This window comes from Mustela putorius, unplaced genomic scaffold (assembly GCF_011764305.1).
Source record: "Mustela putorius furo isolate JIRA1106 unplaced genomic scaffold, ASM1176430v1.1 tig00537284_pilon_pilon_pilon, whole genome shotgun sequence".
Classification (NCBI taxonomy): domain Eukaryota; kingdom Metazoa; phylum Chordata; class Mammalia; order Carnivora; family Mustelidae; genus Mustela; species Mustela putorius.
In genome coordinates, this window is record NW_025422422.1 from 4,037,970 (window position 1) to 4,110,058 (window position 72,089).

A 72,089-nucleotide genomic window follows, 5' to 3' on the forward strand; every position below is an offset into this window, starting at 1 on the left:
TGGATGCCTAATGCCCAATTCCAAGTTTGCAAAGGCATTTTTTCCAGGTGTTGGAATGTTTGGGTGTATATTTCAGGCGTTGTGGCACAAGGTCTACAAGGTCTATTTTCTTTTTACCTGGACCATGTGACCAGGGTAAGGGGATACCCCATGAAACACCTTCCACTAAAAGCCGTCCACTCCTTACAGAAGCTGCACCTCCTTCTAAACTCCCCATGTGTCCCCAAGCAGGGTCAGGACTGCACAGAGACCCATGAATGACCAGAGGACAGAGTCTGAAGTGGGGGTCGGGGGAAATAGCCTAGCAATTGTGTATAGTCAGGGTCAGCTGTGCAGGTTAGGAAGAGTTGTGGGATCAAGGCCAGGAGACCCAAGTCAATACCTAACCCAGTACACTGTCTCTGGAAAGCCATTTAAACTCACTAAGCCTCAGTTTTTCTTACCCATAGAATGGACACCCCCCTCCAACCAAAGTCAGTTTCCAGGATCCAGGGAAGTGATGGATATGCACACACTTAGCAAATTACAGAGCATGGTTGTGAACTCCAGGACAACTGCCCAGCACAGAGCCTGATACTTCTGAGACGGAAAGCTCTATGAAGGCAAGAGCTTTCTCATTCAGCCAGGAGCCCCCGGACTCACCAAGGGCAGTAACCAGCATATGGAAGGCAATAGATGAACCCTTGGTGAATAAAGGTATGAAGGAATTCTTGAACATAACGGATCATTAATATTCGTTTCCTCCTTTGTCTCCACAAGGCTAAAATTGGTGCCTTATATTGAATTCTTTTAAAAGTTCTGCTGTGTGGTTAACAGAAGTTAGGACATTATGTCTTTTTTCCTCCAGGGCTTTCCAATTTCCCCAGTGAATAGTTCTATGAAACCCCAAGTGCCCGTTCTGAGATCAGAGTTTAAGTTTCAGAGAAAACACTGGGGGAAGGCTTTGGTTGGACCTGGCGAGGCACAAACCCCGTCTTCAACAACCAGCCTTCCGGGGAGAACAGAACAGGAGGAGAACAATGAAAGAAAAGGGCCAGTTGTGGAGCAGAGTTCCTGCACCTGCAGTTTACTGGGGAGCTCAGGCCGGTAGGACGGCAAGAGTCAGAAAAGGCACCGGGCCACGAAGGAAGGGGAGCAAACGCAAAAGCTGCGTTACGAAGCAGGTCACAGCCCCCTCGAGCCGATCGCTCAACTTCCAGAAACTACTACAGCCCTGACTACTGTCTCCAGGAGGAAGAAGTGAGACAACTGAATTCCTGACTCCGCGGAAGTTCACCCACGGAATTCTGACTTTTCCATCCTCAGGGGCATTCAAGTTTGGGTGTCAGGGGGGCTCTTGCAGCGTCTCGTGCAGCAGGGATGCCTCGGCGGGAGGCCCACCGTGCAGGAGACCAGCTGTGCCCGCAAAAGCCCGCAGGGGCTGGGAGAGGCTTCCTCAGTGAGTGCTTCCATCCGCAGAATCCGCAGAGAAGGCAGGACCCGCCGCCGGACTGTGGGAGCAGCACTGCCCAAGCCAGGCCCGCTCTGGCCGGAAAGCCACCAGCATACATGAGAGCTAGTGTGGAAGTGTCCTGGGCGTTTTACTCTTGGGATAATTTTATGAATCAAAACGTCTAAAATTCCATTATCTAATGGGTGTGATAATGTAGCAGAGGGGAAAGAGTAGAGAACTTTGATCCCGTCCTGGTTCAATCTCCAGCTCTAAACTGTACTGTACAACCCTGTGACTTGGCATGAGTCACAGTGTGGGTCCCAGCTTCTCCATTTCAAAATGAGAGCAATGATCTGTACCTCCAGGAGTGGGTTAGAGCCTAGAGATTAGAGAGGTAATTACACACACACACACACGTACACATATATACATACATAGATTTCATATATACAAACATACAGAGATAGAAATTGCATACATGTATGTATGTATATGCATACAGATGCGTTTGTATGGCTAGTATGTGACTGGCACACCATGCCTGTTCAGTAAGTGACACTGAAATCAGAATCAGATGGGAATTGACATTTAGCTGGCAAGAGTGATCTTTTTTTTAAATTTTTTTATTTAAATAGAATTTAGTGTATTAGTAGTTTGAGGGGTAGAATTTCGTGATTCCTCAGTTACATAGAACACCCAGTGCTCATTCATCAAGCTCCCTCCCTCATGCCCGTCACCCAGGGGTCGCATCCCCCTGCCCACCGCCCCTCTAGCAGCCCTCTGTTTCCTAGAGTTAAAAGCATAGGGGAAGGGAAGAAAGAATAAAATGAGATAAAAACAGAAAGGGAGGCAAATCATATTGGAGGGGGAGACAAACCAAGAGACACTGTGGACTCTGAGAAACAAACTGAGGGTTTGGGAGGGCAGGGGGATGCGGGTTTGGGTGAGCCTGGTGGTGGGTATTATGGAGGGCACGTATTGCATGGAGCCCTGGGTGTGGTGCATAAACAATGAATTCTGGACACCGAAAAGAAATAAAATGAAATGAAATGAAAAAAAAAAGTAATAATAATAATAATAATGTCATTCCTCTGCTCAGACCTCTAGTGGTTTCCCACTGCATTCAGAATTATGCAATCCATTGGGTACCTGGGTGGCTCTGTCAGTTAGGTGTCTGCCTTCAGCTCAGGTCATGATCCCAGGGCCTGAGACCATGGTGCTCCGGGCTCCACTGGGCATCTGCTTCTCATTTTCTCTACCCTTCCCCCTCCCCAATTTGTGTGGGTGCTCTCTATGTCTCTCTGACAAATAAGTAAATAGAATCTTAAAAATTAAAAAAAATAAAAATAAAAAGAATAACACACAGACCCTCCTTCCCCTATCTGGCAAGGTTCAACTGGATCTAGCCCCTGACTACTTCTTAGATCTATGCGGCGGCTTTTCACTTTCTCCAAACCACCAGCTCTTTTCTACCCCAGAGCCTTTGCACTTAACCATGCTTTCTACCAGGACTTCACTGCCCCCTTTGATTTCTTTCTGTGTCTTCTTATTGTACAGATAGATGTCAGCTCCCTAAAGAGGCCTTCATCGATGTTCAATTTAAATTATTCTCTGACATTGCCTCATATTTCGACTATTTTGACTGTTTTCACGGTGCTCACCTTTATTTTAAATCAACAAGCATATTCATATGGCTCTGTGTTTATTACCCAGCTCAGCCCATTGGAACAGGAGCTCCCTCAGAGCCTTCATTGTTCCTTGATCTACAGAGCTTAGAACAGGGCCAAGAACCAAGTAGGGACTCCTTATCCATCTGTTCAATGAATCAACCAGTGAACTTCATAGTCAACCACATTGTCTCCAACTCTGGGGATATGCAGGCTGCCCAGGATCTCAGGAATGAAGCAAAATGCAGGACTGATTGCAGTCAGAAGGAACTTCTCACTTCCAGAGACCACAAGCTGGGCTGTGACCAAACAGGAACAGTGTAACTGGAAAACCTGATCACCATGAGCAAGATCTTGAGTGATTTGAATTTAAAAGCTTTACAAATGTTTAAAACCCACGCCAACAGCAAGTTCAACCCATAGACATAATAATGTAGGTGGTCTAGATGTCTCATCTGCTTTTGATCTACTTCTCTGTCCTTCCATCTAGTGACAGTAACTGAGACCAAACAAAGTGTTAATTCTGTGTTTGTTTCAGTCTCTAAGTTCTTCCAAAAGAGCTCTTCGTGTATTATTTCAAGTGACTTCTGAACACAGTTTCCTGACATTCATCATTGGAAGGATAAATCTAAAGATAAACTGAACTATAAATATATACATGTATATATTCAGAAGAAAAATCCCTTGTATACAGCCAACCGTTCCTCAAAGACCACTTGGGCCAACCCTACTCTGTAGCAAGATCTTTTCCTCCAAATCCCTTAAACACATGTGCACAGTATCTGTCTCTCCACATCTTAGCCTTGGCCTGCTTCATGCAGAATCATGTTGTCATAGAAAGAATACCAGCTTCATCAAATAAAATCTCAGCTCCATCATTTACTATCTGTGTGTCTTTGAACAAGATATTGAAATTCTCAGAGTTTCATTTCCTTCTGTTGTGAAATGGACACCATAATAATCTCACAGCATTGGAAGAAATAAATGTGAAAAGTATGTCAAATTCCTGGCACATGGTAGCTGTTCAAAACATGGAAGTCACTCTGACCACGACTACTGTTACCATACCATTGTTACTATCACTATTATTACTATTACTGTTATGCCATTACTGCTTCCTCTCTGTCTGTCTTGACTTGTCAGCTGGTCTTGCTGGCAGGCCACAGAGCATGCTTTCCTATGGCTTCTTTGTACTTAATAATATTACAGTAACAGTCAATGCTTCATAGAGGCTTACTGATCAGGTTAATTTTCACACAACTACAAAGTCAAGTTCAACTAACATTTAACTGAAGGTTCCCAATGTGGTGCAAACTGAGATACACACCTGCATGCATGGGGATAAAAGAAGAGGACATTCCCAGGTGTGATTTCAAGGACACCAGAGAAGCCAGGCTGCCCTGTCCTTGTTTTCCCTTTTCTGATGGCTAATGCCTAGAATTCAACCATCTACATGCTATCTGTGTAGCTTAAGACTTCAGTCAGAATGCAAACACCTATGGGAGGGCTGTTTTGTTTAATCCCTGTTTGTTTGTTTGTTTGTTTTTAAGATTTTATTTATTTGAGAGAGAGAGCATGCACATAGAGTAGTAAGGGCAAGGTAATTCTAACCATAACCTAACTGTAATCTGACTCTAACCCAGGACCCTGGGACCATGACCCAAGCCGAAGGCAGACGCTTAATTGACTGAGCCACTCTGGTGCCCCATTTAATCCCTGTTTGTAATGAAGAGGCCTGAGAGCATTTGCCTGGAATCGAGGGAGAATGAGGACCCCTGAGCTCTGAAGGGAGGAAGGATGGCCCAGAGCAGGAAACCTCAAGGGCAGGAGGCCGTCAGAATCAGTCCTTGTCCGGTCTTTTTGAATGGAAAAATCTCCAAAGTTAAAATGATCACCGAAATGAAGGGGGAGTGTGTGGCCCACCTGGTACCTGCCTGAGCAGGCAGAATCCCTTATCCCTGTCACAGGAATCCTACTCAACCTGCAGCATTTCTCCATCCCAGGAGGTAGGAGGATATATGATTCCTTCCCCGTTTTGTCCTGCATCGGGGATCACATTCTGAATTTATGGGCTTCCCAGTATCATCTCTGCTCAGGCATTCTCCTGGGAACAAAGCCAGACAGAGACATTGGCAAGATCTGATGAGACCTCCTCCCCACCTTTGCTGGGTTTTGGTCACCTGCCAGTTTAATTGCCAGAGCACTTCTCCAGCATCCACCAGCCTTGGGGTTCATTTCCAAAGAGCAACGTGAAAATGACTGCCTCAGTGTCTCCTGGCAACAGTGAGCTTGTAAAGCAGGCAGTCGATCTCACCACTCTTCGGGGGAAGTACTACGTGGAGATGGTTTAGAAATTCAGTTGAGGGCGCCTGGGTGGCTCAGTGGGTTAAGCCGCTGCCTTCGGCTCAGGTCATGATCTCAGGGTCCTGGGATCGAGTCCCGCATCGGGCTCTCTGCTCAGCAGGGAGCCTGCCTCCTCCCCTCTCTCTCTGCCTGCCTCTCTGCCTACTTGTGATCTCTCTGTGTCAAATAAATAAATAAATAAAAATCTTAAAAAAAAAAAAAACCTGCATTTACTCTGCTTGGGACCTCTCAGCATCACCGGCAACAAGTGCGCGGAGGTCCGGGTTCGAACTCGTAATAAATGACCCTTGCTGTTTGGCTTTGACTTGCATCTCTGGTGGTCTTTTAAGGTGAGCGTACAACGCACTTGGCATTACAACGTAATAGAAGTAATCGAAGTTGACTGTCTGGAATACACAGCAGAATGAAATATTTAAGGAGTTGTTTTCTAAACTGGAGTGAAATCTGCATAAAAAGGTGCTGACCAAACCAACTACAAGTGGAAGGGCCATTGTAGGAGCAGAGAAGAGGCAGAGAAGCCTGGGCCACCTGTGTACGGAGCAGACAGTGGGAGCAGCGGGGAGGTGGGCAGGCTGAGAGTCACCCCAGTCTGGAGCTACCAGGATCTGTGGGACAGTGGGGAGGGGCCAGATTATGGGTGAGGCCAGATTACAAAGGACTGAGAGGTTCCAGGCCTGTTAAGAAATTTGCATTCCCCACCCCACCCCTAAGTAATTAACATCACCAAAGGTCAGAGAGGAGGCTTGCTCTCAGTGGAGTTCAAGGGCAGACACTCTAGTGGTTGGAGGGGTGGTGGGAAGGGGAAATGGTGCTGCAGGCCACATACCAGAAAAAGATGACAGACAGTTCCAACTGCCAAGACCCTGGTGGATCCCACTCCCAGGCAAACTGCATGGGAAGGGAGGATCATTTAAAGCTGTGGGTACTGAGAATAGCTTCCGTGCACATTGACAGCCCTTCCTTTGGAAAATGGCTAACTGGTAGATTGTTTGAGTCTCAGTTGATGTCCCAGTGAGTCCTGGCAAAAAGGGACTGAGCCTGGGGCCACAGCCAGCTGCATGCACTGTGGTTACCATCTGTGGATGCATTCATTTCCCTGGAGCCTGACTTAGCCCTTGTGCTGGGATCACTGAGCACTTTGGGGCATTCCTCTCAACAGACAGATTCACCCAAGTCGCAGCGGGCCTGCCCCCTAGAGATCCTGTAGGAAGCTCCAAGGAGCTTTGGCACAAGGAAGCACCACATTCGCTGACTCACTCCCTCATCCACTGCACAAATATTTGTGGAGTTCACTCTAATGATTAAATCCTTTCAACGAAGGGAAGGGACTTCACCGTGCTCTTTATTAGTTATTGGATTTTCCATTTCTTGGTGTGGGGGTGGAGAAGATGCAATAAAGGCAAACAGTTTGAAATTGATCCTTTGCTTCTCTCCTGGGTAATTTCCTGGCAACTGACAAAATTTGCAGCCTATGAGAAGCTGTCACAGACTTGTTGGGAAACCTCTCCCTCTGTAGTTTAGACTTTAAAAAATAATCTCTCTAAGCCCCCAATTTCCTTATTTGTAAAAGGAGAATAGTATCACTGACCTTACAGGGCTGCTGCAAACAGGTTCGCCACCACGACAAAGTGGAAAGCAGGGCAGAGCCGAGCTCTAGGGGGCGCCATTCACATAGACTAGGATGTGAACAAGGCCCAAGGGAGTAGCACGATATGCAACTTCTACAACCCTACATGGCAGCCCTGGTGCTGACAGAGGATCAAGGGAAAAAAGCTATGAAAGCACTTTACAAATTGTAAATGGCTGTTATCATCATCATAGCTATTGCCCAGGACATCCAAGGAAATACACAAATCCCAACAATGAGGCCAGGGGCACGACTGAGCCATGAGCAGCCTGAATTGGTGTTAAGGGTATACAGAAGAGCAACAAAGAACTTGACCCCAGCAGATGGGCAACCTTACAAGCCATGACCTGCTGAGGGCAGTGGATTAGGAATCACAGAAAAAGGGAGCAGAGAATCAGAGTACAGATGTATGTTGAGTGTTTACTTTATTCCAGACACTCTTCCAACATGTTACATGTGTTGTCCAATTTAATCCCACGACCACCCTGTAAGGTGAGTACTGCCTTCCAGTTTAGAGGTGAGAAAATGCTACAGAGTGTTAGCAGATGCTCGACCAGGGGACCATGGGCTAGAAGCACTGGAGCAAAGAGTGGCAAGCAGGCAGACTCCTGCTGAAACCAGAGTGTGGTTTCAATCACCACCTCCTGCCCCAACAGAAGATGAACCACACTGTGCATGAGGCTCTCGGTGCAGAATCTGGGCATCAGCCAGCCAGTGGGGGAAAGAGATGAGGCCAACGAATCATGTGCTGATGGTATACTGGGTGGTTCTAGATGGTGATCCCTGGCCTCCGGGAGCTTGCCATGTGTCTGCGGCCATCAAAAATCCAGGAGACAATCAGTAAATCAGTCATGTGGTACCATACAACTGCATGCTGAACAAAAGAAAACAAATTCCTGAAAGGCTTTCTAAGGGACCTGGAGCCTGATTAGGGTCTTGGAAGAAAGAATCTGGAAGGGGGTGGAAGAGAAAGGTGCTGTCTCTAAATTTCCCTTGTGTGGGGTGTGATTAGGTTGTGGGTGGGGAGATGACACAGAAGTGGCCTGGTTCTTCTGATGGAGATACTACTTCTAGGCACCTGCACTCACCCCATATACTCTGCCTCCTCTCCAACCACTACAAAGACATGGTAGTGCTGCTGCTTCAGACACAGTTTAAAATGAACGCCAAATTATGCCACTTGTCTACTCAGATTTCTTTTTTTTTCTTTTTTTTCCTGCTCAAAATTTTTTTGCAAGTTTACATCTCACTCAAAATCGGGGCGGGGGGGGAGCTTTTAATCATCATCTTCACATCACCATCCTTCACATATTCACTATTTCTCTAGACTCATTTTCCCCTTGTTCCTTCTGTCTGAAGGCCCTATTAGCCTCCTGCTAGCCCTTGAGTTCTACACACACATACCTACCTCTGGACCTTTGCACTTGCTTCCTTACTTGAAACACTCTTCCCCCTGAGATCCCAAAGTCTCCCTCCCTCACAAGCTCCAGATTTCTTCAATGCTGATTTATCAAAGAGGTCTTCCCTGACGACTCTACATATGGCATCAAACTTGGCACTCCCTAACTCTATTTCCCAAATGATGTCCTCCATGACACATACCTTCTGTTGCTATCATTGTTTCCTGCTCCTCACATTTGGATGTAAACCCTTTGAAAAGCAGAACTATGTGTATTTTGTCCACTACTCTTGGGAATAAAAAAGTGCATAGTACAGTGTCTGGCATCCGGTAGGGCTCAAGCAATATCTTTTGAATGAATAAAGTAATCTGATTTAACACTTTAGCTTCTCCTTTTTTTTTTTTTACCCCCTTTAAGATTTTTATCCAATAAAGTGTTCTGCTCCTTAAGAAAAAGTGAAGCTGAAAACCACTGCTCTAAATTACAGAAGCTATTGCTTGGACAAATTTAGGCCATCATTTTGAAACATTGTGAAGTAAGAGCCCCATTCTAGGCATCTCGGACTCTAAACTTGGCAGAGACAAGATTGAATCCAAAAGAGAGACGCTGGTTTTCAGAAAGAAGCAATTGTTACCATCCCTTCCCGCATCTTGGTTTCTAAATGATCTTCTTCTGCAGCACAATCTCTAAGTTCCCACGGCAGGGCTGAGACAAATGATGAGGCCCTCTCCAAGCAGCATGTCAACATGACAAGACTACTGGGCAGGATTTCTGACGTCATGCCTGGGCCCACAAGACAAAGTGAATGGTGCTGTGGCTGGTTGCCTATTCCAGAAGCACTTTCTGTGCGGTCTTTTCTATCTGATGCTTTTGAAGCCACACTGACTGTTCTTGGATGACTTATCTTGCCAAGCCAAGGAGAAGCTGTCTCGAGATGATAAAGGTGGAGAGGTACCTTAGCAACTCATGGAGTCTTGTGTTTCTTCATATACAGACTTTATAATTCATTCCCTCCTATCTCTGAGAGTATAATCTTCATGAAGACAGAAACATAATGGGGTTTGGTCACTCACTCCCCCGATCCTACCGCAGTCCTGACACAGAGTCAGTCCCCAAAATGGATTGTGGGATGAGCGAATGCATAGAGAGAACCTGCACATTTATAATGGAAAGATGTTCTCAGAGCCTTCTATGTGTTGTGCACAGAGAGATACAAAAGAGACAGAATCGTGGTGTTCCAGCAGGCGGGGGTAGGGGGGTTGGGGTGGGGGCAGTTATGCTGGCTCTTTGACAGGCAAAAACAACACATGAGCATCACCCTTGGGGGCTCTCAGTCTAATGTGGAGTGAAGACAGACATGCAGACAACCATCTATAAAACAAAGCAGAATGAAATAATAGCAAATACCATTATGAGGCATAGAAGAGCATAAGGAAAGGAACAGTTGAATCTGACCTGAAAGGGATAGGGCAGAGAACATGTCTGAACATGCTGTTGCTGCTGAGCTTTCAAGTCCAAGAGGAAATTCTTCAGTCAGTGCCGCAGTCAGAAAGAATAGTAAAAAAGTGCGGGAGCGATCCTTCCTCCTCGCATCTTCCTCCAGAACAGTGGGATGAACATCAGGGACACTCTTCAATAAATGACTACTTTAAAAAAATGTCTGCTCCATTATGGAATGATTTTTTTGGTAAATAAAGTAAAAATGCCGAAACAATGAGAACTTACTATAACTGACTTAGGAGTTAAGTTGATGGCATCCCAGGCCAAGTTGAGCAGCACTGCTGTGTGATTCAGGAACAAGCAAACAATAGTCAGATGGCAGAGGCCTCATGGGGATGGGCCAGGCCTCACCACAGGAGGGCCCAACGTGTCGAGCTGTGAGGAGCAACCCTGCGCCCATCCTTCTTTAGTGTTCGCCTCTAGTACCTGTGAGTTCTATGGAGAACATAGCGTGGCCAGAAAATTATTTCTAGGTTAGATCAGGCACCTCCGCATCTCACAAGTGGGGTTTTTACTCTCTGAATGTATATGGTAGAATGACTAATTTCTATATTTTTATAGTGTTTAAAGAAAATCATTCTCCATCGGGGCCAGGGCGGCTGAGTCAGTGAAGTGTCTGAGTCCTGGTTTCAGCTCAGGTCGTGATCTCAGTCATGAGATCAAGCCCTGCATTGGCTCCATGCTCAGCACGGAGTCGGCTTGAGAGTCTCTCTCCCTCCCACCGCCCCTCCCCCGCTTTTGTGTACACATGCTTACATTCTCTCTAAAATAAATAAATAAAATATTTTTTTAAAAAGTCATTTTCCAAATCTTCAACTTAAATCTATATTTCAGTTTGACGAAATAGATCTACAGTGGCTCCAGAAGCAATAGCATACACTGTCTGGTGTGATCTGCTGGTTACCTCAAAAACCCACTGTTAGCACATTTCCTGAGATGGTAAGAGGGAGTCATTTTATCATCAAGAGTTTCAAGGGAAAGAACTCTTTCCCCTCAGACCTCTGATAAAAGTAAAACTCTCTGGAGGTAAAAACAGTAAGATGAGGAAAAAAACTCTGTGAGCCCTTCTATTCAACATAGAGGTCCTAATTGGTACTCTAAAAACAGATAAGAAACAAAGATAAAGAGGTATAAAAACTGGGCAGAAAAAAGATAAAATATATTATTTGTAGGTAACATGATTCTTTATGTTGAAAACGCACAGTGATCCACAGATTTATTATTAGAATTATTTGGAGATGCAGGAGCACCTGGGTGGCTCATTTGGTTGAATGATCGGCTCTTGATTTCAGCTCAGGTCATGATCTCCACACTGGGTATGGAACCTGCTTAAGATTCTCTCTCTCCTTCTGCCCCTCCCCCACCTTCTCTTCCTCTCTTAAAAAAAAAAAAAGAATAATTTGGAGCTGTTAGCAAATTTGCTAGATACAAAATTCATATTAAAAATTAATTCTCTATCTATATACCAAAAATAAAAATTGGAAAATGTTAATTTTTAAGAAGCATATCTTATTTTTTTAAGATTTTATTTATTTATTTGACAGAGAGCACAAGCAGGGGGAGAGGCAGGCAGAGGGAGAGGGAGAAGCAGACTCTGCACTGAGCAGAGAGCCTAAGGTGAGGCTTGATCCCAGGGCCCTGAGATCATGACCTGAGACAAAAGCAGTCATTTTAACTGACTGAGTCACCCAAGGGCTCCAAGAAGCATATCTTTATAATAGCAACAATAACAATGAAAACCCTGAGAATATTTAGAAATAAATCTCACAAAGATATGCGGTATCCTTATGTATAACATAAAATTTTATTGAAAGACTGTTGAAGAACAATAAAGAAAATTAAGAGATACACAATGGTCCTTGGGCGAAAAAAAAAAAAAAAAAACCTCAATATTGTAAACTCAACAATTCTCTCCATGTATCTGCAAAGATTCAATGCAATTGCAATTAAAAGTCATGTGTAGTTGTGTGTGAGAAGTGAAAAAGTGATTCTATGATGAATATGGAAGAACAAAGGACAATATTCAGACAGTCCTTAAAAGGGGTCAAGTGAATTCTTTGCCCTACCAGATATCAAGATTTGGTAAGGAGAAGAAAGGAGGTGAAAAAAGGGGAGGAGGAAGAGGTAGAGAAGAAAAAGGCTGTAGAAATCATGGGAAAACTGGTACTGGCACAGACATAGGGAAAAATGGTCGCAAATTTATGACAAAGTTAAAACTGCAGATGAGTGGACAAATGTCATCGTTCCTTAGCGGATCCTGGAGTATTTAGTTATCCATATGGGACAATAATTGAAGCTGGACCCCTACCTCACACTATACCCAGAATCTATTCCAAGTTAACTAAACACTTAGTTGTAAAGATAAAGCCATAAAAGATTCAGAAGACAATGTCTGAGAATCCTATTATGATCTTGTGGTAGGAAAGGATTTTTAAAACAAGAATGCACAAAATACAAAGAAAAAGACTGATTAATTTTAAGCTTAAAAATATGAATGTTATTCAGAAAAAGAGTCTATAAAAAGAGTGAAAACATAAGACTCAAATATAAGATATAACTTGCAAAGGTTAATATCCAAGTTATAGAACTCCCACAAATTAATTTTTAAAATGAAAAAAAAGTTGAACAAAGGATATAGTAAGAATTTCATGATAGAAGAAACACACACACAAAACCCATAAAATTATGAAAAGATCCTCAAGCTCTTAATTAATCATGTAAAAGTCAATTAATACTACAATGAGACACTGTTCCAAACCCACCAGACTGACAAAATTGAAAAGCTGGTCCAAAAGTTGGAACAATTTGGACAAAAAAATAAATTACATGGCATTGGATTCTAATCCTGAGTATAAAGTAAATACCCATAAGTCCATAGTGATATAAATAAATGAATAAATGAATTCATAAATAGGAAAAAGAGACAAACCTCCTACATAGAAGAATAAAAAACCATCATATAGATACTCAACTCAAGAGATTTTTCATAACTCCCCATTTTTTATGTGTGGGATGCACATAATGACTTCCTCCAAAGTGTATGGTATGAAAAAGGAAACAAAAAGAGTAAGTTTTTAGGAAAAAAACCTGGCAATGGTACTTCAGTGAGGTGGTCAAGGTTAGCAAGTCATGTTGGCCCAATGTATGTACCCTGGATATGAACGGAGGTAAGTGGCACTTGACCTCTGTGATCTTTTTCCCACCAAACCCATAACTTCCATATGGTTGTGGGAAGAACATCAGACAAATTCCAATCCAGGAGTATCCTACAAATTCCCTGACCAGCATTGTTGGCAAGGACCAAGCGCAGCAAATGGTAGCCTGTGGCCGAATCTGGCCTACCATCTGCTTTTATAAATCAAGTGTTATTGGAACACAGACACACCCATTCTTTGCATATTGTCCACTTCTACTTTCCTCTACAACGGCAAAGCAGTCGTGACAGATACTCTGTGTCCTGCAAAGCCAAAAATAATTGCTTTCTGGCTCTTACAGAAAAATGTTGCTGGCACCTTCCATCTTCAAAGCCAGCAAGGGCAAGTCAGATCCCTCCTTTGCTTCTAATTTCTCCAACTCCTCCTTATGCCACATCTCTCTGACTCCAGCCAGAGAAAACTATCTGCTTTTAAGAGCTCATGCGGTTAGATCAGGCCTATCTGGGGAATCCAGAATAATCTCCCTGTTTTAAGGCTTGGAAACCTTAATTTTATCTGTAAAATCCCTTTTGCTATGTAAGATAACAGTGATTTGACTCTGAAGGTCTTTAGAGAGTTGTTCTGCCAACCCCCAAAATTACTGGGAAAGTATTCATCCAGGAGCAACGTGACAAATGCACTGTCCAAGGGTCACCACCCCCTTTAGCAGGCCCCTGACACACATGGCTAAGCCATCCTGATTCTTTCTTCAAATCTAAAGTAGCCTTCCTTCACTTTAGGCAAAAGGACCAACAAATTGGCTTTGGCCTATGAAGTGAAACCCATTTTATTATCCTGGCATAAGGCCCACCACAGAGCTAGAATTTGAGAAATATCATCTTTTAGCTATGGGACTTTATGCAAATCATTAACATTTCTAGGCCTTCACTTCTTTCTCTCAAAAATGGAGATAATGTCATTTGCCTTACCCTTCTTCACAGAGCTGTGTGAGAATCATGTGAAGGGGGAGCCAAAAAGACCGTTGATGGAGGCCTACCATATGCCAGGGATTGTACCAGATTCTTGGCACATACAACTTCATTTTGTCCTTACACCAACCTCCTGGTGTGGATTCCACTCTACCTATGTAACCAACAAAGAGGATGAAGCTCAAAGAGGCTAAGTGACTCATTCAAAGTACACAGCTAGTAAATGACAGAGCAGGGATTGAACCTCTTATCTGTCCCAAAGCATGACCCATCCCCTGGACCAATCGATTCCCCATGATACATTACACATGCAAGAGATTGAAAAAATGAAAAACCTAGAGCTGCACCCGCTTGCCCATTGGCAAGTGGGGAGCAGAGCTCCTGTATTTAACCCCTACCCCTGCTATGTTCTGAAGTATTTCCACAGTGGGTTCTTCAAAGCCAGTAGTAGCATTTCCCTCTGTTCTTTTACCCTCTAAGGACAACAGAAGCTTAATTCAGCAACAAATGTTCTGGCCTCAGTTTACAATCCATGTCCAAATGTCTAGTTTCCAACATCAAACTCCTCTCAGTTCAGACACAGCATTTAGCTAGATTTTTGGTGGCCCCACCTTCCCTATACCAGTCACTCAGGCCACTTGTCTCCCTCTAGCAATTCTTAGTCATCCCTTCTCCCCAATGAGGTGAGTCTGGGTTCAGCCAGCTCTCCAAATCAACCCTACAGACTGTTTCCTCACAGGGAATTGGGCTGACCCATGACGGTGACCGTGGCCATAATCATGGTGTGATTTATTATGTGCTGACTTTTTCTCTTTATGTCTTTAGTCTCATTTAATCCCCATAACAACCTATGGCACAGGTGCTCATGTTAAGGATGGAACAACTGAAGAACAATGCAGCTGGGTAACTTGTCCTGGGTCACACAGGTCATAAATGGCTGGGCAAGAATTTAAATCATTACCCAAGGTCAGGAGTTCTCAGTTCAGGGCACTAGAAAATTTATTTTTGGAGCAATGCTTATCCTGCAAACCCTAATGTCTTTTCTTTGTTGGAAAGACTCAAATGAAGCCAAGGGCTTCGTGATGATCATGGGGTATGGGGGAATGAATCCTGGAAGATTAGGGATTTGGTAGAATCCAGCAAAATTATGAAAGGTCAAGATTTGTTTCATCTCGTGGCCCTACTTTTCTTTTTCAGTCCCCTCTTTGGTGAACATGGAGTTCTCTGGTCAAGTTCACTGGGGTCCTGCCAAACCTGGCTGCAAATCTCTGTCTGCCACTTGGGAACTTCCAACAAAGCTCTTAATTCTTCTCTGTTCTAGTGACCTAGTCTGCAAGATGGAGATAATAGCATACAAATTTCACAGCAATGGTTCTCAAAGTGTGGTCCTCAACGACACCATCAGCATCATCTGGGACCTTGTTCTAAATGCAAATTCTTAAGTCCCACTCCACACCTACTGAATCAGAACCTTTGGAGGTGGAGCCCAACTCTCTGTATTTACAAGTTCTCCAGATGATTCTGATGCATATAAAGACTGATAACCACTGCTTTAGGGGTTATTCTGAGTCTTCAATAAGATTAAATCTATAAAGAGCTAAGCCTGGCTGGCACACAATTCCAGAAACTGAAAGATCAGGATACTTCAGATTCCTTTAAAAACAGGAAGAACTATGCATTGATGAGTCATCAACACTTTAGTGTGAACTAGTTTAAAATATTTTGTAGGAAGTATTTGTACAAAGCAGTGAGATTTAGTAGACTTTTTTTTTTCTATCATTAAAGACAAAAACAGATGGCAGAACTGGGGCTCAAAGAGGTGAATATTTTTCCCAAGGTTACCTGGAGAGAAATCCAGAAATAAAATCCAGACTGACTCTGCACTTGGTTCATTTTCCAGCCCCCACTCTTCTGTTCAGCATTAACTACAAGCACCCTCATGGGAAGGGAATTCATCAAGATCAAGGCCTCCGCACTGGCTCAGGTCAGGCACAGGGACCAACTGAGAACTGGCTATGTGTTGAAAATCTGATTCTCAGATGCCGAAAGTCTCCTGCCTGAGGAACCGACTAATTGTTCTTGCATCTGCCCTACTTGCTGATTAAGGCAAGAAAGTGTGACCTTCATCTGCAAGGAGGCATTCCTCTCTCATTCCTGCTAAAAATAAAAGAATCATTGTAACCAAAATTCATGCAAGGGCCAATTTAAACAGATCTAAATAGGTCACACACTAGAATTCTTTTACCACGTTAGCCACCTAGTGTTCTCGAGGTGACAAAGCATACGTGCAGGTAAAGGAAGCCCAATCCGTTTTTAGTCTGAGCTGACAAAATTGTGCTGGTGTGGTGTCACTTGTGGCCACAATTCCCGGGGCAGTGATGCTAGAAGTTGAGAGTCTGTGCTCATTACAGGGTTGAGATGTTTTTCCTCCGTATCAGCGACCAGGCAACAAGCTAGATGGATGGGTTTGGGGTCTCACATGAAAGGAGGAGTTGCTCACTAAGACAGTTGCAATGTCTGACAAGAGTTGAGGGAAAGTCCAGAAATACTAGAACATTCTCTCGGCCCTAATGGTGAAGACACCTAGATATCAGAGACGTCTGTGTCTCCTGGTTTCTTGGAGTCTACGATTAAAGCCAACTTCTGATCAAGAGCTGGAAACTGGCCTAAGCGGTTGGGGAGAGGAGAGAGGATAAGCAAGTGCAGGGGGCTTCAACAGTCAGCCAGTTACAGTCAGGTTAAAAATCCCATATTATGGGATTCCTATTGTTTTTTGTACCTTGCCATTTGTGTGGGTCTCCCTAAGGACTCTCACCGGGTTCAGTGCAGTCTTCTGAGAGTTCTGGCTTACCTCAGATAAGCTGGCAGGAGCCAGGAGGAACTGTCATGTCTACATAGGTATCTTAGTCTTCTAGAAACCACCTGAAAGGGTCACATGAGTCAGAGCAACCTGTAGGGGAAGCGAAGCCTCAGGAAGAAAGGTCCTCAACTTTAGAGCTCTGAGTGGTATTTGATTTACGGCAGTGAGCTTCTACAACAACTAAATCTCTAAATCTGGTGAATAGGCTGAATCCTGGCATAGTCTTCATTTTTTAAAAGCATCATTTAATTTCTTTTTTTTTAAATTTCTTTTTTTTCAGTGCTCCAAAATTCATTGTTTATGCATAACACCCAGTGCTCCATGCAATATGTGCTCTCCGTAATACCCACCACCAGGCTCACCCAACCCCTCAACCCCTCCCCTCCAAAAACCTCAGTTTGTTTCTCAGAGTCCACAGTCTCTCATGGTTTGTCTCCCCCTCCAATTTTCCCCAACTCCCTCCTCCTCTCCATCTCCCAATGTCCTCTGTGTTATTCCCTATGCTCCACAAGTAAGTGAAACCATATGATAATTTACTCTCTCTGCTTGACTTATTTCACTCAGCATAATCTCCTTCAGTCTGATCCATGTTGATGCAAGAGCTGGGTATTCATTCTTTCTGACTGAGGTGTAATATTCCATTGTATATACAGACCATATCTTCTTTATCCATTTGTCTGTTGAAGTGCATCTCGGCTCTTCCCACAATTTGGCTACTATGGCCATTGCTGCTATGAACATTGGCATACATATGGCTCTTCTTTTTATTACATCTTTGGGGTAAATACCAAGCAGTGCAATTGCAGGGTCATAGGGAAGCTCTATTTTTAATTTCTTAAGGAATCTCCACACTGTTTTCCAAAGTGGCTGCACCAACTTGCATTGCCACCGACAGTGTGAGAGGGTTCCCCTTTCTCCACATCCTAACACATGTTGTTTACTGTCTTGTTAATTTCGGCCATTCTAACTGGTGTAATGTGGTATCTCAATGTGGTTTTGACTTGAATCTCCCTGAGGGCTAATAATGATGAACAATTTTTCATGTTCCTATTAGCCATTTGTATGTCTTCTTTGGAGAAGTGTCTGTTCATGTCTTCTGCCCATTTTTTGACGTGATTATCTGTTTTGTGCATGTTGAGTTTGAGGAGTTCTTTACAGATCTTGAATATCAGCCCTTTTTCTGTAGTGTCATTTGTGAGTATGTTCTCCCATTCCATGTGTTGCCTCTTTGTTTTGTTGACTGTTTCCTTTGCTGTGCAGCCAGCATTGCCTTGATCCCCAGGCAAAGACCCCACAAACAAGGAAAATTTCAGACCAATATTCCTGATGAATATGGATGCCAAGATTCTCAACAAGACCCTAACAAATATGGTTCCAATACATTAAAATGTTCCAGTACATTAAAAAGATTTTCCACCATGACCAGGTGGGATTTTTCCCTGGGATGCAAGGGTGGTTCAACATTCACAAATCAATCAATATGATAGAACAAATCAATAAGAGAAGAGAGAAGAACCCCTTGACCCTCTCTATTGATGCAGAAAAAGCATTTGACAAGATGCCACATCTGTTCCTGATTAAAACTATTCAAGATATAGGGACAGAAGGAACATTCCTCATCTTCATAAAATATTTCTATGGAAAAACCCACAACAAATATCATCCTCAATGGGGAAAGCTGACAGCCTTCCCTTTGAGATCAGGAACATGACAAGGATACCCACTCTTGCCACTCTTGTTCAACATAGTACTAGAAGTCCTAGCAACAGCAATCAGACAATAAAAAGAAGTAAAATGTATTCAAATTGGCAATGAAGAAGTTAAACTCTCTCTCTTTGCAGATGACACGATACTTTATATGGGAAACCCAAAAGACTCCACCCCCAAACTAGTAGAACTCATACAGCAATTCAGTAATGTGGCAGGATACAAAATCAACATGCAGAAATCAGTTGCTATCTTATACACTTACAATGAAAATATAGAAAGGAAAATTAGAAAAATGATTCCATTCGCTATAGCACCGAGAGCCATAAGATACCTGGGACTAAACCTAACCGAAGAGTTAAAGATCTGAACTCGAGGAACTACAGAATGCTCAGGAAAGAAATTGAAGACAAAAAGAGATGGGAGAGCATTCCTTGCTCATGGATCAGAAGAATAAACATTGTTAAAATGTCTGTACTGCCTAGAGCAATCTATACTTTCAATGCCATTCCAATCAAAATTCCACCGGCATTTTGCAAAGAGCTGGAACAAACAATTCTAAAATTTGTATGGAACCTGAAGAGACCCTGGATTGCTAAGGAAATGTTGAAAAAGAAAAATAAAACTGGGGACATCACGTTGCCTGATTTCAAGCTTTACTACAAAGCTGTGATCACCAAGACAGCATGGTACTGGTGCAAAAACAGACACATAGACCAGTGGAAGAGTAGAGAGCCCAGATATGGACCCTCAACACTATGGTCAAATAATCTTCAACAAAGCAGGAAAAAATATCCAGTGGTAAAAAGACAGTCTCTTCAATAAATCATGCTGGGAAAATTAAACAGCTGCATGTAGAAGAATGAAACTCGACCATGCTCTTACACCATACACAGAGATAAACTCAAAATGAATGAAAGACCTCGATATGGGGCAGGAACCTATCAAAATCCTAGTCACGGACATTATACCAGTAATACACATTCTCTAAGCTTCAACTTCCCCACTGGAAAATGGGAGAATTAATAATAAATGTCCTACCTACAGAGTTATGGTGAGGATGAATAAAAGACATACATGACATTGCCTACCTATGTCTGGCACAGGCTAAGAGTGTCTTTGGTGGGTGAAAGAATAGATTTTCCCTTGTCTAGTGGGGGAGATAACCCTGATTCTGTGAACAACGTACTTTTTACAACTCTGATAAATATTACCTTCAAGAGCTTAGCCTCTAGATTATAATTTAGGTTCTGGCATTTTCACTTTGAGACATAACATTAAATGTCCTAACTCCAAGAGGACCTTTTAAGGAATACCTGGATAGGTCACTGCTGGGGGACACACAGCTATAGGTGTGTGGGCCAGAATCTGCATCCACAGCTTTCTCGTGCTTTCCACCACATCTATATTCTCAAAGTGTGGGCAGAGGACCATCTGTACCAGAAGCACCTGGGAAGCTGGTAAACAATGCAGATTCCAAAAATAATAGAAAGCAGAGTCTCAAACAGATTTATACCCCCATGTTCATAGCAGCGTTGTTCACAATAACCAAAAAAGCAGAAGTAACCCAAGAACCCATCATCAGGCGAATGGATAAGCAAATTGCAGTATAGACATGCAATGGAATATTATTCAGCATTAAAAGGGAGGAAAATGCTGACACATGGTATAACACGGACGAGGCTTTGGGACTCTGTGGAGTGAAATAAGCCAATCACAAAGAACAAATACTTAAGATCCACTTATGTGAGGTACCTAGAGTAGCCAGCTACCTAGAGTAGCCAAATACCTAGAGACAGAAAGTAAGATGGTGGCCACCAGAGTCCGGGGGAGGGGAGAAGAGGGAGTTAGTGTGTAATGGGCACTAATTTTCAGTTATTCAAGGTGACAAGAGTTCTGGAGTTGGATGGTAGTGGTGTTTGCACAATGGTGTGAGTATGCTTAATGCCACTGAACTGCACACTTAAAAATAGTTAAGTTGGAAAATTTTAAGTTATGTGTATTTTACAATATAAAATAACAATAATTTTTTTTTTAAAAATCAGATACTTCAACCCACTCTGGATTCTCAAAATGAGAGCTTCTGGTGGTAGACTCGGGACCTGTCTTAGAAAGTTGTGTAGGTGAGTCGAATGCACACCTAGACATGAAGGCTTCCACTCTGCCATTTGGTTCAGGCACGGCTTCTGAAAACCAGGACACATACACCCACGTACAGGCAGAGCCACACATAAGAAACTTACCAAAATGAATAGATGAAACCATGGTTTTGTGCTAACCAGAATCATGTGATCCACTTTTCCTTTGTTTGAACCAGGCAAGCTGCTGGATGCCTTTCAGCCCCAACACTCAACAGTTCCCCAGTACCTCTAGCATTTTCTGGGTATGTATGTTGGCTCACCTCTCATTCTGGAACAGGATCACTGCCTGGGTTTACTGAGATCCTACCTTCCCCTCTACACTAATTAAAACCCCTTTTGCCAAACAGGCACCAAGAGAGAGAAACATGTGACTTCTGCGAAGGGGGTACCGGCAGTATTTGCCTCAAAGGCCCCACCCACTCAGTGTGTCTCTGCTTCTTTTCACCAATCCAGCCACTCAAGCTGCCCAGCTCACTTTCTCTGATACCCTGGAACTATGGCTACAGGATGGAGAGCAGATTGGGTCTGGGGGGAGGGGGTCATGAGGAGGGTGGCATAGGGAAGGTTAGATGTGAGGTGACTTAGAAAGACACTGTCCCAGGTGAGACTGTGGTGTCTTAGAGTGTGACTGGGAAAAAGAAAGAAAAGTGGAGCTGAGATGTATTTAGAAGATAAAACCATCAGAGTTCTGTCTAGGTTGGGTGTTGGATCCAGGACAGCACAACTGTGTTGGGAATGGTCTGCTTTTTGAGGGGATATAAATGTGTTCCGTGGACTAAATATGGGCCACATGGGAAAGAAAGGGCTGGGGAGGAGCCATCTTCACTGAAGAGGTGAAGGGACTCCAGCAGCAAGAAGCCAGAGGTGAACAGTGACATTCTTAGAGGACAGGAAGTCACATATGACTTCCCTCCTTTGCTCCACTGGAAACTGGCCTCCATCCTTAGGCGTGGTCCAAAAATCACCTCATTAACATGAAAAAGACACCCTTATAGCTCTCATCACTTAGAAAAATCCAAGGGTTTGAGGAGCTCTGTGCCAGGAACTGGGTCCAAGACCAATACTTATTTCTTCTTATAAATCACAGTATCACAACTAGGAAGGAAAATACGGAAAGAGGGAGCATATAGAAATCTTTAGAGCAGTAAGGCTGGTGAACACAGTTAAAGAGGCTAAAGTTTTGAAGGTTAAAGAGGGCTCATTTTTAATGCTTGACGGTATGGAATGAGAATAATCCAAGAGAGTGGAGAATCATTGAAAGAAGTCCCCAAGGAGGTGACAGAACCTAGAGCTTTGGGAGCAAGGCGTGAAGTAGGAATAGGACCACCTGCTAGACAGGAAAGTAGAGATACCTACCTAAGAATCCCAGTCAGTGTGTGGATTTAGTGCAAGTCACTGCCCACGGCAGCTGTCTTCTTAATGACATACTTGTCTGTAGTCATTTAGTAAAAGAAGGTTTGGGTTAATGGCAGCAGTGGAAGGAGACTGGCGTAGGATGAGGGTTACAGGAGAAGTGAGGGAGAACATGGCAGGGGCAGGCAGAGCAATGAGGAGAGGTAATTCTTTAGAGAAGGTGTCTGTGGATAGAAAGGGATTGTGTGATAATGGGCTGGCAAAGTGAGCTCATAGATATGGTTGGTTGTTTTGTTTCTTTTTTTAAAGATTTTATTTATTTGAGAGAGAGAGGAAAAAAAACTCAAAGCGGGAAGAGAGGCATTGGGAGAAGGAGAAGCAGACTTCTTGATGAGCAGGGAGCCCAACGTCGGGCTCCATCTCGGGACCCTGGGATCATGGCCTGAGCCAAAGGCAGATGCTTAACCAACTGAGCCAACCAGGTGCCCCTGGTTGGTTGTTTTTAAGGACTATTGTTTTGTGTTAAGATGGGAAAAGCTTGAGCGCATTGAAATTTTGATGGGAAGGTCAATTCAAAAAGGAAAGGCCCAAAATATACCTGAGAGAAAAGAGAATGATGTAAGGGCACATTGCCAGCAAGGGCTGTAGAACAGCGGAGGAGGAAGAGGGACACTTCTATGACAACAGGGACGCCGGAGGAAGGATGGGACAAACGCAGATGTGTTTTCAGATTGGAGGAAAGAAGTTGTAGGATTTCCCTCTACAGCTGCTCCAATTTCCCTTTTGAAATAAAAGGAAACATGTTGAGAGTGAGAAGAAAGAAAAATAGGGTTTGAGAAAGCTACACTTTATAGTTCATATTAGCTAACAGAGCATCAAAGTGTTTTCTATAAAACAAAGAAGAAAGGGGGGAGGGAGCTCAGGAGGGAGGGAGAGGGATGGAAACCTTGTGGATTTTCTATGATGTATTTTACGTCCAGATGGACCATGAGTGGCATTCACTATGGGGGACTCAACTGAAGAACGGTTCACACCTTCACAAAAGAGCATTTTGTCAGACTATCATATTTTAGTGACAGAAAGGGCCTTGGGGATTTCCTAGTCCAACATCCCAGAAAATTCATGTTGGGATCGGAGAAGTCTCACAGACCCAAGTCTGGGTCATGGTTGAACCAGAATTAATAATACCACATTGCCCACACCCAGACTGCACTGGATGCCCACCCCATGGCCAGACCCTAATAGGCAGGAACTTGTCTACAGCGCATGAGCCGCTGACTGAGGAGAGGTGTTGGCAGGAGGGTGGGCTGGCCTTCTCCCACCCAGACTCTGCCACCAGCCCTTGCAGAATTGCTTCCCCTGGGTTCAGGCAGGAGTCCATTAAGCCAATTCTGCTTCTCTCTGCCTCACTGCTGGGTTCAAGAGGTTCCCAGAGTGGTTAGCCAAACTAGGAAACCCATGGGACTGGGATTCTGGAGCAGCTTCATTTAATGGGTTCAACTCCATGGTGAAGAAGAAATAGTTGCTAACTGGCCTGGACAATGAGGTTGTGTTCTTTGTATCTCTGCTGTCTTGATAGACATGTCAACCCAGCCTAACTTCTCCACTATGTTGATGTATTGTCCTCTCCAGGTGCTGTGTGTGCTTCCAGCATGTCTCAGAGGAAGGCTTTCAAAGTTAGACTTGCTGGTATTTGGAATTTGGAGAGAATGGTCCTCAAGTCACAGTGTTTTGACACTTTAACAGGCGAGAAGGGATACCTGCTTCTTAGTATGACACTTTAATTCACTTTTATATCACATCTTGTATTCCTGGATCCTAAAGGCTCCGGTCTCATTTTGCAGATGGAAGAATTACACCAGGTGACACAAGGAACACCAAAACAATTCCATCATTCCCCCGAGGATGTTTATAATCAAGAGGTCTTTCAAATTAAGGCACACAATAGCTTTTATTGTTTTGCACCATGATATGAAGGAACTTTGGCACAAAATAACATTGTGTTCACGAGCTTTTCGGGATTTGTCATTTCTTTTTCATTTTGCCTACTTGCAGTAACTGAGGTTCCCATCGATCACTGTGGAAGGTAATGTCTCAACAGTCATAATTCTGACTTTGAATTCAGCGTGTTCAGAAACCAAAGTCCTGCCATTGTCTCAGAGATGCTGTCAGACAAAGGGAAAAGCCCGTATCATTGTCACCAGAGCCTAATGGGGATTCCATCTCTCTGGGAGGTTGGAACATTTTGTTTCCTTCTATGTGATGATAATAACAGCCACGATTATTGTTCTTGGAAATGGAAGGCCTGGGATATGGAACCAAAAAAAAAAAAAAATGACAATGAAAAACCAATATATCATTAACATGCCTTTGGGGAAGCTCCTTTGGCAACTACAAATGCATTATCCAGGACCAGCTTGAAGATAAGAATCAATTTAATTAATTTTAAATGGCTTTGTGCATTGAAAAAGCCAAGGACTAAAGAAAATGGGAAGCTGGTTCAGATGTTTTCTGGAGAGAAGATAGAGCTCAACCGTGTACCCCTGTCAGTAAGCTTAGGGCTGGTTTCAATTCCACAGCCCTTCAAGAATGAAGTGTAAGTGTCACAAGTGTGAAGAGCAGAGTTGGTATTAAAAAATCTGAGTTCAGGGGCACCTGGGTGGCTCAGTGGGTTAAAGCCTCTGCCTCCGGCTCAGGTCATGGTCCCAGGGTCCTGGGATAGAGCCTGGCATCGGGCTCTCTGCTCAGCGGGGAGACTGCTTCCCTCCCTCTCTCTCTGCCTGCCTCTCTGCCTTCTTGTGATCTCTGTCAAATAAATAAATAAAAATTTAAAAAAAAAAATCTGAGTTCAAACCTTGATTCTGCAATTCATTCATTGGGCAACATAAGCAGGTGTATTAACATTTCTACAGGATCACTGTATAACTGATGCCAGAATCCTTAATTTAATCTTTTTAAATTAAAAATCTTAAAGGATATTTGATTATAAATATCCTTTAAGGTAGGATATCAGACTCTCCAAAAATTTCCTTGCAATTCTCTTCATGTATCATAGCTATGCTTGTGGTACACCTGGCTTATTTCATGATCTATTCAATCATCTGATCCCATGGTACCTGTCTGATCTGCACAATGCCCACAAGCATGTGGTGGTCGATTGGTGGGTCTATCACAAAGTTACCTTTGTGTCCAAGCTCTATACCTAACCATGGGACTCAAAGGAAGTATAAGCTCCACCTCTGGTCTCTAGGAGTTTTCCATCATATCCAAGAGAAGAAATGTGCAAATCCACAGAAAGTGAAATGTCACACAGGGCTATCTGTGCTTCATGCCCTGTGAATGGCATACTTATGGGCCATGGAAGAGAGCAGAGCAAGAGCCAAAAGAAGAAGCTTCCTAGAGAGGAGGGCTAGACCTGTTAAAGGATAGAGCTCTGGTTATTCCCTGCTGACTTAGATGGAAGGACAAAATAAAGTAATAGATAGATGTATTTAACACCTCTAGCCCAGAGCCCAGCAGATGGGAAGAGCCCAGTCTTCCCAAATGGGTTCAATCTCTACTGCATTCCTGAAACTATCCAAAATGTCCTCCATCACCAAAGAGGGACAATGACATCTGAGCAGCTGTTTGTGTCTGTTCTTCAGAAAGGGCCCTGGTGCTGGGCCAAGGCATACACCACACCCCTAAACGATAGCCAAAGAACTTGGCTATGAAATTGGCTATGGAATTAGATTGGAGCCCCACCTGTGCATCAAGGTCTGGGTCCTGTGGGCACACTGAACAGCAAACTGAGGGCTTCCAGGTCCCCACAGTCAATCCAAACCAATTCCAGAATCAATTCTTAAACACTTGTGTCTAGCAAGAAGTATTATGATGAATAAATGGATTATTAAGAGATAGTATATGTTTTTAAGTGGTTCATAAGCCAGCATGAATCAGAAAAGTATACATAGCATTACCCTACAGGAACAAATAAGCTAGCAACAAAGAAATGTGTGCTTCTGAAGTTCAGTGAAGAAGCATTTAGAGCATATAGGCAAGATCAGGAGAGATCTCTTGCAGAAGTGGAAATGAGATCTCTGTTTCTATTCCCTCATCCATAATCTGTAGATAATATATGTACCTGTATCATAACATCATTGTAAGAATCAAATAGGTTTCCAATGTAAAAAACTAAGGCACATACTATTGATATTAAATATTAATATTAAAAACCTGGCACATGCTGACTACTCATTTACTTATTAATGGAGGATGACCTTGAAGGATGGGTAGCATCTTATAGATAAAAATGAGGGATGGGAGAGTTCAGTCTATCATGAAACCAAAGGTAATATTTGTTCTTACTCAACTGCCTATCTCATAACCAGGGAGAAAGGAACCAGAGATGAAAAGGCATCTGCCAGAGATGGGAATGTCAAAGGCCTACCCAGGAAGCTGTAAACATTCTATTGGGAGTAGAACAGAGCTTCACATTGAACAACGAGAGATGAGGCATAGAATCAATTTGGGGAAGGCTTTGAATGCTGGTTTGGAGACTTTGCACAAATTCTTGGCCCCCGCCCATGCTTCCATTACAGAAAATAACCCAGTCATCCATATCTTCTTAATCTGGCAAGCCGTGTAGATGGACCCAATTCTGAGTGTAGCATCACCACTTAGCCATTAGAATGAACACAGTCTTTAGAGCATCAAAATTGAAAGTTTGCAGCAGAGCGAGTCAAAGTTATTGATTATCGCTTTCTTTTGTGCCGAGTGTCTGATGGGCTGGACAAGCATTAGCTGCATTTGTCCGAGAAACCTCGTCTCAGTCTCTCTCAGCAGGATAAGGAATGGGCAGACTGTGCAATCCAAGTGCCAGGAGAATGGCTGGAGATATACACTTTAGCCGTAAGTATAGAGACACATAGCACTTAAAACCAAGTGCAAAACTCCTTTCCAGGCAAATCTACCTTTGCTGGAGGAAAAGAGTAAACACAAGACCCAGCAGCATCACCCAATAGGCAATGAGCCATCAGGTAACAGAAGGATGGGTCCAACATCAACATTCTCAGTGGAAGACCAGGGACAGGAGGTGTCCAGAAAATCAGGAAGTTCTCTAGGAGTCAAGGAAGACATCACAGAGATGGAATAGAGATAGGCAGCAAAAGACCAGGGGTTAAGAAATCTTAGCAACCCATCCCACCCATTTATTTATTAATAACTATTTATTGAGTATCTGTTCTGGGCCAGGCACTGTCCTGGGCAATGAGTATGCTAAAGTCTCTGCCTTTGTGAAGTTTACATTGAAGTCAGGGGACAGAACAAAAATAAAAAGGAACATAAGTATGTGCTCCAATGTCACAAAAGGAGGACTATGAAAGAAACTAAATTTAGGTCAAGGCTCTTATTGACTGAATGGCCAGGGTGGATATATTAGTCTGCTCAGGCTGGGTAACAAATCAACACACACTGAGAGGCTTGAACAAAAGAAATTTGTTTCTCACAGTTCTGGAGACTGGAAGCCCAAGGTCAAGGGGCTGCAGAGATTATTTCTTCCCTGATGTCTTTCCTTGGCTTGTAGATGGCTACTTTCTCACTGTGTCCTCCCATGGTCTTTTCTCTGTGTGTGCACATCCCTGGTGTCTCTTCATCCACAATTTCCTCTTTTTATAAGGGAATTGTTCCAGTCAAATGAAGACCCAGTCTAACAGCCTCATTTTAACTTAATCACCTCTTGAAAGACTCCTTCTCAAGTATAGTCACATTCAGAGGTCCTGGGTTAGGACTTCAACACATGAATTTGTGGCAGGGAAACAATGCATCCAATAAGAGTGGGTCTTTTTGATGAAGGGACTGAGGTGCCATGATGAATTGAGCTCTGGGACAAGAGAGAACAGCCAATACAAAGAAAGTTCATCATGCTCTAGAAACAGTCAATGAGGTGGGCGTGGCTGGATAAAGTAAGTAAAGAGAAGAGTAGGTGATGACAGTGGCGAGCTGCCCAGTAACCAGATCACATTGGGTTTATGAAGTGAATTGAATAAGGATTTTGAAATCTGGGGAAAGATTTGGAGGGATTTGGGAGGTAAGTGACATATTCCAACTTATATTCTAAAATAATTATTCTGGGTTCTGAGTGGGAAATTGACTATAAGAAACTTGAGTGGGAAAAGGGAGATGTACCAGGAGGCTATTGTCTGGGGAAAAGAGGCTGGTGACTTGGACCAGAGATTACAGGGAGATAGTGCTATTCTTATCCTATCCTTTCTCCAGCCCCTTGTTAGGGGTACAGTCAGGTGTGTGACAAGATAGAGTTGGAGGACAGCTTCCCGTCTTTCCCTTCAAGGAGATAAGGACAAGCCAGGGGCCCCTATAGACTTGTTACAGAGTTAAAATGCAGACCATTTACAAAGGACTTGAGATGTGGAATCTTAAAGAAAACCACACTCACTCAATTCCCTAAAGGCCCATCAAGCCTATACAGTTAATGGTGAGTCAGAGGAGGAGCATGAGCTGGGCTTCCCACTGATTTATGGCAGTCCTGGCGATTAAAAAGCCTAACTGAATAAAAATTTCCACAGTTGACTCTCAGTTAGCCACACTTTTGGAGCAGAAAGGTTGTGGATAATCCAAATACCTCCTATTTGTTATTATTGCATTAAATAGTTGTAAAAGGAGATTTCAAAATGAAGCAAACAAGTCTAGCTAGAGTCTTTTCTGCAAGAGGGTCAGGAGGCTGCCAGGGAGGAGGAATTCATACAAGTCCTTGTCAGAGGAACTATGAACTTTTTTGCCAACTACAAGCCCTCAGCCTAGACTTAACTCCTTCCTCACCAAGATACCTAAATTCTTTGCATTCTTTGCTTCAAAGAAAGGAGCCACTGGATTTGACAAATTTTAAATCCATGATTTGCATATTTCTCAACCAATCCCAGCTAACCTAGTTTCAATCTGTTTTACTTAGAGGACCTAAGTGAGAATGACACTCATGACGTTTGGCCCTTCTAACTTTGCCCTATCATTGTCTTCTTTGGAACAGAGTCAGCTTTCTACCTCAATCTGTATTTCCTGGATTGCAATTCTAATTGCCCAAAGAAATGTCTGCTTGCTTAAACTTTCAGTGAATTCTTCCTTGGTCGATACAGGCTTCCCCATCCATTCAACATTTTCTCTCTTTCTTACCCTATTTTGTCCAACACAATATATTAAAATTGTTGCTCAAGGCATAAGGAACAGTAAATATTCCTTGTGAGTGAAGATTTCACCCTGAATAATTATTTTTTTCTTTTGGGGGTGGGTGGGTCAGGGCAGGAGAAGAAGAAGGGAGAGAATGTTAAGCAGGCTCCATGCTCAGCACAGAGCCCAAAACAGGGCTCATTCTCAAAATCCTAAGATCACGACCTGAGCAGAAATCAAGAGTTAGATGCTTAACCGACAGCTACCCAGATGGCCCTCATCCTGAATAATTCTGACAGTTCCAGCATTTATATCCCCTTAGACACAGTAATCAATGTAATCTACAATTAAATAGAACCATTTTGTTTTCAAAGCAGTTTAAAAAATGTTTTTCCTATGTAGGACTCAGAATTTTAGAGGGACTCCCAATGCCCTTTCACCGTGTTTCTATCAATGGAATTCTTTCTTTTTTTTTTTCTCAAAGATTTTATTTATTTATTTGACAGAGAGAGAAATCACAAGTAGGCAGAGAGGCAGACAGAGAGAGAGGGGGAAGCAGGACCCTGACATCATGACCTGAGCCGAAGGTAGAGGCTTAACCCACTGAGCCACCCAGGCGCCCCAATCAATGGAACTCTTATCGAGAGTAAAATTCTTGGCCTTTCTGGAGGAGCATGTACATCTTTGGAGGATGCCATGTGACTGGCCTAGGTGTAGTTAATATTTAAAAGCGATACCCCTCCATTTGTGGTCTTTCTCTCTTCCCTGCATCTTGAGAATATGAAACCCTAACTGATGTCATAATTAGGGCAGACCCATGTGGTCCCATGTGGTCTTGGATGGGAAGTGGGTGGGGAAGGCATTTGGGAGGGAGGATGGTTGCCAACTCAGGCTGGGTTCTTCAGTTCAGCTTCTCCAGTAATAAAGGTGGATATTCATATGTCCACCTGAATGGTTCCTCTCACTTAACTGGTCAGTATCCAACATGCTAGGCAATGATCTTAAAATCTGGAGTTGCTAGTCAAAGTTAAGAAAGATAACTTAAAATTCAATCAAAAATAATTTTAATGTCTTCAAACCCCTCAGATCGTCCAGAAAGTTTTGACCCTGAAAATCAAGGAGAAAAAATAAAAATAATTAAAATGGATCAAGCTTGAAAATCTTTTTAATTAGAATAGGAGATGCTTAAATGTCTTAAGGGCTAAAATTGCAAAAATCTCACCTTCATGGAGAGGAAGATTTACTTGAATGGCTAGAAGAATTAAGTCAATTATATTTTTTAAGAAATGAAATCTCTGTGACCAGCTCCTTTAAATTACAGAGGACTTGTTACAGATATAAATAGAGCCCAGGCCTGGACATTGTTGTTAACAAAAAATCTGATCAGTTTTAGGGCCAAAATCTTTTGTTGTACAAACTTATTGCCAGGAGAGGTATGTCCCAAAGTAGCTTAGGATGATGTAATTGTTTAATTAGCATGTAAGCATCTTTAAACCAAGACAACTTAGAACTAATATGTAAATATACAAGAAAATGAAATTTTTAACATTTATATATTTAAGAATGACTTTTTTAATTGGCCTATTTTCTCTAAAACTGAACAATTTCCAAGTTTATATTCCAATGTTAGAATATTTAAGAGAGTTCAAATTCACCATAAACATAAGTTTAATTTATTAGATTTTTAAGCTATTTAAGTACTTGGGATGGTTTTATTTCTATTTCAGATAACTGATGTATTTCTAAATGAAACCAGATTATTAAACACATAAATATAGTTTGAAATGCAAAGGTAATTTAATTAGGTTGTTAAAACTCAAACTGATTATTAAATGTGCTAAATATATAAAACATATAATAATATTTGTAAGTAAACTTAAAAGGCTAAAAAGAGAACTAGATTTTTGGATTTGTAACTACAAAAAACTGAGTATTACTATCTGAAACCAGAATTGCTTCTAAATAACGTCTTTTGCACAGAAAAACCAGGTGTGAAGACACAAAACTCACATTCACACATGCTATGAGAAAAGGAAAATGCTGTGGCTCCCTGACCCTTCCAGCCAATATCAACAGGCATCCAGTGTCATGGTCAGAGTGTAGGATCTGGGGTCAGGGACTCTCTATAATGTGATTTTATAGAAATTCCTTAGTCTCTCTGACTCTGATTCTTTATCTGTAAAAAGGGGCCAAATAACAATAGCTATCATACTAGATTGTTCTCAAGAGTGAATGAGACAATTGGTATAAAAAAAAAAAAAAAGAACTTGCTGGGGTACCTGGGTGGATCAGGCAGTTGAGCGTCTGATTCTTGATTTCAGCTCAGGTCATGACCTCATGGTTGACCACATTGGGCTCAATGCTGGCCATGGAGCCTGCTTATGCTTCTCTCTCTCCCCGTCTCCCTCTGCCCCTCTGCTCCCCTACTTGTGCACTCTCTCTGGCTCTCTCTGTCTTGCTCTCAAAAAAGTAAAATGAAATAAAATACAATGAAATAATAAAATAAAATAATAAAAAAGAACTTTCTAACTATAGAATTATAAACTCTCTCCCCTCCCCCCTTTCTCACACACGCGCACAACCAGTAGTTATTATTGTGTGGCCGGAGGAAAGGACTTCTTGCAGAAAAAGCTAAGGTATGAGAGGAAAACTGAGCAACATCACACTGCAGAGTAATGATATAATCAATACTATTTATTTCATTTCATTGCTACTATGTATTATTCCAGATATACAATACTACATTTCAGTTTTCCTGGAGGACAAATAATGCTCTGAATTTCAACCAGAGAAAGGCCAAATGGTCACAAGGGTGATTTTGTCATTGCAGTCCTTTTTTCTCAAAGTGTGAGCCTTGGGGCACTTGCAGCATGAACACCTTGTGTGCTTGTTAAAATACAGATTCTCCAGACACGCTGGAGTCAAACTCTGAGACCGTGGGCTCCAGGCCCTAGTTCTAACAGGTTCCCTGGCTGTTTCTGGGGCATATTTTGGTTTGGGAACTACTCCTTCAAATAATTAGATCATTTAAGAAATAACTTATGGCTCCATAAAAGTATAAACATTATACATTCAGGATTGAACAAAGGGTGCTGAGTTCATAGTGGCTTCCTCCCCAGGAAGGATTTGTAACTACAAAATCCTACAGGCATGTCCTGCCCAAATGTCCAGACATGTTGGCTTTGTTCTCCATCTTCAGAATCTATTTCCAATGTTTACATGCTTTGTTTCTCTGGCCCTTACATTTTGTGATGAGGCAGGCCTCCCAAATGGCTCTGCTCCCAGGTTATGCCTCTCATGTCCTCTCCGCAGGGACATTCATCCCTTCCTTGGTTCTATTCTATGCAGCCCAAGAAAGGCATCATGTCCCTACACTGAGCCCAGATTCCCGGAAACACATTTGCTCCCACTCCAAAATGGAAGGGTATTCACGCAGAATGGTCTCTGGGGCAGCTGCTGTGCTCTGTCCTCTGGGAGGCATTCTGATCCTCTAGCAGGGCCTGAATATGCTTTGAAACTCCCTTCATCCAAGTCTGGCCCATGGACCGACAACATGAGCATCCCTGGGTCTCGTTAGAATGCAGAAAAGCAGGCTCCTCTCCAGACCTCTAAAATCAGAGTCGGCATCTTAACAAGATCCCTAGGTGATCCATGTGCACATTAAAGCTTGATAAACACTTTTTCTTGGAATGTTAATAAATCTGAGGAGTCCATACTGAATCTTCAAATATTAGCAAGATTCTCAGATCAAATATTTTAGATATTACCGTGCATTATAATGATGACCTGTCGCTCTTGTTGAAGATGCTGAGTCCTGGAAGCCTACCTTGGAGATTCTGCTTCCATAGGTTTGGAATCTGCACTTTTACTACCTCTACCAGGTATGTCAGTGATCCTCATGGGAAAGAAGAACTGGACTAGAAAGCAGAGAGCAAGAAATGAAGCAGAAGGTCCCCCTAGGAACCAAGCCTAGAGACTCTAACGTTGTACCATATGTTCTCTCTGATGAGGAAAGGGCCAGTCCAAGTCTCTGTCTAAGGAACACAGAATCATCTTTCAAGCTCCTGAGTTAGTTGTACAATTTCAGAAAGAAGAGAGAGCACGTGAGTGAGCAGGATGGGGGAGGAGGGTAGATGTAAAGAGAGAGGGAGGGAGAGAATCTTAAGCAGCCTCCATGCTCAATACAGAGCCTGAGGGAGGGCTCCAGCTCAAGACACCGAGATCATGACCTGAGCTGAAATCAAGAGTCAGTTGCTCCTGATTGACTAAGCCCCCCAGGTGCCCCTAAACCTAGTAATCCCTTAAAGATTTTTTTTTTTTTGCAATAGCATACATGTTTCTATATTAGATACCGTGTATATTGGCCCATAAATGCATTTAAGTGGCCGACATTCAGGTCCACAAATGCTGAAAAGCTGATAAGTATTGGGTTTTCTGTTTTTGTCTAACTGACTCCTGTGTAATATAAAAGCATGTTGGGCTCCAGTTGTCTTAAAAACTGAACTGTCTCTATAGAAGCACACTGATGGACTGGGGTTGAATTATTCCTTTGAAATGAATCCTAGGATATTTAAAAAAAAAATCTATGGTTCTGAATCATATCAAAGCAATTACTCTGATAAATTTAAGATAAACCAAATATCAAAATCTTGTAAAGATTAAGAATGAATGTCTATTTGCTCTTAAATTGTCTGGGAAGAAAAAGGCAAACAAGCATGACATGTTTACTTCTGGAGCAGCTAAGTGTGACCATGCTCAGCATTTCTTACTAATAGGGCCAAGATACAGTTGAAGAAGTTTGGGTTTTATTATCATGAAAACTGTATTTAGAGACTGTTTTGGTAAAAAAAAAAAATCATATTTAACACAAAACATGGACAATGCTTTTGAGTGGATGATAGGTAAATTGCTTTGTTAACAACTTTATTGGGGTAGAATTTATATACCAAAAAATTCACTTATTTTAAGTGTGCAATTTAATAATCTTCAAAGAGATTACTCAGTAGTGCAACTGTCATCAAAACCCAGTTTTAGAACATTTCTATCACTACTATAAAATCTTTTGTGCTCATTTACAGTTAATCCTTATTCCCACTCTCAATCCTAGCTAGTACTAATCTAAACTAATTTTCTTAAATTTATTTATTTTGTTTTACAGAGAGTGGGAGCATGAGGTGGGGGAGGGGACAGAGGGAAGTAGGGAATCTTAAGCAAGTTTGAACTGTTTGGAGCCTGATGCGGGGCTCAATTTCATGACCCCAAGGGCATGATCCGAGCCGAAATCAAGAGTTGGATGTGTAACCGACTGAGCCATCCAGGCACCCCTAAGCTAAATTATTTTTTAATTCATTTTTTAAGGAAAATGATACTGTTTTCTCCTGTGTTCCATCAGAGAAATCATCACAGAGGGGATGTTAGGAAAAACTACAGGACAGCATTCTACCTACAAAAACAATCAGGATGCTTACACCCAGAATATACCCAAGTAGACTGAGAATAACAAATATTTGGCAATCTCTAATTTCAGTGGCTGCATTTAAATCTAAAACAGAATCCATGGGCTGCGATCTAATTTTAGTAGGAACCACAATGCCTGAAAAGACATTTACTAGTAATTAAAACCCAGATGGAGCATAGGCAGGATGATAAGTTTACCTGGAAGAGCAACCTTGGCTCTGGTAAGGTTTGTAATCTATTTTCAAATGGCCCTGAAAAACACTAAGAATACAAGGTTTTTTGCAACAAGGAAAATAAGTAACAACTATATGTCTTCATACAGTGTTTATGCCATTGGTTTACTTAAATATTTGCTTTCTTCAACATACATGTGCTCTGCAAAATTCTAGTGCTTGCTGTGTTGTAGGTGCTGGGATGGAATGATGAACACACTAGATAGTCTCCTGTCTTCACAGAGCTGATGGTTTAACTCTCTGTGATTTGGGAGCACATGCAAATCAGTAAAAGAAGTACATCTCCATGTTTTAGTAAAATGGCAGCATGGGCCATTGGCCAAGCATAAAGTGGGCTTTGGAGCCAGAGACCTACCCTGCCACGTGCTAGCTTCTTTCACATAATAGGTTGAGACTTTGGAGACCTTGACATAGGAAGAATGAATCTTGCAGTAGGTCAGTTGTCTTTGAGGACCAGAGGGTAGATGAGGGTAGGCAGAATAATGACCTCCCCCAGCATGTCCATGCTCTAACCTATGAATATGTTACCCTATGTGGAAAAAATGGATTTGCAACTAGATTATAAACCCTGAGTGTGGAAAGATTGTAGATTATCTGAGTGAGCCTGAGCTAATAATCACAGAAGTCCTTAAAAGCAGAGAACCTTTCCTGGCTGTAGTCAGAGAGAGACAAGATGGAAGACACAGGATCAGAGAGATACAATGTAAAGGTCAGGCCCATTGTTGCTGGCTGTGAAGATTGAAGAAGTTGCCCATGAACCAGGAAGCCTCTAGCAACCAGAGAAAGCAAGAAAACAGATTTTCACATAGAACCTTCCGGAAGGAAAACGATGCTCTCGGCATCCTGTTTTGTCCTAATGAGATCCACTTCAAACTTATGAGCTATCAAACAATAAGATGGCAAATTTGTGTTACAACACTAAATTTGTGGTAATTTTTTATGGAAGCCATAAAAAATGAATACATCATATCAGGCAACTTATAAATCATCTCCAAAACCTTCCTTGTAAAATAAGGATGATGGTACTGATAGAATTACGAGGATGATTGGTGTGATAAACCGTAAAATGCCCAGCATTGCTCCAGGTACCTAAAGACCACTTAGAAATAGGCGAAAATGTGTCCACTGAAAAGCTCTAAGAAGGAGACAAAGGAAATACCTCTCACCACACATCATAAGGCTACACTTCGGTCCAGAGCTTGGTTGGTAATGACAAGATATATATGATCTTGGGCACCTCATGTCCTCTCTCTGGGCTGCAGTTTTTTCCAAATGAGGGTTTTGAATTAGAAGATTGATTTCTAAGGGCACCTCTTGTTCTGACATGAATAAATAATATAAATGAAAAGCCATCAAATTTTTGCATTCAAGTATGAAGAAATAAGATGTTACTATAATGAAGATTTACTTTGATACTCAGACTTCTAGAAGGTCCTCACCTTACCAAAAGGTTGCTAGAGGGTAAGACTTGAGCTGACACATTGCTTCCTCAGCAGTTGCCCCTGGCCTAGAAGAGATAATATACACTTACAATATTTTATAAGCAAAATGGAAGCAAAATAGTAAAATTTTTACAGTATCCAGCCCTAGCCCCAGCACATGGACTCCCCTAGAGTTAAGATCCCAAGCAAAGCCCTATGAAGACCTTCACAAAAAAATCCCCAGACTTACTTCAGACATTAATCATGATGCTTACAGCATAACAAAGAGATAAAAATCCCTTTTCTAGTACTATTTGGAAGGAGCCCCAAATGTCAAAATACTTAACTGTTTTCTATCACAGAGTCCTGCGTGTAAGTAGAAGGAAGTTCTAAGTATAAGGAGAGGGAGGTTTGGGGGGAAACCAAGGAGAAAAGGAGATGGAGTTTGGGATTTTGCGTGGCAGGAAAAGTTATAACCATGGTGGGTTTCTGGAATACTTCTGCTCAGCTTGTTAAAGGATAAATTAGGACTTTTTCCTTGCCAAGCTGTAGCAATCCCAAAGCTTGAAACAGTGATCAGGTCTGAATGGAAATGATAGTTTCCCACAGGAGATGGAGCTATTTTGGTACCTTATGTTCATCCCAGGACACTGAGGAATTTGAATTTGGTTTGAAAAATATCCCAGTCTCTGAAGTGGGGTCCCTCTGCTGGGGGTAGGTGTCAGCAGAGTCTGGCCCTCGGATGTGCCCTGACCTGGTCCTGGGGGCTTCTGTGTGAGGTCTGATCGGAAGGTAACAGCCTGTTGTTCCGCTAAGCTCAGGGGACTGGACTTTTCCTTCAGTTGCTCTTCTGACTTCTCCCTCCTCTCAGTCTCCAGGGAGCCTTGGACTGGGATGTTCTCAGCGCAGCTGCTCTCAGGCTGTTGGAAAATTAAGTTGTTTAGGGTTTTTCCCTTTCCCTGGGCTAAAATATTAAATTTTTAGCTTGTTGTTGTTTTAGCTTGTTGTTGTTTAGATTGTTGTCTTAGAAAAACAAAACAAAACAAAACTTGGGCTTTTATTTATTTATTTTTTTAAAGATTTTATTTATTTATTTGACAGACACAGAGATTACAAGCAGGCAGAGAGGAAGGCAGAGAGAGAGGGTGGGGGGAAGAAGCAGGCTTCTGGCTGAGCAGAGAGCCCGATGCGGGACTCAATCCCAGGACACTGGGATCATGACCTGAGCCGAAGGCAGCGGCTTAACCGACTGAGCCACCCAGGCGCCCCAAAACTTGGGCTTTTAAACATAATCACAAGAAAGCTGGGAGGACAGGGGGTGTTCTTGTTCTTACACATAATTCTTGAGAATATGAATCTGTAAAATTATTTAATGGGCAAGCTGGCAAAGTCAGTTGTATAAATTGTATTTATCTTTTGACCCAGTGATCCCATTTTCAGGAGTATGTACTAAGGAAGTAATCATAATAAATTTGTTAAGTTATACATAAAGGATATTCATTGCAACATGGTTTATTCTAGTAAAATAAATAACGACAACCTAAATGTTCATTGTCAGGAGATTGATTAAATACATTTTAGCACTGCTGCACAAATGTAATTTTAGTTAGATCTTAAAAATTCAAAATTCTTGTTTATATAATGTGTGTTGATTATATTAACGTTTATATAAACACCTATACAGAAAGAGATTTGGAAAGATGTTTATAATTTTAGTTAAAAAGGCATGTGAGGCAACAGTAAGTATAATAATAAGCTATTTCTATAAGAAACACTTGTATTTCTGTATTAATTAAAATAAGTTTAAAAAGTAGTCTCCTGGGGCACCTGGGTGGCTCAGGTTATGATCCCAGGGTCCTCGGATCGAGCCCCGCCTGGGGCTCTCTGCTCAACAGGGAGCCTGCTTCTTCGTCTCTCTCTCTCTGCCTGCCTCTCTGCCTACTTGTGATCTCTCTCTCCGTCAAGTAAATAAATAAAATCTTTAAAAAAAAAAAAAGTAGTCTCCAAAATGTTAATCGGATTTACAAAAAGTAATAATTACATTGCAATGTCAATTAGAAAAATTATCGTAGTAGTAACAGATGAGTCAGTTACATCACAGCCCTCAGTCCTGGAAGCAGAGTCCGGTTACTGGGCTGGAGGGGCCTTGGGGCAGGGGGTGGGGAGGCCATACAAGTCAAGTCCCCTGAACAAAGTTTAAGAAATAAAGGAGTACAGCAGTTCCCAAAGGAGAGGACGTAAGATGTAAGATGGAGCTTTCGCAACCTGCCAGGGGACGCAAAGGAAGGAGACCGACAAGGCTCCTACCAAGTTCGCAGGCCCAGGGGCTGGTGGAAAGGAAATGGGATAGGGCAGGGCTTGAACTCTCTCAGAGGCAAGAAAGACCAGAAATATTTACACGACGGGTTGGAGTCTTTTTTGTTCTTCTTATATCTCCCAGACGCCTTCACTTTATTTATTTACTTACTTACTTACTTTACATTTCATACTTGTAATCGTGATGGATTCAAAATACCCAGAATTCTTCACCACATCACCCATCCGGGGATAAAGTCTACGTCACCTCCCACGGGACTCGGAACTTGGCCACGTGACTCACTTTGGCCAATGGGCTGCGAACAATCATGACTCAAGCAGGAACTCGATAGACGCTGACACACCGGCGCTTGTGCTCTTGGAGCTCTCTTCCTTGAGGCGGCCGTGCTGTGAGGAAGAGGATTAATCCTCCCAAGGAGGAACGGCGGAGCAGGGGAAGATCGAGCTGCTCGGGCTGATAAGCAGCGCCAACCCCCCCCCCCCCCGATATCTGAGTCAGGTCACCTTGAACTAGCCAGTCATTCCATTCCGTTCTTCAGCCACAGGAGCGAGCCCGGGAGACACCAGCCGAGGAGCCACAAAATCCTAAGCCATAATTTTTGTTTGGAGTTTGAGGTGTTTGGTTACGCCGCCACAGATCCCGGCCACAGCGGCCGCTCGTGTTCCTTTTGCAAACTCCAGGCGGTCTCGGTTGTGCTTCAGCGTCTCGCCCCGGACGGTAAACACAGAGACTGAATCGGAGCTAGCAGGACTGCGGTCAGGCCGTTAGCCATTAACCACCGTCTCCCCCAGCGGGCAACGGAACACCTTCCAGAGCCACGTCCTGCGCAAACCTTAAGAGACGCTTCAAAACGAACTACCTTAAAGACCGTCGTACCCTGTAGGGACGCAGAGGACGCGTTTCCCTGATTCGGGAGCAGAGAGAGAGACCACCGTCATTTAATAAGAGCAGGGAGAAGGTTGGCTAACATTTCTGGATCTCCTGCCGCGCAGGCGGCCTGGAAGAGGCCGCGGGATTGTCTTCGCGTGGCAGGTGGAGAAACTGAGCCTCGGAGCAGCTGAGGGACTTGCCCAAGTTCACACAGCCCGGAAGTTGCCCAGCCAGGCTTCCGACTCGGATTGGTCTGAGCAAATCCTATGCTCCTTTCCTTTTCTTTTCCTGAGCTACCTCCTCAGACGGCACGCGAGTCATCTCAGTCTCGGAGTCTCCGTTTCCTCCTGCGGACAGCTGGACGGATGAGAGCGCCCTTGCCGGCGGGTGTGGAGGAGGATTCCGGGAGATGGCGTGTGAAAAGCCCGGAGACACGGTGCCTGGCCTCGAAGGAGCCGTGGGAGCCGCCAGTGCGAGGAGGAAAGACAGCAGTGGAGGAAGCTGCAGCATCCGTCCTTTTGAAGGGAATGTAACTCGCTGCTCTGGTGCCGTCAGCCCCTGCGGGGAGAGCCATGTTTCTGCCCTTGACTCCGACTAGGGATCCGATGGCTACTGCAGCTTGCCTCAGAGTTTCCAGATGCAGCTAAGGGAGCTGCCCTTCTTTGCTTCCCTGGGTCCTTGTCAGCAGCTGCAGGAGCCAAGTTCAGGGAGTCTGGGGCGGGGGGCTCAGAAAGTTGAGGAGTCGCCTGCAGTCCCTCCTCAGCCTGCGCGGGTCATCAGCAGCCAGAAACCCTCACTTCCTCACTTCCCACCCACTTTCCGTTCCTGTCGGGCAGATGAACAACCACCTTGGAACGTGATAGGCTTTTGTTCTCGAGATTACAACATGCGCATTGTCACCTATCTCAGACCTGGGAATGGTTCTTTGAGGGAGACTGATCCCCAGAGTTTGCTAAGAGGCATCAGAACATCCATATGTCTGCTCTGGGGACAATCCCATGCATTTTAAATGCCATCAAGTTTGCTCTTTGGCAGCTCATGCAACTGTCATCATCGGGAAAGCTTTCAGCAAACACCCTCTCTCCTCCAAAATGTGGAAGGACTTTGGGAAATGGAAAGACTCCTTTTTCTTTTTCTTTTTCTTTTGCCATAGAACATCGTGCTTCCTTGGTCATCCACCTACGGAGCCTCCTTCTGAAAATGTAGAGAGAGCTGTTGGCATCTGAATGTCTGTCGAGGTCACCTTGACTTGGAAGATCTAAATAAAATTAGATGTAATCTCTGGCCCTCACCTGGAGGTGGTTCAAAGTTCTCCCCAAGACACTTGCAAATTTCTGGGGGTAACCTTTTCATGCCCCTCCTATTCTAATTTCCTTGTCCCTATGCACCTCCCCCCCTCCCCCCCCCGCACTGCCTTCTGGTATATCATCCCCTGCTCCCCTCCAGTGAGTCCCTTCCCTCTGTTCCACCGACCTAAAATACAGATCACTACCTTACCCTGACCCCTGAGATTGTTGTGTGTAGTGACTTTTCTTAACCAGCTGAACCAAGGACAGGAGATCACACACAGACGGAAAAATGAAACCTTCCTGTTCAAAATCCTCTGTCCAGCCCTCCTTAGGGAATGTTTCACTGGTCATGTTTGTGTGTAATTCTTCCCTACCTTTTGCAAAATGTAGCCATCCCTTTCTTTGGGGTGGGAGGTGGGCAACTCAATTGCAAATTCTCTTCAGTGTCCTATGCAAGAAAGTCAAGTGCTCTTTTTTCACATACCCCTCTCTTAACTCTGTGATCCAGAGAGCTCAAAATCAAGGTCATGCAGGAGTGTTTCCCAACAAAAACATATCTACTGGAGAGAAGAGCTCTAGGGTAGGAAGTTAGGGGCAATTTCTGCCATGGGCAGCTGCACTGGGGAGAGAAAGCATCCCTGAACTAGGACCCAGAGACCCCAGTTTGAATCCTAGCTCTGCTGTTTCCTGGCTTTTGCCTGGAGGGAAGAGAGTTTCTCTGAGAGTTTCCTTCTTCTGAAAGATACATTTAAAGAATCCCTCCCAGGGATCATATTAGGGCAGGCAAGAGAGTGGAATTCAGAAATGACTATGGTATGCCAGGCAGTTTGGGTGACACAGAACAACTATTGAACAGCCTGACCCTGCTCTCAGGAGCTCATGCTTCAGTTGAGAGAACAAGAGAAGCAGATAGCGAGGGGACCAGAGCCAGAGGTGGGAGGGATCCCTGCCTGCTGGGAGGGAAGGGCAGGGAAGGCTTGGGGGGTTGCGGGGGAGTTGGGCTGGGGCTCAAACTGAGCTCTGAATGTATGGTGAGGGGACCAGCAAGATGCTTCAGGCAGCAGGAAGGGTGGGAAGATGAGGCCAAATTTCTGGTTGTCAGGAGATAAGGTCTACCTAAGGCCCCTTAAAATAGAGGTTCAGCAACTTTTTTGAGAATCTGATGAAACCTCTGGATCCTGTACACAAAACATGTTATACACAATTTCAGGAGGCTAACTGAGTCTCCGGGTCCAAGGAAAATCCTTTGTTTTCAAAGCTTTATTCTGTTTCCAGTCTTGAATTTCATTTCCCCCCTTGGAGCTAAAACTTTTCAACCCAGGATGTATCTATGTTGATTTTTTCCTGGATTCTCTCTATGCATAAGAACTACAGGGGTTTTAGGTAGCCAAAGAAATGAGACTTCTGTTTCTTGCCTGAGTTTGAAATCAATTAAGAGAGAGATAAAAAGGAGCCAGGTAGATGAGGATCAAAATGTCATCTTAACTCCTGATAAAAGTAATTTTGGATGGTATGACTTAGAATACCATAACAAAGAACTTCCTCATACTCCCTGTGCCCAAGTTAGATCTTAGACTTGTGCACGGAAGGAAATATGGAGTCTACAGAGCAAACATGTGTGATGGGGATCACAGCCATCACACTGCTCGAGAAGAGTGGATTCTATTTGCTTAGTTGATTCCATTTGCCAATCACTGTCGCCTCTTAACAAAGAAATTCACTTGACTTCATTAGGGAGGGTTAAGCCCCAGAGTAAGAGACCAAGAACATTTTGCATAAATCCCTCCTCATTAGACAGAGGAATGGAGAATTAGATGCATGTACTCCAAGAAGGAAATATTCTTTTTTCCTTCTTCCCTTCAATTATTCAATCAGTCAGTAAATATGCACCATCTTCCTAATATGTTCCCAATTACTATGCTTGGTTCTAGGGATACAATGATGAGGAAAAGAACTAGTATCTTCCCTACTAGAGTTTTCTGTCTGGAGAATAAGCTAGATATCACATAACCAATCCTACTAATTATACCTACTATTCACTGTGAGGTGACAGCAATGGTTGATGGGTATCTGGTGCTATCAGGGTGTGCAACAGGTGGCCTATCCAAGTGAAATGAGCAAGGATGTTCCCAAGCAATACTTTGAAAGACAAAGTTTTCTAAGTCTTTACCTTGACTCCTCTTCTTCCTTACACCATCACTTGGAGTAGGCTTGTGGTCCTAGTGTATGCTTTGGCACCTCTCTAAGACATAACATCTGGCATTATCCCAGTTCCAAACAGGTGACCATCTTAAATTTCAAAGGAAATTTATATTCCTTTATAAGTTTCCTGTATTTATAATGCCCAGCTCTTAATGGGAAACACTCAGATAAGATGGGGAACTTTCCTCGATCTATCTTCCAGAGATGGCTTGCCAGAAACAGTGACATAGAGGTACTGGTATTCTGAAGGAAACTGAGATTTTTTTCTATCTTAGATGGAACACCTAAGTCCATAGACAAAGTCAGAAGACAAGCACTTTACAAATTCAGAAGTAAAAGTTAGTTAATGATACTTGAAAATAAAAACTATAATTGATAAACACACACACACGATTATAATGAATATTTGCTGGCTAAGAAGCTATCAGTGATTATAAAGACCAATATAACACAAATAATTAGCTAAAATTATTTTATGCCAGCAGATAAATAAAGTATAGAAATTGTGAGTCAATGAATGATATGGATGTGAAACAGAGTATGCATGGAAGTGTTTGTTTGGTTATGAAATCAGAACACAGATTAATTCTGAAAGAGATGCTTCCCAAAGAAAAGAAAAGAGATCCGGCACACAACTTCCCCATACCTCCTCTAAATGGCAAAATCAAAGGTAAACAAAGAACTGAGAACCAAGGGGAATTGCCCAGTGTAGGCTAGACAGGGCTAAGCTGTCCGTATTATGAAGTCCAGACTCAATGAGACAAAGATGAAGGCACCTAGAAGGCTGGGTGGGAAGTCAAGTGTGCCCATTAGAATCCAGGGCAGGATACCAGGATGTCACACTACAGGTGACCTCACGCCACAGGAAAAATTCAAGAAGACAGGGAATCCATGGAACAGTCTGGGACCCAAGATGAGCAAAAGAAATCCAGTAAAGTTTGGGAGTTCAAATTCTGATGCAAATGGTCCTGTGCAGTTTCATTTGACAGTGTTTGTTTATGTCATCGCTCTTTCTGAAACCCTCAGGCCCTTCTTTACATTCCCCCAAGTACATCTGTAATATTTTTAAAAGAAAAACACATTGGTTCTGGAGCCTAACAGATACCAGGTGACAAGATACTGGGAGAAGGCACTCTGGCTTGTCAAACAAGAAGAAGCAGATGCAAACAGACCTTGGGATACAACATAAAAGAAGATGCAGGGAAACAGAATTTACTGAAAGCATTCCATTAGCCATGGTTGTAACCAAAGCAATAGGAACATCATTTTTCTAGTTATACCTAAAGAGGGAAACTGAATCAAAGAGATAAGTGTCAGACGGTGAAGAGAATGGCAGTGGACAGGGAGTAGAAATGAAACTGATTGATCAAAAACACAAAGAATTCTCTTAAAAATGATTTATCCCACTAGGGCAATGAAATGCAGAATTCTGAGTCACATGCCTTTGCCACTAGATCTTGAAAGTCTTTAAAATTTCCACTCTTTTTCTCTACTAGCCCTATCTTTCAGCCAAATACCACACTGTAAAATACGCGCACACACACACACACACACACACACACACAAACACCCCTATATATTTTAGTTTGGCAAGTTCTTAGTTCTTGGGCAGGTAAAGCGAATGTGGTTTATAGCTTCTCAAAACCACCAGCTCAGTCATTATTCAGAAGTAACAACCAGGATATATTCTACTGTTGAGACATAATGGCTTTTGAAAACCCAATCACATTCAATGACCAAACAGCTGGGATGTTTTATAACTGGGGAATAAAAATATCTATTACTTCCCTCTAAGAGACTCAGGAGTTGTATACATTGCCATATATTCTTGGTATCATAACATGAAACTACTTTCCTGACTCAGAGCTCCAAATAACTCCAGAACACATATCATAGAAACAAAGAAGACTTAAGTTTCAGGGGTCAGAGACCTCCTACCTCAGACTCCCACAGTTTAGAAGGCAAAGTCAAGAACTTCTATATGTAGACTTTGGTAAGCCTATAGTGTTTAAGATCCCTCCAGAATCTCTAGAAGAAATGCAACATATTTTAGTGTCTGATATTTGTACTTTCTTTGGGAGAGAAAAAGAAAGGGTTGTAGAATATCAGTTTTCTCCAGGTCCTGTTCAACCATCTAGTACTTTAAGATTTCCTTTAACTTCTCACACCCGATTTATTCTTAAATTAAAACAACTTTCAAAGAAATGCTTTTGTACATATTTATCTTGAAATTACACACAGTTTTTAAATGCTGACAAGGATACAGTGAAATTAGTACCTCGGCCCACTGTTAAAAGCAACTTAGAAATGCATGACTGTATCCTGCCTATGAGACTGGTACCTTTGTCCTCCTACTTCCTCTGCTTTAGAACCTTCTCTTGACTTGGAAGGCTTGGAAACATCTGCAATGTCCCCAATATTTATAGGAGATAAGATCCTCAAAATGCCTTTTTATCTAGAAGTGATTTTACATTAGAAGTGAGAGGCCTGGGGACCAAACCACAAGGCAACACAAAACCACCAGGCAAATAAAGAAGGTCATGGAGAAAAAGGAAGCGTGAGGAAAGTGAAGTAGAAAAAAAAACACAACATGACAAGAAAAACCACAACAAACTTATTAGCAAATTGAAGAAATCTAATGATACAAAGCCATCAAAATCACCAATATGAAAATTAAAATTTATGCCAATTGAAAAATAATTTACTCCAGTTACAACAACATTTTTTTATTTAAACTAGTCCAAAAATATTAAGATGCATATATCTGGGATACTTGAATTTGTACCTAATGCTCTTGTTATCAAAAGTTTGTCTTTCTATTTAAAAGGGAGAAGAAGAGGGGCGCCTGGGTGGCTCAGTGGGTTAAGCCACTGCCTTCGGCTCGGGTTATGATCTCAGGGTCCTGGGATCGAGTCCCGCATCGGGCTCTCTGCTCCGCGGGGAGCCTGCTTCCTCCTCTCTCTCTCTCTCTGCCTCTCTGCCTACTTGTGATCTCTCTCTGTCAAATAAATAAATAAAATCTTAAAAAAAAAAAAAAGGAGAAGAAGAGAGGAGGGAGGTAGGAAGTGTGGAGAGCAAGGGAGAGAGCAGGAGTGGAAAAGTTTGGGAGAAATACCCTACAGGTAAGGCTGTATTGTACTTTGATGATGGGTAGTAATTCCTGATATCTTACCCAGCGGAATGATTTTGTACCTTTCTGGCCAGAGAGAGTTTCAGGATAGAAATGTCTAAGAGGTATAATTGTAACAATGAGCATACATTCCGAAATTCTAGATACTGCATGACATTATTTCATTGCACACATAGGACTCTGCATTTAAGAAGAAGTTTCTTCTAGAAGCTCAAGACATTTTATAAAATCTAATTCCATTCAACCAGTGTATTAGGCATAGTAAATCATTGTTAATAGAGAGTAGTCTCAGTGCACAGGTGGAAATTTATATTTTTATTATTTTTTTAAATTTAAATTCTGTTAGTTACCGCACAGTGCAAATTGGTTTCTGGAGTAGAATTCAGTGATTTGTCAGTTGCTTAGAACACGCAGGTCTCATCACAGCAAGTGCCCTCCTTGATCCATACCACCTTTCTAGACCATCCCTCATCGTCCTCCCCTCATCAACCCTCATAGTTTGTTTTCTGTCATTAAGAGTCATTTATGGTGCTCCTGGGTGGCTCAGTGGGTAAAAGCCTCTGCCTTCGGCTCAGGTCATGATCCCAGGGTCCTGGGATCGAGCCCCACATCGGGATCTCTGCTCGGTGCCGAGCCTTCTTCCCCACTCCGCCCCCTCCCCCCTGCCTGCCTCTCTGCCTGCTTGTGATCTCTGCCTGTCAAATAAATAAATAAATAAATAAATAAATAAATAAATAAATTTTAAAAGTCATTAAAAAAAAGAGAAGAGTCATTTATGGCTTGTTTCCTTCTCTCCTTTTTTTTTTCCTTTCACCTTTCCCATTTGCTTATCTGTTTTCTTTTTTAAATTACACATATGAGTGAGATCTTATGGTGTTTGTCTTTCTCTGACTGACTTATTTCACTTAGGATAATACACTCTAGCTCCATCCATGTCATTGCAAATGGCAAGATTTCATTCTTTTTGATGGCTGAATAATAATCTACTGAGTATATATGTGATTGTGCATGTGTGTGTGTATACATCACGTCTCTTTTAATCCATTCACTGGTTGACGGACATTTTGGCTCTCTCCATAGCTTGGCTATTGTGGATAATGCTGCTATAAACATCAGGGTGCATGTACCCCTTCAGATCTGCATTTTTGTATCCTTTGGGTAAATACCTAGTAGTGCAGTTGCTGGATCATAGAGTAGAAATTTGTTTAAAACCTTGGTAATAGATATATACTTCTTTTACTAAGTTTCTCCAGAAAAGTGCTCTTTAAGTAAAAGACTATTGTATAAATGATTTTGCAGAAGACATTGCAGATTTAAAAAAAAAAAAAAAAAAAAAAGAGGGCACCTGGGTGGCTCAGTCAGTTAAGTGTCTGCCTTCAGCTCAGGTCATAATCTCAGGGTGGGATTGAGTCCCACATCGGACTTTCTTCTCAGTGAGGACTCTGCTTGTCCCTCTCCCTCTCCCTCTGTGCTCTACCTCTCCCTCTCTCTCTCTCTTTCTCTGTCTCTCACAAATAAATAAATACAATCTATTTTTTAAAAAAAGAAACAATTGGGTTCTCTTCAGACTTCCTACTGGTTGGTTTTCAGAAATATTGAATACTGTAAAGTATCACATATCTAAGTAAATTAAATGAGAAGCAAAATTTTTAAAAACAGAACTGACTATACCAGATGGTCTCTGTTTGCACCCCCAGACCTATTTTTCATCCCCTTCCATCTCCAGGAGGCCAATTCCAAGATGCATGTCTGGACCTCCTTGCCTTCTGGCTTCCTGATGGGTTCAGCCATGACGGGGAGAGCCGCCAACAGGCTGTCAGAGGGTGGAAGCCGAGGGAGTTGGAGATAGTTATTTCCCCAGTGCCTCCCTACAGCTGCAGCTCCTGTCAGGTGACCCCACCTGTGGCTTCAGTTCTTGTCTTCACTCGTCCCTGAGAGCGAAGGTGGTAATGGCTTCCCACCGCTGCTAGTTCCTCAGTGTCAGCATCCTTTATTCGCATCCTCGGCACTGCTCACTCCTCTGCAAATAGGGTAGTTACTAACTGCCTTTCAATTACTCCTTCAAGTGTGCCCTCTGTTTCTTGTCCTGGCTCTCGAATACAGGAGTGACTTGGATGGCTTTGATCTTGTCATCAGAGTTGTGCCAATGAGAACAGTACCACTGCTGTGCTGGTCTTTCTGAGATAGGCTTTTTCTTTTCCAAAGGGGGAGAGACACTGTCGTTGTGCAGAAACCAACAATAACGATGTCTAGTCCAGAGAGATTGTCGATAGTCTTGCCATCTGGATATGGCTGTGAGCAGGTGAAAAACAGGGGAAGGGGTGGGGTAGGAGAAAGGGCAGTAGTGAGAAAGGGATGGAGAGAGGAAGGCAGCAAGAAAGGGAAGGAGGGATAACGAAAAGGAGTGGGGGTTGGGAGGAGGCTTTGCAGAAGCCCTGGGGGATGCACTGGTGCACCCAGTGTGCAGACAGGAGGAGACGTAGGTGGAAGGGGAGGTAGATGTGGGAGTTTATGAGAACCAGAAGCCCTAGAGATTATGCTGGCAACTTTATCTGCCAGCAGGAGTCTGTAAGTCCCTATCGTGTGCTCGAAAGGAGCAGAGACCCCTCAAAGCTGGCTCATTCCAACAGATCATTGGGGACAATGAGGAAGTCATCCAAACAGGCAAGAGGGAGGGTGAGGTAAGTGTGGTCAGCCTCTCTTGGCTGAAGGACAGATAATAATGCCTTAGAGATGAGAAAGAACAAACTTGGACTCCACTCAGTCTTCTGCAGTTCACTTAGAGGTGAAATGTCAGACATCCGTAATTAGTGAAATAATTCAATTAAATATTCAGTAAATCTAGTTAGAATAGTATCTGTAGCATCCTGAGTGAGTCCTTCACAAAATGGATGGTTGGCCCTTTTTTTTTTTTTTTTTTAAGGTACCAAACACAAAGCAATTTATTAAAGCTATATGTTTGCTCTTAATAGCTCCCTTTTTAGGACCCAAAGAAGCTACATCACTTTTATATTTGAGATTAGCCAATGCCAGGTGGATCTGGCCAACCATGTGTTTACCTAGCGGGTGCCTCGGTGGAGAGAAACTGCCCAACTCCCTTGGCAGAGAGGGGTAAGAGATAGAGCGTTGACCTCTGAATGCAGGAAGTTATACTTCCCTGTAAAGGAGGGAAGGAAGCACAGAAAAATTGTCAAAGTTTAGAGCAGGAGGAAGCCATAAATATCTTTTTTTCTAATTTTCCTTATCCATCATTTTACAGATGAGGATATCAAGTTTCCAGAAGAATTGGGGACTCACCCACTTTTAGAAGCCCAGCACTAGTATCCACGTCTCTTTGTTCCCAGAATGTTCCTGCTCAGACAGGTAAGTGGCCAGAAGAGTATCTAATTCTGTGGGCCCACCCCTCTGGACAGCTGGCAGGTTCTCAGGCCCTAACAAATATAGAGAGCTCTCAGAAAGGCAGGTTTCCATGCTTCTTCTTGCTGTGTGGGTACATTGTTAACATTTCTTCAGAGTATATCAACTGGAGATGTCCTTCTTTTTTTTCTTCTTCACCGAGAAAAATCAGAATTTAATTGTAAAATCACCAACAGACATTCTTCTAGGTTTCTTTCTACACATGGACAAATAGCAATGTCTGGGCACAAACCTGCCTCCTTTCTAGACACCACTTAGTCGCCTCGTTTGCTTGTAAGTAGTTTGGCTGGTAGAGTAGAGATAACTGTGAATCAGGATGATATTTAATGGAACACATTCTTGTTTCACAGAAACAGGCTCCAAAATAGCCATTCGGAAGGGAAGCCATTCTCACTGGAATGTTTACAAATCAATTTCCCCACAATCACATCACTGGACCTCCCTTGCCATCTGTGGCTCCGCTGTACAGACTCCCCTGCCTCTGAGTCTGGGAAGGGAAGACATTTGTTGCACATGTTCTGACAGCATGTCGGGACAGCTGGAGACAGTGGATAGACTGAACTCTTCAGATAGGACATTATGGCTTCTAACAGATAACATCTATGCTAGACATTCCTGGGTTTTCTTCAAACGGGAAAAACCATTTTAGAGAAATAGCCCTTTGTACTTATCAACTAAGCAGAAAAGTCTGAAGTTTGTAAACACCAGGGGCTGTACTCCCAATAATTGGCTACATGAACCAGGTGTCTATCGGAATGAGGATGAGAAAATAGCAGGACATACTGCTGGAGTCTAGAATCAAATTTCCAGATAGATCCTTGGGATTGAGTAAAGGCCAGGTTTCTGAAAGAAGACTGGGACCAAGTAGCAAAGGAATGAGTTCAGAGGTAGATCCAAAATGCAGAAATAAGCCCAGGAAAAAAAAAGAGGAAGACAAATTCAACATAGATAGCAAAAATCCCAAACCAAGAGTCCAAGGTCTATTCCACCCCTCTACGGGGTCATGATCAGGGAGTGTTGAAAGCAACAAAGAATTATAGGTAACTTTACAGAAAGATGGCAGCAGATAGAGGGAAACCGGGGGGCGCCTGGGTGGCTCAGTGGGTTAAGCCTCTGCCTTCGGCTCAGGTCATGATCTCAGGGTCCTGGGATCAAGTCCCGCATTGGGCTCTCTCCTTGGCAGGGAGCCTGCTTCCTCCTCTCTCTCTACCTGCCTCTCTACCTACTTGTAATCTCTCTCTGTCAAATAAATAAATAAAATCTTTAAAAAAAAGAAGAAGAAGAAGAAAACCAATCACAGGACATCTCTATACTTTGTAGCTTTCTTGCAAGGAAAAATTGACACTACTGCTTTCCCTCCTTAGCCTTTCTTTGGCTACTTCTGTGGGTCTAAGGTTGTTGAAACAGGTATTGATTACCTGATTCCCTAGCTTAGGAAACCAAGACCATTGAGGCAAAGTGATTTACTTCGGACCACTCTGGCAGTGAGGCAGGAAGAGCACAAGATAAGAAGGTTATTTTGATGCTTGGGTTAACCCTTTCATCTCCTTAATTCCTGGGATTTCATAGGACTGTTTTCAGAATTAGATTAAATAAAATAATATGTGTTTAAACTATAAAGCAACATGTTATACAAATATAATATTAGATTATGTCCACCTCATCACCGTAACTTTTTAGCAGTCTTTAGTGAACAAAACTAAACAGTTGCCACTTAGCAGGAGAATGTTCAGAGTGTAGATTACACCAGGAACTGCCTCACATGCCATCAGTTTCAAAACTGCAAGTGAGAACATACTGACCACCTACTATGTGTGGTCCCACCATGGGCTACACAAACTCAAGACATTCTGGCCAATGTCATAAATGACAACCTTCTTATGGAGAGCCAGAATACAGTTACCGCAGAAAACAGAATGATGACAATTTTATTTTATCCCAATATGAAATTTGACCCCAAAGTCCCTGCACATTTCTCAGAGTGATAAGAATCAGCCTTTGTCGGCATTCCCGGGCTTAGATTAGTGATTCCCTTGAACGCTCATTAGACAGAGATCTATGACATTGCCCATATACAGCAGGGTATCTGTCAAGTTGCTAAAGGTTTTAAACAAGGGATCTCAGTACTTCATAAATCTAAAGTTTCACAATTTCAGGGTTTTTTTTTTTTCCTCAAGCCACATCATCACCACTCTCACTATTAATCATGGGCATCATATGGAGCTTACCCAGTTCTAGTCATCAGAGAGCGAAAAATCAGAGTGGCTTTGGTGTATGTCCAAATTTGTATAGCAAAATGGCTTTATTACTAGCTTGAGGATCTGAAGACCAGCTTGTCTAAATCTTCCAACCTCCCTCTATGGCTTAGTACCATTGAGTAATCTCAACCATAGGCACTTCAAAAATTTTTTTCAAAGGTCAAAAAATAATTGGATACCATGTACAAAGGGAGAAATGATGGAAGTTTTTACCAATTGCCCATTCTTTTATTCACCCATCCTGGACTCTGGGTTGGAGGATACGTTTATGCTCTGAGTATCTCTCTCCTCCTGTGTCAAAGATGGCGGTGACGATAATGACCCCCTGAACTCTATATTTGCCCATAGAGTTGAGGGTCCATATCTGGGCTCTCTACTCTGTTCCACTGCTCTATGTGTCTGTTTTTCTGCCAGTACCATGCTGTCTTAGTGATCACAGCTTTGTAGTAAAGCTTGAAATCCGGTAACATGATGCCCCTAGTTTTATTTTTGTTGTTCAACATTTCCTTAGCGATTCGGGGTCTCTTCTGATTCCATACAAATTTTTGGATTATTTGCTCCAGCTCTTTGAAAAATACCAGTGGAATTTTGATTGGAATGGCATTAAAAGTATAGATTGCTCTAGGCAGTATAGACATTTTAACAATGTTTATACTTCCGATCCAAGAGCATGGAATGGTCTTCCATCTTTTTGTGTCTTCTTCAATTTCTGTAGTTCCTCGAGTACAGTTCCTTTACCTCTTTGGTTAGGTTTATTCCCAGGTATCTTATGGTTTGATGTCCTTCAATGAACGAATGGATAAGGAAGATGTGGTCCATATACACTATGGAGTATTATGCCTCCATCAGAAAGGACGAATACCCAACTTTTGTAGCAACATGGACGGGACTGGAAGAGATTATGCCGAGTGAAATAAGTCAAGCAGAGACAGTCAATTATCATATGGCTTCACTTATTTGTGGAGCATAACAAATAGCATGGAGGACATGGGGAGATAGAGAGGAGAAGGGAGTTGGGGTAAATTGGAAGGGGAGGTGAACCATGAGAGACTATGGACTCTGAAAAACAATCTGAGGGTTTTGAAGGGGCGGGGGGTGGGAGGTTGGGAGGTTGGGGGAACCAGGTGGTGGGTATTAGAGAGGGCACGGATTGCATGGAGCACTGGGTGTGGTGCAAAAACAATGAATACTGTTACGCTGAAAAGAAATTTTAAAAAAGATGGTTTCTATATTCCCCCTATATTCTATATTCCCCTATATTTTTAGGCTGCTGATTCCCCAAGTGAAGCCACGGGGGGGCCACTTATGTCCCCTATTTTTCCATGAACAAGCAGAGCCCTGCCTTGGCTTCTCACCATGTCCCTGCTGCCACCCCTTGTTCCTACATCAATCAGTGTCTCTCCTTAGATCAGCTTCTTTGAAGCCTCAGCCAGAAGAGGAGGGTCTGATCCTACTGGCTCAACCACTTTTTCTTACCTCAAGAGACCATTTGTTTCTAGTGATCCCACAAAGGAAAGCATTCCTCTGAACAAGTCTTAGGAAGCACCATGAAATTATCTCTAATGTATTATAAATTTTAAACCAAAACACATTTGGAATATAACCCTAAACATAAGCAGCTATAACTTTTAATGCTCTTCCAAGGGGACATAATTCTAATAACCATCTGTAGAAATTTTCCCTACACTGGCTGACAAATGCTTTCCTTCTCCCCACCAATTCCATCCTACAAATGGAATTTTGGAGCGCCTGAATGGTTCACCTGGTTAAGCATCTGCCTTCAGGTCAGATCATGATCCCGGAGTCCTGGGATCAAGTCCCATGTCAGGCTCCCTGCTCGGCCGGGAGTCTGCTTCTCCCTCTGCCCCTGACCCTCCCTACCACTTGTTCTCTCTCAAATAAATAAAATCCTTGAAAGTTTTTTTTTTAAATGGAACTTTATAAAACCCTCTCAGCAGAAGAAAAAAAAAATGTTAATCATCACTCTTGTCCTTAGCAAAAGCAAAACAAAAACAAAAGCACAATGCACTGTATTAGCCAACTTCTTAGCCCTTTTTTGGTGGGTGTAAACATCAGAGCATGACTGCCTATGCCCAAGCCTGGCAGAGAGGAAGCACTCCTTGATGACAAAGGGGGAGCAGACAGTGCCATAGGAATTTCTCAAATTGGAACAAAAACCAGGGCCTCAGGATCACTGCAGTGTCTCAGACAGAACCCTGAGCAAGGGTGTCTGCATGAGAGGCAAGAAGCTCAAATCAGGGGCCCCTGGGTGGCTCAGTGGGTTAAAGCCTCTGCCTTTGGCTCAGGTCATGATCCCAGGGTTTTGGAATCAAGCCCTACATCAGGTTCTCTGCTCAGCAGGGAGCCTGCTTCTTCCCTTTCTCTCTGCCTGCCTCTGCCTACTTGTGATCTCTCTCTGTCAAATAAATAAATAAAATCTTAAGAACAAGAACAAGAAGAAGAAGAAGAAGAAGTTGTTCAAATCACAAATGGGCCCTCTTAAGCCCAGAAAAGGTGTATTTTTAAATTCACTAAATACCTATTTATTTGGCAAACCTTATGTCCACAAGATTGCCAGAATATCCCCATGTGGGACCAAGAAAATATGTAACCTGACAGGATGAGAGGCTCCCAGACCCTGCCTGATGCCCCACTCAGCTCAGCCACCTCCACATTAGTCTCTCCTGAGGAAGAAGAAAGTCAAGAGGAAGGAAGGGGAAAGTAAGGGAGAGCAGAGTAGAGGGGGAAATTTTTGTTCAAAACTAATAGGGATTAGGTCCAGCTACATGCAGTCCACTCTGGTCAGTTTCCTGGAATGTGTCCCCTTGACCTTGGCAAGCCAACTGTCAATGTTGTCTCTGTGGGAGATGGCTATCTCCGACTGTCAGTGTCCAAGCCCAGCTGACCTGCTTAATGCTCTGTCCCCAGCATCCTCTGCTCTACTCGCATGCACATACACAATCCCCTCCCCCCTTCTTACCTGTAGATCCAATGTGGAAATTCTACTAAACTTGTGGAAAAGTTCTATTAAGAGGGAGAGCAGAAACCCTCTCATGGATACAGTATTCTTCCCTATCTGTAGGAGGTATTTGTAAATCTGAGCTCACCTCTCTGTTTTTCAGGGAGTGATGCAAGATATGAATATATTTCTTTGGTCTACACAGTCTTCCCTGATCTGATACTGCCATTCTCTGATTCATCAGCTTTTCTTATTAGTGTGGGCAGTGTGAACAGGTGCAATGGGCCAAGGTCACTGGACTGATAGTAGGGGCCCCCACAGGTACCCACTTGACAGCAGCCCAGGATCTTTCACTTTGACACAAGAATTAATATTAATCATTTTTTGGAGACCAGCAATTTGACTGAAATATGACAAACCATGCTAAAAATGTCATCTGTTTTCAACTACACTGATAACACTGGCATGAAACATACATTCATCAGAATGAAAAGTACTCAGACATTTTAGTCCTAGGGACTCCCTCTCACATCTTTGCTGTCTCTTTAATGTGTAGATTCTCAGCTAGCTTGGCCTGAGCTTGCATTTAGGGCAGCTCCCAGCTTTTAGAGATGAGGAACTAACACCTGCAGGGGAAGAGATTGGCAGAAGATCACAGAGCAGGTGAGCAGGAGACTGCAAACTGGGACCCCATCTCTGATCACTAACTCAGTCCTCTTGCCACTACAGTGTGTTATCACTGGAGAGGAATAAAAGATCCAACTCTGCGGAAGCAGCTTTTCTCCCAGGTAACTTGACAGCAATAATGTTTTCCATTACTGCCAGGCACAAATGCAGCTCGGATAACTCCTTCAGTTTATTATCTTTGTCACTGTGAGAGTACTAAAGGTCTTTATTGTCCATATCACACACTGATACATAGCAAAATGCCATGGTGCAACCTGAGGAATACCTTTACTCTGACATCATGTGTTCTATGGGGTAGTTTACAAGCTTACAGCAGCCAGAAGGTCTCAATTTCCTGGGATGCCATTATCTTCAGTTTTCAAAACATGACCACCTGGTATTGTGTATCTATCTCCAGGTAACTATTTTCTATCCACATGGTAATTTGTTAAAATGATAACGAAGTGGTTTAAATCTGCATCTTCAAAGACTTTTTAGGTAACCCAGTCACAAATCAGGAAAATGATCCTTTGTTAAATAAAGAGTTCCAATTTGTGATTTGGGGGAAATGATCAATAATATAACAAATCTTGTTTTCTCATCTACCTTCCAGTTAAATTTAAGACTTCTCTGTAGAAATGAAATCATCATTCTCCCAAACCTGACCAAGAAGAAAATGCTTTGAAGATGGAAGTTTCCGAAGAAATGGTGATAATAATGTATATTTCAGGTTCTATGGTTGTTGCATGGTGGTGGGGTGAACAAGGCAGAACCTGGGAAGAATTTATTTTAGTATCACTGCTGCTTATCAGAATCAGACATTCCCAAAGTTGGTAGCTCCAGGGAATCACCAGAAGTTGTTTGTTTAAAAAAATAAAAATTTTTAAGATTTACTTCTTTATTTGGGGAGGAGGGAGTACACATGTAGAGGGGCAGAGGGAGAGAAGCGGACTCCCCACTGAGTGCAGAGCCCAACATGATGCTGGGCCCCACTGGACAGTGGGCTCCACTCAGAGTTCGAGGCAGGGCCCAACCCCAGGCTGGTCTCCAGGACCCTGAGATTATGACCTGAGCTAAAACAAAGAGTCAGATGTTTAACTGACTGCACCACCCAGGCACCCCAGCAGAAGTTGTTTATAATTGTGCTTATGAATAAATGTATCACATTTCTCAATACTCTTCTTGTTACAACTCCTGCTGCAATTAAGATTAGATACAACTATACAAAACAGAAGCAACAACAACACACAATACAATAACATTCAAAAAAATAAAACAAATAGTATTTTAAACAAAATAGCAATATTTGTTAAGTTTAAACCACAAATAATGATTTTTTAAATAAATTAAAGGAATAAAGACTGAGTGTTAAGAGCAGATTATCAGGAAGAAAAATCAGCCAAAATACTTAAATGACACAATCAACATACATGAACTAATTGACAGAACTGTGTTTCCAGTATCCACAGTATGCACATTTCTTACAAATGCCAATGGAATATCTACTAAAACTGTCTTTATGCTAAGTCATATAGCAAGTACCAATAATTTCAAAGTTTAAAATCCTTTAGTGTCTGTTTTTTTACCACAATTAGAAAGTTGAAGTAGAAATCAATAATAAAGTACAAGGAGAAAAATCCCTAAGTTCTTGGAAATTAAGTGATACACTTCTAAATTCATGCACCAACGAATAACTCACAAAAAAAAACTTACAAAATTAATTTGAATGAGATGATCATGAGAACCACAAAATATAAACATTTGTGGCAATTTGTAGCCCCTGTTACATAAATTGAAAAGGACATGATACTAAAAATCAATAATGAAAGCATTCTTCTCTAGAAATTAGAATAAATACAGAAAATTAAATCCAAATATAATATAGGATAAAAATAATAAAAATAGAAAAAAATAACAAAATGTAAAACAAAGAAAGAATAGAAAAAATAAACAAGGGCTCCTGGCTGGTTCAGGCAGAAGAGTAGGTGATTCTTGCTCTCAAGGTCATAAGTTTGAGCCCCATTTTGGGTGTAAAGATTACTTAAATAAATAAAACTTTAGGAAATAAATAAATAAGCAATGCCAAAATGTGATTCTTTTAAAAAACTAATAAAACAGATAAACTCTTGGCAAAACTGATCAATAACAAAAAAAGACAGAAGACACAAATTACCAATATAGAAATGAAAAAAGGCACATCATTACAGAAATTTCTGCAGAAATTCTAAAGATAATAAAAAGATATTAAAAATAATTTTATGCAAAAACATTTTGAAAATGTAGAAGAAATCAACAAATTCCTAGAAAAATACAACTTGCTACATGGATGCAAGATGAAATAGGAAATTTCAATGATCCTCTATTAAAAATGTAACAGATTAGTGTCCATTAACTCATGAGTGGATAAAGATGTGGTGTGTGTGTGTAATACATGTGGCATATACATATACATATGCATATATAATGAAATATTATTGAGCCATAAAAAAGAATGAAATCTTACCATTTGCAATGACATGGATGGAGCTAGAGAGTATAATGCTGAGTGAAATAAGTCCAGGAAAAACAAATATATAATTTCACTCATATGTGGAATTTAAGAAACAAAACTATCAAACGGAAAAAGAAAAAGAAGAGACTCTTCAGTGTAGAGAACAAACTAATGGTGACCAGAGGGGAGGTGGGTGGGGGGATGGGTGAAATAGGTGATGGGATTAAGGAGTGCACTTGTGATGAGTGCCAAGTGTTGTATGGAAGGGTTGAATCACTATATTGTTCACCTGAAACTAATATTACTTATATTAGCTAACTGGAATTTAAATAAAACATTTTTAAAATAATAAAATAGGTAGACAGATGCTAGATAGATAGATAGAAAGATAGATGATAAATAGAGGTAGATAGATGATGAATAGATAGATAGATAGATAGAAGGATAGACAGATAGATAGAATGAACATTCCTCAGGTTTACACACTTTACAGCACTCACCGTGTAAACCTGGTGATTCACAGACCTGTACCCCTGGGGATAAAAATATATGTTTATAAAAAATAAGAAATTAAAAAAATAATAAATAAATAAATAAATAAATAATTTTAAAAAAAAAGATTGAACATTCCTCTAAAAAGATCTTAAGGGAAATTTTCAGGACAATATGGTTTCATTGAATTCTTCCAAACACGTAAGGAGTAAATAAACTTTGGTGAGTGCTGTGAAGTGTGTAAGCCTGGTGATTCACAGACCTGTACCCCTGGGGATAAAAATATATGTTTATAAAAATAAAAAAATAATAATAATAATCTTATGCAAATTCTTTCAGAGGTTAGCACAAGAGGAAGCACTTCCCAAATCATTTCATGCAGCCAACATAACCTTGATATCAAAAACTAACAATGAAATTATAATAAAGGAAAACCAGGTCATCTCACTTCAAAGCATAAAATGGAAAATTCTAAACAAAATATTGGCAATTTATATCCAGTAACACACAAACACACATAAAGATATACATACCATAAGAATACAAAAATGACTTAACTTCCAAAAATAAACCTATGTTTTACAAATCGTTCCAGGACAACTGGATATCCATACACACTATACACAAAATTCAACTTGAAGTGGACTCAAGACCTAAGTGTAAGAGTTAAAACTATAAAACTCTTGGAAGACAACATAAGAGTAAATCTTTGTGAAGTTGGCTATTGGTCAGGACACCTGAGAGGCTCAGTCAGTTAAGCATCTGCCTTCGGCTCAGGTCATGATCCCAGAGTCCTAGGATCAAGGCCCACATCTAGGGACTCTGCTTTTTCCTCTACCCTTACCTGTGCTCATGCTTGCTCTCTTTCTTTATCAAATAAAACCTTTAAAAAAAAAAAAGTAAATTGGCCATTGGTTTCTTTGATACAAAACTAAAACTACAAATGAAAAGACAAAAATTGATAAATCTGACTACATCGAAATGTAAAACCTTTGCATACTATACCATCAAAAAAGTGAAAATACAGTCCACAGAATGGGGGGACATTGCAAATCACATATCTGATAAAGAGTCTTATATCTAATATATATAACCTATTGTAACACAATAATAAAAATACAGATAACCCAATTTTAAAATAGGCAAAAGTTCCAAACAGACATGTTTTCAAAGAAGATCCACAAAATTCTGGCCAGAAAGCTCAAGGACAGGTGTCATTAGTCATTAAGGCACATCAAAACCATGAGTGTGTGGACCTAGAGGGTATTGCACTAAGTGAAATAAGTCAGACAAAGAAAGGCAAACATTATAATTTCACTTAGCCGTGGGATCTTAAAAACAAAGCAAATGAAAAAACAAAAACAAAACAAAACAATAAAACAGACTCAAATACAGAGAATAAACTGGTAGTTGCCACAGGGAAGGTGGGCGGGGAGGTGGGTGAAAGAGATAAAAGGGATTAGGAGAGAGAAACCTCCCATCATAAAATAAATCAGTCACAGGGATGACTAATACAGCACAGTGGATACAATTAATAATATTGTAATAACATATAGTAACAGACGGTGACTACACATATCATGGTGAGCCTTGAGTGATGTATGGGATTGTTGAATCAGTAGGTTGTACACCTGACACTAGAATGACATTGTATGTTAATTTCACATCAATTTTTTTTTAATGAGATACCACTTCACATCCTGTATGATGGTGTATCCATTTGCTAGGAACCATAACAAAGGATCCCTGACCAGGTGGCTTATACACAGTCTCAAAATTCTAGAGACTACAAGTCCAAGATCAAGGAGTCAGCATGCGTGGTTTCTTCTAAGACCTCTCTCATGGGCTTGTAGATGGCCTTCGTCTTTCTGTCTTCACATGGTCTTCCCTCTCGACCTTTCTGTGTCCAGATTTCCTATTCTTATAAGTTAAACCAGTCATATTGGATTAGCACCCACCCTTATGACCTCATTTTTACTTAATGACCTTTTCAATGACCCTCTCTCCAAATACAGCCACATTCCCAGGTACTGGCGATTAGGATTTCAATATAGGAATTTGGCAGGGGGAGACATCATTCCATCCCTGACAGATGGCTGGAATCAGAAGAACAATAACAAGTGTGGTGAAGATGTGGAGAAATTGGAACCCTCATACATTGCTGTTGGGAATGTAAAATTGTGCAGCTGCTTTGAAATACAGTTTGGCCATTCCTCAAAAAACTAAATTTGAGAGTTATTATAAAATCCAGCAGTTGCCCTCCAAGGCATATCCCTAAGAGAATTAACAACAGACTGTTCAAAAGTTCTACATCAATGTGCATAGCAGTGCTATGCCTAGGAGTCAAAAGGTCCACCACCTGACAAATGGATAAATGAGCTGTGTTATGTCTACACAATGAATTATTATTTAATAATAAACTAAAGGAATCAAAAGCAAAAGGAATGAAGTAATGATAGATGCTACAATATGGATGATCCTTGAAAAGTTTATGCTAAATGAAAGAAATTAGTCATGAGGGATCACATACTGGATGATTCCATTTATATGAAACGTCCATAATAGTCTAATGTACTGGGACATAAAGTATATTAGCAGTTGCTTAAGGATAGAGGATTTTGTGAATATTCACTTAAATGTACGTCTATGATTTATACAATATTTTACACTTTATGCTTCAATAAAAATGTTTATTGAAAGAAAATTATATAAATAAATAAAATATAAATCCTGCTCTGGAATAAATTATGTTTCTATATATATATATACATATACAAGTTTCTGTGCATGGGAGCACACAAAGGTGAATTAGATGCCATTCCTCCTCTCAAGGAGATTGTGACCTATTGGAGGACTTTAAAACCAGACCAGGGTATAAGATTCCTAGCCTAAAAGGCAGAAACCTTGATGCGGGTCTGAGAATCCAACGAGAAAGATAAAACCCGGATGCAGGATTACACAGCAATTTCCTAGAAGCTCTTCTTCAGCACATGAACTAAAAAAACAACCAGTGTGCCCCACATGACCTGCAGAGAGGCAGCCTGCCCGATGGAGGTGACCTTGGCTTATGCCTAGACTAAAGGTCATGGCCTTCAACTTGGATCATGCAAATGCTCCAAAAGACTCATAAGACTGCTTCCCTCCAAGGAGGGCCCTGGGAGCTTGGAAACCCCTAAGAATCCCAGAAATCAGGAAGGATCTTGGAAGTCATCTGGTTCATCCTCTTAGAAGAAGAAGCTGAGGAAGAAACCTGGTGAGGGTCACAAGCCCATCCCTGGTACTATATTATAGCAGTTTTCTTCTCCTAGACACATTTTTCCATTTGGAATAAGCTATAGTTATTATAAAGTTGAAGAACAATATGGCAATGAATTCAACTCGTATCTGTGGTTTAAAGAAACAGCCTATTTGATGTTTTATGTTTCAATTTTCTGTGCACTAATAAAAGTGCCTAACTACAGAGAGACTCTATATTGCTATATGTGGGCATAACAGAGATTTATAATCTGTGAGGGAGATACTTAGATTCTCTGACACAAGAAAGCCCAGCCATTAAAATATCATCAGCAAAATCAAACAAAGGGGGGAAAAAAGTCCCCACTTTATTGGCCAATCAAGCAGAAATTGAGATATTTCTGAATTTATTTTTTTCTGATTCTTTAATCAAGGACACCAAGAATATATTTATGAAAACTTGTACCATTCCATGTCCTCCTCTTGTTGCCTTGGTTGTGCTTTCCAGAACATGGAATTGTGTGATTAAATCCTTACTCTGGTGCTCCTGCATCTAGAGATTTTCCATGCCAGAACCAGTGCGGACCAAACTTAGTAGGTTATTTCTGACGGAGTGGAGAGTGATAGCCAGGTATCACTCTGCTCCTGAGTCCACAGAAGGCTTTTTTTTTTTAACCTTGACCTCTGCTAACTGGGTAATGGATTAGATAAATCATTGCATAGGGACTGTCCCATGTAGGATGGCTAGCCTGGCCTCTACCCACTAAATCCCAGTAGCATTCCACCCTCTGCTGTGACTACCAAAAAGGTCTCCAGACACTGTCCAACTCCCCTTGGGGCCAAAGCCTCCCAGTTTTGAGATCCTGGGTCTACAGTATAAGCCTGCGGCTGAGATTCAACTTTCACTTATGAGTACCCCAGTGACATTGAAAGAAAGGGATGGTAATCAAATAAGCATTAAGAGATACCATTTGCTTATTGCCCACTATATAAAAAGACTTTTGTGAAGTGCTTCACATACATTATCTCATTTTATCCCCAGATACCCCAAGAGGTAGTGGATCAGTCAATGCTCTCAGTACATTCATTCTGAGAGTACATGTACATTCAGTACTTTCTCAGTACATTCTGGGTGGTTTAAACAGAGTGGAATTTAATTTAGGACATTAGGGAGCTCACTGAATCTCCAGGAAGGCCAGAAGGTCAAGCTAGAGCTGGGAAACTGGGAACCACACCCAAGCCACCACTTCAAGAAGGCTCCAACAGTGACCCCAGCGCAGTCTCTCTGGGCAAAGGCACCTACCACATAGTGAAATGAGGCCCCCATACCACTGATGTTGGGCTGAGACAGGAGCAATGTGGTCTCCGTGAGCAAAAGCCACTGACACCAGTCTCTGGGAAACTCAATTTTCCTGAAGCCCTTTTCTTCATGAGTATATTTTGAATTCCACATGTCTATCTGGCTATTTCTTTGGCAGAGCCTGTTTCCCATGCCTGTGCCGGAGCCACAAGGAAGGCTGGGATAAGGAGCTTCTCAGGGGATTAGGAATTAAGGAAATTCTCAAGATGTGTGTCCAAAAGCTCATGAGAGACTACAAGGCACAAGAAGTGACAACACTCCAGACAGATGCCCATTTTATAGATGAGTTTGTTAACTCTGAGAGTTTAAGTAACCTGCTTTAACTCATTCCTATCGTGTGAAAGCAGATATAAGTTCTCCTATTCTTTAGACAATATTCTTTCCCGTGTAATAGTAACCGCTCAAGAAAATGTGTAGCCCCCTATCTGTCCAAACCCTGTCCTTGAGTGCAGCTTCCTAGAGGGTCCTTAGACAGAGATGCTATGAGATTTTCCTAACCTAGATTTTTTTGGCCAGGGCAAAATCACTGGTTAGTACCTCCTAAATGTCCCATGGAGGCTATGATGAAGAACACGTAGGCTGTGGTGGAAAGGGTGGCTCCCAGAGAAATAGGGATGGGTTCCATCTACTTCCTGTGCCTCTGGCCTTCAGAGAAGTTCTCTCTTCCACTGTCTGGAGAAAAAAAAGGGGGGGCGGGCAGTAAGGCTGCCAGGCTGTGGTGGGCAACCTCTACTGCCTCCTGGTATCCACATCTGATATACCCTCCCTGGAGTATGGGCTCGATCCAGTGGCTCAATCCTAAGGAATTAATATAGCAAAGGTAAAGGGAGGCCACTTCTAAGATTAGGAAACAAAGAGACTGATTTCTGTCTTGAGTACTCTTTCTCTCTCCGTCTTTCTCTGTCTTGCTCTCTCTGAGGGAATCCAGCTGCCATGTTGTCAAGATAGCCTCTAGAGAAGCCACATGGAAAGGAACTGAGAACCACCTCCAGCCAACAGCCAGTGAGGAAGGGAGGCCCCTCCCCCTCCTCTTCCTCTTCTGAGGGCTGTGGCATGCACAAATTATTATCTGACTGTTCTCTGATTCATATATGTGCTAGACTGGAAGTTCCTTAAGGGAGTGTTCTATACTTGTACCCCGCCCCCCCCACCATGTCTCTGCACTAATATTTGGCAAAGTACTGGGTGCTTGGAGCTTCAAAGAGTATTTTGGAACAAATGAATGTCAATGAGCCTTACATAAGTACTCTTAGTCAAACTCAAATTCTTTCCTTCCTTCCTTCCTTCCTTCCTTCCTTTCTTCCTTTCTTCCTTCCCTTCTTCCTTCTTTCCTTTCAGAAAACATTTACTGAGCTCACACATGTACTCATCAGTCTACAGAGACCAGGGAATAGAAAGAAGAGTCAGACAGTTTCTTCTCTCACACTGCATTAATTTTCAATAACGCTGTAACAAATCACCAAGTTGGTAATTTAAACAATACAAGTTTACCCTATTATTCTGGTGTAGTTTAGAGTTCTGACACAGGTCTCATTTGGCTAAACTCAAGGTTTTGGCAGGGAAATTTGTGTGCTTGTCTTTTCGAACTTCTAAAGGTTGCCTACACTGTTCAGCCCCATTTGCACTGCCAGGCATGGCAGCCCGAGTCCTTCTCAGTTACCACTTGAGGGTATCTCTTTTAATCTCCCCATGAAAGAGGCTACAATATTTTGCTCTAGTAACTTCCCAGATTCAAGTATCTTATTTTTAATTCCCTAGAACAAGAGGACCCACATCTATGCAGGCTGCTCATACATTACAAAAATGTTGCTAGGTTTAGTTTTGCACATTCAACGAATGGGCCCAGTATCAGGCTCCTAAGCACTCTGACTTTCTACACATGCTTAGACTACTCTGATTCAGTCAATAAAGAAGAAGCAACCTAGAGGAGCTTGGGTTAGGCTTATGTCACCTCTGTGTCCTAAATCTATCTATCTGTATCTCTCTCTCTCTCTGCCTTCCCCCCAATATTCAATTAAAGCTGTATTATTGCAGCATTTAAAAAAAACAGACTTTTGTATTCATAGTCTGGGTCTCATCCCAAACACCTCCTAGCTATGTGCAATCTAGTGTAGCTTCCTCTCTTATCAGATGAGGTTAGAAATACTAATGACACTGGTTGCCAAGATGGTTAAGGTGAACCATAGATAGTAAACACAGCCACAGTACAGGCATATGGTGAGCACCTTCTAAATGGTAGCTATTATCAATATCGATTACTTTGCTTTTGTGGTGCTAGAGATCCTAATGAAGCCGCCCCACCACACAGAGCTCGGTATATCTAGGGAGGGATATGACAGGGCCACCAAAGAACACCAAGGACTCTAGATGTTGTTTTCAAAAAGCCTAAGAAGACTTGGAGCAAGGCAAAATCTGGCAGAAACATTACAATAAGGGATAGGCTCTCAGCCGCCATCACCCTGCTCCACCTCCAAAATTAGAATTGCCTCCTGAGCGAAGCATGAGGTGGGCACAATGTGGAAGAGTGAGAGTAAGGAGGTCATTCTCAGAGAGAATGAGACCAGAAGGGGGCAAATGCACAGGAGAGAAGATAGAAGGAGCTATCTTCTATCTTCTGAGTTGTGGGTCAATCACTACTGGGTGAAAGCCATCTCCAGATAAAGGGGCCATAAACATCCCCCAGTTAATGTTTCCAAAGATGCGCATTAAAGTGTCTGCATGGAGGCAATGAGAGGCATCTGGTCACAACACCTGAAGACACAGAGCTGAGTATCTGGGGGGCAAGGCTATGTGTGTCCCAGGCAGATGGTTATACTTGCAAGAGAAAAATCATTTCTCAGTCATGATGGCTTTTTCCACTCCACAACTGGGCCAGAAAAACTGGAATTAACCCAATTCACAATGGCAAAACTTAAAAGAAACAAACAAACTATTTTCTTAAGATCCAGTCTTTCTGAGTCTTACCTGTGACCTCAGAAAAGGAACATAATCTCCATGGGCCTTAATTTCGGCATGTAAGAATGGAGGGTTGGAGGAAGGTGATCCGTCCATCTCTGGAATAATTCTGGCTGTAGTCATAATCCTCACATGACTTGGGTTTCTATGTGTGATCCTAAAGTCTTTCTAATAGCCTCATTTCCCCCTGAGGATACTGAGGGCAAAGATAGTATAAAAAAACCTGCCAAACCCAGACAACTTAAACATGGCAGAAGTGGGAATTGAAAAGAGACCTAGCTGACTCTGAAGTTCTGGTCTTTTCACCCCAGCAGCCCTGCAGTCTTGTGGCCTTTTCAGACTCAGGAAATGGTAGACCCAGAGGGACGCTAGCCCCATCCTGGAGCGAGGCTGCCCCCTTTGCTCTCAAGTGGGAATACGTCTGCTGTGCCTCGCTCTCACGCAATGTAAGCAGACTCCTCTGAGCTGCACGAGGCAGTCAGGATGCCCAGGGCACCCAAGAAGTCACCAGCAGTGGCAGGAGAAACCTGTGACATCCAGCACTTGTGGCTTCCTAGTTTCAACAGAGCAGAGTGATTCCCTAGGTGTCCCTGCCAGACCTCCCTTCTGCCTCTGAATTTATAGTTTCATACTAGGGAGCAAGGCTATGGCTTGTGAAGCCTTCTCATGGTAAAATTAAAGTATGATTTTTTTTTTTTTCTTAGCAGAAATACCTTCTGAGTGAAAAGACCTGTCACTAACTAGGCGGGTGACAGAGAATTGACAATTCTACTAAGCTTCTGCATCCTTGTTTATGAAAGGGAAGATGTCTCCATGACAGTTGACTGAAAATCCATTAAGGGTAGGGTCAATGCCATGTTCAGATGGAATGGCCTCCAAGAGAGTCTCCACATGTTTGTGGAAGTTGGGGATTTATTGCAGCTCCATGTGGGGGTGAGGGTTCTGACCAAAACTGAGTTGTTCAGACAGTGGGACATGCCTGATGTAGGCTCTTACTCAGTATCCTTTGTGCCCACAAGTCAATCTCTGCCACTAGATTATGATCCTTGAGGCAGGGGATCAAGTGGGTTCCTGTCCGTGCCTCCTATGGCCAAGCAGTGTCTATAACAGAAGTTAAAGCTCCAACAACATCAGATGTGATCTTCATAGGTCTCTGTCTTCAGGGTCCAGAATCAATGGATCCAGATGAATCACCACCAAGGCCTATCTTGCTGCATTTCCAGGCACAACAGTCCCTCCTTATTCTTCTGGAGGGTTCAAGGAGTCCATCGCTCATCACATCAGTCCTATTCACCGTGGCATCTTTTGTGAAGTGAGACCCATCATCTTGTGTAATTAAAGCCTTCTCTAGTATTTTCCCCCCAGATGTTTGAGAATAATAACTCTGGGAAAGCAGAGTGTACGAGAATCATTGCTATCTCAGCAATCTAGGGCACGCAGAGAACAAACACAAACATTTCTGCCTCTCACCATAGCTAGGATTATTTTTGGTATTGAGCACTCAGGCACCAAAACCCCATTAACGAGTTCTCTGAAAAGTCAATCCCAACAGCAATGGTGTGGGTACAGAAGGACTTCTGAGGACTGCTGGTCCAGTTTCCAGAATGGCTGGAGGAGGACGAAGAGAAGGCACTGAGAGAGGCCAAGATACCGAAGCCAGAGAAGGTGGGCACTTTATGGAACATTGGAGATCATCTCACCCCACTGTGCCTGGGGATGGTATGGTGTCATGAAAACCAAGGGGGAGGAACATTCCATAGGAAGGCAAGTAAGCAGCACTGAGTACTCAGTATGTTGTCATAAGGTGAGAGGGAGATTTGCTAGTCTTTAAAAAAAAAAAAAAGATTTTATTTATTTATTTGAGAGAAAGCACAACCAGGGGGAGCAGCAGGGTAGAGGAAGGGGAGGAGGGAGAAGCAGTCTCCCTGCTGAGTGGAGTGGTCAACATGGGACTCACTCCCAGGACCCTGGGATCATGACCTGAGCCAAAGGTAGATGCTTAATCAACTGAGCCACCCAGGCATTTCCAGGGAGATTTTCTAGTCTTGAGAGTGGCCAGGAGTTTGGGGGCAGGAAGGACTAGTGGGTACCCTGAGGCACACTGCTTAATCCTGAGCCTTAGTTTTCTCCTTCATGTAATCGTCATAATTTCACTCGTCTTGCAGGGCTTCTGAGAAGACTGAATAATGTTAAAGCCCATGTAAACTGTAAATCACTAGCCTGAGAGCATTTGAATACATTAACCAGGTATTTCTGTATTAGGCACAGCTGACTCTGTAGGCCACCACGGAGACAGTAAGTTCATTAGCCCCAGGGATGACCTAACACAATACGACTTAATTTAGCCCCATCTGTCTCCAGATGAGATCAGCTACTTTTTTTCACTTAAGAGACTGTGCAAAGCATTTTGAAATTGTTTAGAATAAAGAAACAAGCTCTGTATGTGATGGTTAGATGATCACCAGTTAAGGGGTCTAGGGTGCTGGTAATATTCCAGATACACCCAGGTGCACGCATGTGCGCACACACACACACACACACACACACACACAGAACGCAGTTCACTCCCTGGAAGGATGACCTCCTCCTCAACGCCCCCCACCCCCTTACCCCACCACCCCCACCACTATGCCATCCCAAGTCTGCAGGCAAGAAGCTGGATTGTTTCCAAGATAGGTCAGTGAGTCCAGTGTCAAAAACCCAACCCAGGAAGGGTGAAGAGGGCTCTTGCAGAAGTCCAAACCAGGTAAGCAGAAGAGGTATCCCCCCAGTCCTTTGAGAATCTAGATTTCTTCAAAAGGCTCCCATTCTGCTCCAAGGATAGTAGGGCGTATAATTCAGTTGCCAAATGATCTTGGGCAAGCTCTGGACTCATGGTATTAAAGCAGGAAATGCTAACTTTCCATCTGTGCTGGCAGAGGGCTACCACTCTGCCCCAGGACACCAGGACTGCCCACTCCACTGTTAGCTTCTTGTGGACCATGTTCTATCTTCTCAGGGATTTCCACCCTGGACTCTTTATCTGTAGTTTATCTTCCCATAGATTTTACCCAAACTGTTAAGAGACCAGGCTGTGGTATGCCAGGTCAACACATACCATCATTTTGACACCAAAAATACCTCTCCATCTGTGCCTTCCTCTCTATTCTGAGACCCCTGGCAATTCTAAGACTACACATCATCATCTCTCCCCTGGACTATGTCTGCTGCCTCCTAATTGTCTTCTGTGCTGCAAGCTCACTCCCTCTAATCCATTTTCTACACAGACATCCAGAGATACAGTTCCAGAACAAAAATTTAATTATATAATTTCGATGCTTAAAAGCACCATATAAATAATGATTAACTCCAGGGTCAAGTCCAAGCATACCATATATATTCCTCTATGATTTGGTCTAACTCCCCAGTTCCCCCACCATCTTGTGCTCTCTGTACCCAAAGCTCTGCCATCTTTAACTCTCTGCATTCTCAATCAAGCAGAATACTCATTTACTGATACTGCTGGCTCAAATGAACAAATCAACATTTAGTAGGGCAGAGCAAACTTCTTTCTGTCCTCATTAGTTCCAGAAGTTTAATGCTAAGGACCACCTTCATAATAGTGAAGAGAATAGTTCCAGGGCCCTCTCTCTTTCCCCCAACCAACTGCCTAATCCCTTCTCCTATTGTGCTCTGATTCCTGTCACCAGCAGTAGACACCTCTCATTAAGGCTCTCAAGCCTGCCTTTTGGACAACTTGGGCTTTAATGTCAGTGAACTTAATGGTAACTTCCATTGAAGATGAACGGGACAATAAGCCTCATGCTCCTTGGAGATGAAGTAGGAGAACGGAAAAGTAGGTGCTGGTGAGGAAACAAAGCAGAGATGGTGTGGGCATTTGAGATAAACCAGCCCAGTGCTAGAGCATGGACTGTAACCTTCACAAGATGCATGTTCTGTTTCCATCATACCCAATGCTCAGCCACCCAGACAAAGCCACAAGAGCTGTTAGGGGACCTAACCTAGGCCACATGACCATGTCCTGGCTCCTAGTCCAGAGAAGGGCTGCCTTCTCTAGCATCCCTTTTTTCTATGCTTTCCAAATGCCACACGTTACTGAAAGGGGCAATGGAAGGACTCCTTAAAGACCAGGCATGGGACGATCTGCTGAGTGCCAATTTTGGCCACCCACCGTATCAGCACTTTATCTTACCTGATCTTCACAACAGCTGAACTAAACCTGCATATGTCACAGTCCCTTTTACAGAGGAGGAAGCTGAGGGTGGATAACGCAGTGGAGTTTACCCAGCCAGTGGGTGGTGGAGCTGAGATACTGCTCCACCTGTCACCCTCTCCAGCACACTTAATTTCTCCACTGGCAGACAGCGCTCCTGCCTGCAGTAAAGGCCCCATTCCTGGACTGCTGAGGTGCCACAGCCTCCCTCCTGTCCCACCTGCACTTTTCAAAGCATTGGTTTCAAAGTTCTAAGACGGAGCAAAAGGCCAGGCCATCCCCTTCCCAGCTGTGAGAGAGCTTCTCCAACCCCCCGTCTCGGGAGCAGACTTACCCATCCTGAGGGCAGTTGTGAACATTTAGTGTGATAACACTGGGGAGTGCCTGGAACACTGGGGACTCAGCAGATGAAGACATTCAATCACAGGACAGGTCGTTTCCCAGGCCTTGGTACCCTACGTAGCTCACAATGGTATCCCCAGTGATTAGCACTAAATAACAATTTGCAAAACTGGACAGGACTTTCTAGAGACCAGTCATGGCTGTGGGGCTCAGCTTATCCTCACAGTCCCCTTAGAAAGCACAGCTCAGCATGGTTAACCCAGGGCAATGCAGAAGGGCGTCCCACACTCTCTCATTCTCCTACAGCAACAAAACAATAGGGGATATGTAATCATTCCCTGCAGATGTACAGAAGACCGTAAGGGTGCGCCTTGGGCTCTCCTTTTGCCCACAGCCTTCCCTTGCAGTGGCTGCTCTCCACTTTGTGTTCCCTGGAGTCAGAAATTTCTAGCTATGCTGCCCTTCTTGGGTCCCTCCAACTTTCTGGTGGACTCGTGCTACCTGGGGGTGGCCTGGGTGTCACCATAAGGTGTGTTACCCGTTGAGTAGCTGCTAGTCCTGTGATGCCTAGCAAGACAAAAATCTACAATCTGGGTCAGTGGTTTGTCTCACTTCAGTACATGACATGTAACCAAAAGTTAATAAAGTCATCACTTTGCTCATTAATTAATCACAGAACCTAATACAAACACAATTATGTCAAAACTCATTGTTTCCAAACCCTTCCTTGTTCTTAGATAAAATTTCTCCCTTCAAGAATAATTCCATAAGATTTGAAGTCTAAATGCTTCCGAATAACAGCTCTATTTCTTCAAAGAAAAGGAAGCCAGACCCCTGGAATGACTATCACAATAGATATTTTCAATCTCACCTACTTCATTGCACACACCATAAATTATCTCCCCAAGATCCATTTTTCTCTTTAATAGACTTATCTTGAAATTTATTATGCAAAATATTCCATCTTCAGTACAGTCTTCATCTCATGTTGCATTGTAGGAAGAGCAGTGAGCAATTTCAGACCGTACTTAACCTCTGTGAGATGCTGATCTGTGGCAGTGTCTATCCCAGGGAAAGAAAAGCATCTTCTTCATTTTCAAGGACATCATTTCAGACTGAACCTCCCCAGTGCCTATTTACCATCTTATTCAAGCACTCCTCTGCAAAGCATCAGAGTGCGATGCAGAGAAATCTGCCCAGCCAGGCTCTCGTGCAGCCAAGTTCCAGAGGACAGGCTCTGAGCCACAGAGAAAGATGGCAGCTTCTGAGCCCCACATAGGCAAGAGAGTATCTCATCATGGACTGGACCACAGGTCTCCAGAAAGCCCAGGTGATACATCTCCAGCCAGACACAGAGGCTGAAAGAACACAGCTTACCTCGTGTATTTATTGCCAGTGTGAAGAGAGGTCTCAGAAAAGCCAACCACTTCAAGTTACACTCATAGATACAA

At 42.5% G+C, this 72,089-nt stretch overlaps 1 long non-coding RNA gene across 1 annotated transcript; it reads right to left on the minus strand.

The window, feature by feature from the left end:
- Positions 1–29,947: 29,947 nt before the first annotated feature.
- On the minus strand, positions 29,948–39,121 carry LOC101672952. Its single transcript, XR_198985.2, has 4 exons — positions 38,919–39,121; positions 37,198–37,363; positions 36,462–36,529; positions 29,948–30,439 (listed from the first exon to the last, which is right to left on the minus strand). It is a non-coding gene; the product is annotated as an uncharacterized LOC101672952 (long non-coding RNA).
- Positions 39,122–72,089: the final 32,968 nt, after the last annotated feature.